This window comes from Rutilus rutilus (genome assembly GCF_951802725.1).
Source record: "Rutilus rutilus genome assembly, chromosome: 12".
Classification (NCBI taxonomy): domain Eukaryota; kingdom Metazoa; phylum Chordata; class Actinopteri; order Cypriniformes; family Leuciscidae; genus Rutilus; species Rutilus rutilus.
This window is the reverse complement of record NC_140217.1, coordinates 28,407,332-28,479,420: the sequence shown is the minus strand read 5'-3', so window position 1 is coordinate 28,479,420 and position 72,089 is coordinate 28,407,332. Positions and strand designations below refer to the sequence as shown.

Here is a 72,089-nt window from a genome sequence, read left to right as displayed (position 1 = left end):
AGATAGGAAAATTGCAGATGAGATAAGTTACACATTATTTCATGCATCATTATGCAAAAGCATCAGCAGAGCTTTCTGCTTGAAGGAAGCAGGACAGGCAGAGCTTCAGTGACATACTGCTTCTTTTTGTCTTCCCAGTATGGCAGGAAACATTGTAGTGTCACATACACGAAATGGAACAATGGATAAAGAATAAAGGATAGCTAAAATGAAATGAAGAATGTGCTTGTCAGAATGTTACTCTAAAAGAAAGACTGACAAGCCAGTTTAGAGTGATAAAATAGCTATATCCACGTATATATAAATCTGAAGTATGTTGCTAAGCTTGCATATTCTGTCTTCTCAAAAAAGCACATACTTTCGTGTTAAGATTCAAAAAGGCAATTTATCAAGACTAATTTGTCAAAAGTCCAATCTTACATACAATATCTCAAGACATACTTTCGGCTTTCCGCTGCTGTAAGTAAGTGCTCTTCAGCAGATATTGCCTGAATGCATGTGGTGCAACATTCTGTTAAGATGATTCACCCTTACAGTTGGAGGAAAATAACTCAATATGAGAGGCATTAATTATGAGCATACAATAGAACATTAATGAAAAATACAAACACCAAAATCATGCATGTTCTAACGGATATGCTAAGATGCTCCTGAAATTAGTGACACTCTATTCATCACTACAGAGTGCAGAAATTAATCGTACCCATCTCATAATTATACCTTGTTTTATCATTCATCATTAAAGTATTCTTTTGTTGTGGCATGGCTTGTGAAATGCTCAGCTAAATTGGCTCATCAGGGCTGATTGGGGTAAGGTTGGATGAAAAATAGGCAACTTACCTTCAGGGTAATTACACATCAGCAGAATACACTTTCCCTGCATACCACTGCCTTGTTACCATGGAGGCACTCGGAGATGGTGATGTGAGGAAAACTGAGTGTTAGGGGATTCAGGGATTGGCCACTGGCAAGCTCCAAGGCAATGCCAGTCACCCTGAACTATATGCTCATGCATCATCCAGATGATTCTCCCTAATCACAGGTTCACTGCCCTTTGGAGGGGTTCCTGCATTCACATGGTTACTCAGTGTCTAGACATCACGCACATTGTTGTAGAATAAAATGATTATTTCAATGTCACTGTGGTGTAGACAGGGAGAAGAAGATTGCAACCTGCAAGTAGATATATATATACTGTATATACTGTATACGGTATATAAAGCTATCAACGTGTAAAGTCTTTTTTAATTTCCAATGAAGATGCTTCAAAATCAAAGTTAAAGGCCCCCTGAAATCAAAATCGAAGTTTTTTAGCTTTTGGTATGAATATGTGAGGCTTAAGCTTATGAATAAGCTGGTGTGTTTCAAACCAATGACAAAATTAGCATTTAGGAGATATAGGCATTCAAAACTTACAGTCTCTCACTTCCTCTAAAATGGATCACGGATTTGAATGACGTCACCGTGGACTTCAGCTTCTCATCACATCTTCTGTCCAATCAAATGCTCTCTAGAATCTAAAGCGTCCCGCCCCCTCTGCTATAAATACCACCTGGCCAAAGCGACACCTTGTAGAGCAATATGGGTTTTTGCCAGGCTCAATATTGTCCCGATCACTTTTTGAAACATCTTGTATGTACATAATACAAATAAATAAAACATCTCAAATTAACTAGCAAGGCATTCATTTTGTTCGTTTGTCAAATAAGGTGTTCTAGCGCTGAAATGTGTTGTTTTTTAAATCAATCTGCTGAGCTCATTGCCGCGGCTATCAGTGGCATGGATACAGTGTTCACTTGTGGCTCGCGCCTTCACTCGGACGCGCGCTTCAATCTATCACCATTGCGGAGACTCTCTATTCGTTCCGGTGAAATCACAAAACAAATTGCACACAAACGTGTCCCTGCTTGATATACAACCACTGATTAACATACTCAGTTTTGATAAAAAAAAAAAAAAAAACTATAAGAGTGTGGATTAGAACCCAGAACCTCTGACACGCTTGGCTTCTGCCACTAGCCCATGAAAGCTCAAAAGATGATTTTGTGGATCTATGGATTTATTCCCGTGAAAATTCAATATAATATAACAATATATATTAGTAGATCTCATTAAATGGCAAATTAAACCCAATGTACTATTGAAATGGATTTCTGGCCATCGTAATGTTATTTTTTCCGAAAATTGTTATTGTACATATATTGTACACATATCTATAGCATACTATAGCAACCTCCTCTCCCCCACACCTGTCCCACCCACTTTTTCAAAACAAAATTTTGCCACTGGTTGGAGATGTGTGTTCGGTTGCTTTGAGTTTTATTCCGTTTTTAATTCCCAACTGTACATTGACTAGGAATGAAATGGATAGAATTTATTCACAAATCTACTATTGAATCCAATGTATCATCAGCACTCGGATTCGATTCAGTGGTGCAGTCAAGTAAGACTTGCAGTCTGTGAGGTAAACTAAACGCTATTGCTATTTGAAAAGGGGGAGGAGCCATTCAATGTGTCCTGCCTTAGCTTCATGTTTCAGTGGAAATGATGTCAACGCATCATACAAAGTTGTGCGTACCAAGGCACTTCAGTGGACATTTAAGCTTATTAAATAGAATCCACTCAGGACAGGTACATTCAAAAGCAAGAGTCCACCAACCAGATAACAAACAATATCAGACAACCCTATGAACCAAAAAGAGGGACTAAATACACAATGATAATGAACAGAATAGAAACAGGTGTGATCGTTACATCTCATGGTGTAATAATCATGGTGACAACCAAGTGGTGGGAAAATGAGAACCAAGGAAACAGGAAACCATAAGCAAACTAAGGGGCTTGTTTACACAACACCGTTTTCAACAAAAAACGTTAAAAAAAGTATGCGTTTTGGCCGTTCGTTTACACGACAAACTTTTGAAAACGGGTTTCAACATGCAAGTTTTTGAAAACGATCTCTGTGTAAACAACAAAAACGCAAATCTCTGAGGACGATGACGTCATGCACATGTGTATTATGTAGCTAATGGTCTGTATATCAATCTAATGACCTGGCAGCAGAATACAGCGTTTTTAGTCATTTTCGTGGATCCGTGTGAATGGGGATCGTTGTGACAATGGTGTCGTCTCTACGCGGAAAACTCAAAGAAAAAACTTCTCCATTTTATGCTTATCGTTGTCGTGTAAACGTACCCTAAGGGTCCATGAAAATGAGACTAAGGCCCAATCCCAATTCTATTTTATACCCCTTCGCCTACCCCTAACCCTTGCCCCTTGAAATAGAGTGGCAAGGCGTAGGGGTGAAAATATTCCCCTAAGAAATGGGACACCACTACTACACCGTTACACGTCATTATACGTCGTTGCTAGCGCCTACGTCACAGGAGATGCGCCAATGTTTATCACAAACTTCCAAGATGCCGTCGTCAGCTGTAGTCTTGCGTGAGTTACAGCTATTTTTTTGCATTTTTCTTCTGAAGTTCGCAGAAAACAACGGAGATGACGATATCTTCGACGAATAGAGCGTGTGGCGCGAGTGATTTCAATGTTAAGACGTGTTTACGCGCGTCTGGAGGTCTTGCGGCGCGAATGAGGCGTTTAGCGTGGCGCGGTGGATGCGAATTCGCCTCATTCGCGCGTCCACTTCGCTTCAAACTTTTGCTTTTTACACGCGTCATATTGTTAACGAACTTTAGCGATTTTTTTGCAACCGTTTATTTGAATAACATGACCGTAAATATGAACACAAGATTGAATGTGACATAAAGAAAATGATTATTGGCAGTCATGTTGCCTCTGTAGCCGGTGTATGCAGGTACATTTCTCATACCCCTTCGTTTGAAGTGTGGTCCCGAAAAATCTTCATTTCAAGGGCTATCTGGACCTTCCCCTTACCCCTCCAACCAAAAGAGAATCGAGACAACCCTACCCCTTCACGGGAACGCGCAAAACGGAGGGGTAGGGCCAAGGGGTAGGGGCAAGGGGTGAATTGGGATTGAGCCTAAAGGCTTATTTATACTTCTGCGTCGAACTGCCGCCGTAGCTACGTCGTAGGCTGTGTGTAGCGCGCGTACCCCTACGGCGTACCCTGACGTGCACCTCTCCAAAAATGTAACAACGCGTCAATTCTACGCGGACACAAGCGCTGTGATTGGTCTGCCAGAACCCCTCCCTCGGGGTTTCACATGCTCCCTAGGTGCGCGTCAACGCGGACAATGACACAGAAGTATAAATTAAAACCAACACGTTGCCTACGGCGTATAGGCTCCGGCGTAGGTCTGACGCAGAAGTATAATGAGGCCTTTAGACAATCTAAACGGAATGTGAGTGTGACACAACTTTAACGCATTAAGGTATGCGATTAATTCAAAAGGGTTGCCTCTTTTGCATAGTTTGTGCTTGCTCTTGAATAATCATTTGAAACGTAGCAAAATGGCAGCACCAGTAGTAATGAAAATATTCTGCCACAGATCTCTGCCATGGAAACTTGCATGTATAAATTGTAATTAAACAATTTAATAATCAATTAAAAAGGAATATATACCTGTATTATATTACGCTGTAGCCACATTGGATCATCGGTTTGGAAAATTGACAGATGGACGATTCAGCTGTAGGCGCCATCTTCTGGTCAGACGCATTATGGGTATTCTCTAGCCATTGAACGTTCAACAGTTGTACACTCCTTATTGCGGTGCATTGTGGGATTGAATGAGTGCGCTCAATAATGTCCACTGTGGTTACGGACATGATTACAATTGGCTGTCCCCTCAGTGTCCTATTTAACGGGGTGATTTCAGACACAGCCTCCCTTACGAAAAAGTAGTTTATTCAAGTGTTCTATTAGTATACTTCTTTTAGACTAAAAATAAGAAAGTATACTTTCAGTCTACATTTTATATACTTCTCAAAAATATACTTTATGTACTTTTCAGAAATATACTTAAAATTACACTTAAGTGTACTTGACTTATACTGAGAGAAAAGTCCAAGTATTTGGCCTGTACTTGTACTCAATCTTTTGATTGAGATATACTTAAAGTATAATTAAGTATTCAAAGTATTCAAAGTATACTTGGTGTGTAGTTGTGTTAACTCTGTTGATCAAGTAGCCTGTTAAATATCCTTTTTTTTTTTTTTACATAGTTTTTCATATACAGTCTTATGAAGCTTACATTGTTTGAAAATGTTGATTAGGATATTGATATAAAACAGATATGTTTCTAATTCTGCGTATCTGAATTTTTGTGTAGGCTAGTCCACTGGTAGTGCACATAGGAATTTACTTTAATTCTACTTTACTCTTTCCCCACCATTGACTGAATTTTCCAGCTATCCATGTTTTCACTGTTATACGGTAGGGGGCGCTATGACACAATGTCTAGTACAGAATATCCGGAACAAAACAGGAGAAGAATAAGCTGAAACAAGTGATAGAAGATTGCTCACTCAAATGTAAAATAACGTGATCATCAAACATTAAACAGCGTGTAGATCATTCAAAACTGCTTAATGTTACCAAATGAAATGGCGAACCCATGAATAGAAACGACTGTGAAGCTTTGTTGGGTGTTGGACTCGGATCTAACGTTACTCCATCTGTGTTTTGATCATCGTTCTGAATCTGATCAAGGCGTCTTTGACAAAAATTTGATTTTCTCATCTTTTTTGTTTAAAATGTTGCCTTTCTTTATGAAACTTACTGACATTCAAGTGTTGTCTTTAAAATTAGTTAAAGTACAGTTAAACGTATATTTTTCAAGTACAAAAAATAACATTTGAACATAGTAGTATAGCCTACTGCAAGTGCAAAAATAATATATAGTAAACTATAAGTATAATGTTATGTTCACTTAAAGAAAACTTACAAGTATACTTGCAGTATAAACTACTAGTAGTTTACTGAGAGTACATTTCAGTGTGTACTTTCATAAACTAAAAAGTGTACTACTTGTATTAAAATAGAAACCTAGTTGTGTACTTAAAGTTTACTACTCTTACACTTATAGTACACTTAAACGTATACTTTTATATACTAAAAGTGGGCCAATTAGTCCCAAGCAGTATTGAAACAGTACACTTACAAGTTTACTACAAGTACACATTGATATTAGTATACTTACTACATAAAGTATACTTAAAAATATACTTGAACATTACTTAAGTATACTTCATAAAATTAACTTGAAGTATACTTCTTTTTCGTAAGGGCTAGGACATACTCTTGCCTGAGACCATGTGCAGCATCGGAACTCACAGCTCGAGTTCTTACTTACGTCTTTCTTACCTCTTACTCTTTTATATAGCCTAATGATGAAATATATTTATGATGAAATCTTTCATTTTAACCTGTTTACAGAACCACTCAGTGTATGTGATTCTTGCATAGGTATCAGTTTTTCCAACACTTTATTGAAATTTATTGATGAAACATAATTTGTTCATGAAAATATTTGTCCTCAGATTTCACACAGAAATCCGCATGCACGCACGGTTAATGAATGAGACCCAATGTTTTGATTTGTCATATTTAGTATGTTGCTGTGTTTGGTAATTCTGAATTGAGTTTTCTGCAGTCAGATCAAGGCGATTGGATTAGAGTTGTTTTTTGGCATCTCCATGTAGTCCTATTTGGTATTGCACCTTAACTTGTCTAAAATGCAAAGAAGCTTTTTGCTGGTGCACTGTAGACATACTATACACTGTGAATTCTGAAAAGTTTGTATCTCTAACGTTTATTTTTATTTATTTTTTCATGGGTGCTTTCATGGGTGTACCTAAATTTATGAATTTGGTTATAATTAAATAATCCTTATATAATTTCCCTTCTGGGCTTCCATAGAAAACATGACAGTTTTGTTAGTAAAAGTTCTGAGCAGCAAATTCAGAAGCTTGCCACAAGTTTGACATTTTCTTTTAGTTCATAAATAGATAATAAAATGGTAGAGGTTTTGAGAGAGGACAGAGGTCGTAACACTACAATAGTTTATTATTACCTTTCCACTGTAAAAAAAAAAAAAAAAACACAACACTAGCCATCATTGGAAATCTGTCCCAATTTAATACTACAGAGCTGCAACGTAATAACTGTGATATTCAATATTGTTCCTCCTGTCTCTAAAGTATCCAAAAAAATACCTGGTTAAGAGGTCAAAGAACAAAGTCTGGTGACCTTTCTTTATTTGGAATGATTCCTGTTATTGAGGTTGTGTTCACACTTGGCATGTTTGGTTCGATTAAAATGAACCCTGGTGTGATTGCTCTGTTAGTGTGGTTCATTTGAAAAAGTGTAAACGCTGCCATCTGATCCCTGGTGCGCACTAAACAAGTGGACCTTGAATCTAACTTGAAATGGCCTGAAAACATGATGACTGTGGGGGGTTTTAGTGAGCAATCAGCTTGGGGAAATTAAAGGTACATCTTTGTGTCCCTGACCACTGTGTACAATCTTGAAGACGGCTGAAAATAAGTTGACTATTAAAAAGAAAAGCAGAACCTTAGTTCACAAACCATATATTGTTTAAATTGTAACTGCCTTTAGTTATTATTTTGGAATAAATGTAAAAATGCGTAAAAACACTTGCGTAATATGCAACATATTATATATATAATAGACAGGCCTTAATAAGAGAGTTATAATGTCTGTTGAAGCAATTAATACTATTCTGAAAATAAAATCTCATTTTGCAGTTAAAAGGCATTAGATTGAGCATCATAAGCATCACTGTTTGGGTAACATTGACTTGAAACGGAAAGAGTAAACAAACCATTGTGCCTTGGAGCCTAAGTCCCTTTTCTATATGAGCTGTTGTTGTACATGCTTCTGTTTTAATGTACCCCATGTGTACCAATAGTAATTTGATAATACATACGGTTGATCTGTTCTGCACCAAAGACCTCAACTTGGTTACTCTGCTCATTTCCCTGAAATGTTCCTCTGGCATTCAGTGACAATAGGCCTCCACAGACTGGAATGCTAAAAACTAGATAAGGAAATGCCAAGCATGGCAAATGATGTCTAAACGACTGTCTGACATAACTAATAATGAAGAAAACAGATGAACATCCTCTTCAGGAGTACTTCATCACAGAAACTCACATCAAGAATGCAACCTGCTCTGCAAAGATAACTGCAGCCAAGAGCTGCATCCCGTTCACCGGCTTCTCCCTGAAACCTACAGCCAAAAGGAGGAGGAAAGGTGTTGTGATAGAGAAAGAGAGAGAGAGAGAGAGAGAGAGAGAGAGTGTGAGTGAGTGAGTGTTTGGGCAGCAGATATGAAAGGCGGTGCATAATGTACTCATCATTTTAGCACGCATGTTTAAGTAAATAACTACAACATCCCAATGGCACTCCACTAGTGTGCACCCACACTTTTGTTCGTTCTAATACAGAATATAGACAATAACAAAAGACCAAAACATCAGAATAAGCTGTGTGTACTTGTACATAATGTTTGTATTTAAATGCAAGAGAGAGCTATTAGTTGGCCCAGAGGGAATCTGCTGACATATTCTGCATTTTCTGTGCTGAATTTACTGAATTTAAACATGTAAAATGTTAAATGGAGCTGAAACCTTACAAAATATTTAATGAATGTAAGGTGAGGGATTTATAGTCTTATGAATGACAGAAATTCAGATTCTATGGAAATCTGCAAAAGTTTATTTGGCTGCAGATTACTTCTGGCCATAGCTATTAGGGAAATGTCAGTATTTGAGAAATATTTCTGAAATATTTTAAATTTTTAAATATGTATTATCATACTGGAAACTAAACTCACATAGTGGACTTTTTTTCTGCAGACCAAAGCATGAATCCTTCTCCCATTCATATTGTCCAACAGTAAAATGTACAACTGCCTAGAGAAGCAAAGCAGTACTTAAGATGTCATGTGCTTGTACTCTTGCCAGCAGCAGGACAGCATAGGCCACACCCGTCAAAGACAAAGCAAAAAAGAATAGAGCCATTTTGATTTTCCCAGTCAAAAGTAGAAATTTATGGAGGAACTCAATGAGCCTCGGCATCTAAACAACAGCAACCTCAGGCACTGCATCTCATCAATCATTTGACTCTAACATGCAGCTTAAAAAAAAAAAAAAAAAAAAAAAAAAACCTTAGGATGGTGTAGGTGCTAAAGAGAATTTAAAATAGCTGTAGAAACATAAACATGTATCTGCAAACATGCAAAACATTACAATTGAACTGCAAACCTGCAAATAAATTTGGCAAGTTATGGTTTTAATTGGCTTGCAGTACACCCAGTTGAGAACCAAATTTTTAAACCCCTTTTTACAAGATGTAAAATAGGTATCTGATGTCCCCAGAGTGAGTACGTGAAGTTTTAGCTCAAAATACCCCACAGATCATTTTTTATAGCATGACATTGTCTCTTTTTGAGGGTGAGCAAAAACACATCGTTTTGTGTGTGTCCCTTTAAATGCAAATGAGCTGCTGCTCCCGGCACAGAGGGCGGAGCTACAACTGCTCATGTCCTTAAATTCAAGCACTAAAATGTCCGTAACTGTTCTGCCTTTTATGTTCAAACCGGAGTTGGACAATGATGGAGAGACTCAAGAAAAGTGAAAACTTGTAGAATGCAACATGATGTTTCTGAATGGTTAGTTGATGAATTTATGTAGCTGATGTGGAGTTAACTATCATCAAGTCATTTATTAGCATATTCTGTCATGATAATATATAAATTGCTCATTTTGGAACTGTTGTAAGATGCCTACAGAGTGACATGCTATTCCATTTTTATTACGTATACTGTATTGCAAAAAATGTGAAAAGATGGATGCGACAGCTCTACTACAACAACTCTTCCTCTTCTAATGGACTCACCCCCTTTGTTGCTTTCCAGGGGCGGGGTTTTAGGTAAATGTTAGGGTTCATGATGTCAGTAACCCCAACGCTATCTCACGACCAATTCGTACGAATTCGTACGAATGATAAAAAGTTGGCTAATTCGTACTAATTCGAATTTGTACGATTTGTCTAAACCCACGTGATGGGTAGGTTTAGGGGCGGGGTCAGGGGTAGGTCATTCGTATGAATTCATACGAATTGGCCAATTCGTAAAATATGTACGATTTTGCAAAAATCTAATTCGTACGAGTCAGGTCGTATGAATTCGTACGAATAAGCCACCTCGTAGAATTTGTACGTTTTCCCGTGAGATCGGGCTGATAACCCAGGAGGAAGCTTGTATAGTCCCTATCATTTGTTTGTTGTAGTCCTTAAAAAGCGATTTCTGTAAAACAAAATATCTCCCTTTGCTTTGAACTTTGAGCGTTGTAACTTTGCAGATGTTGTTTATGCTCAAACAGCAACATTAAACACTAACTAAAGTTAGAAAAGTGAAATCATAATCAACTTATACCTGGTAGTGTGGATGCAGTGATATTTACAATTAAAAATGCAGTAAGCATTTCTGAGAAATGCTGTTGATATTTGAAATAAACCCAAACAGACACACCCCTTCCTTCATTGCTCCGTCCCCAAAATGCGAAGATGACGACCGAACAACAAGGAATAACAAAAAATGAACATACAATACACAAGAGTAAATACTAGCAATAGTTTGTTGTTAGTCGCCAGCAACACACCAGATCCAGACAAACAATGACACTCAAAACTGACCTGTTACTATAGCTAACATTACAACAACAGCATATTTTGGGCTAGTGAAGCATAGTAAAAACCTGTTACGCATGTATGGAGCAGAAGAAACGCAAGCTCTGCGTACGTTTTCAGGCCTTCCTGCTTAGGTCTCTTCAGTGACTAACAAACACAACTGACATATGGTGAGGGGGTGTCTATGAAGGGTCAGATGTTTTCAGTTATGGATGCTACTTTAAAGATGCTTTGTTTGCAGCCATGATTAATTTATTCTGTGAGCATAAATTTCCAGTAATGAACTACATGAACAGAGCTTTTTTACATTCTTTCATTTTCATCACCACCTGCATGTGATTATTAACGAAAACAATCAAAACACTACACAAAATGGTTAGCCTACCATGTATGTATTTTGGCAGCAATTTGGTAAATTCATATTATTTATATAAATATATTCATGTATATTGTAGGCCTATTAAGTGTATTACAGGAGTACAGGATAAAGACCAATAGTGAATTAGAATAAAAGCAAATTCAAAGTCTGTATTCTTACAGATGTTTCTGTAATATAAGCACATTTAGCCTACATCCACATCTCAAATCAGAGTCAGTGCTTTACCACCACAGTCCGTTTCCATGAGAAAAATTATTATTAATGACTGCACTTATTTGTGAAATACAGTAGTAATATTGTTTGTGTCTCCACCCCCTCCAACAAGATCCCATTTAATGCATTAACTAACAATGAGCAGGGTTAAGCAACTGTTCATTGTTAGGTTCATGTTATTACATGGTTGAATTCTATAGAATGCGGTCTGTTATTTCTTGATAACATACCGCTGCTAAGTATAACACACCGTTGCCATGACAAACAGAGCGTTGCTATGGATGCAGGATTCTAACCGTAGAGACGGAACAGACTATTTTCTTTAGCGGAAGCAATGCAATCGTTTTTAAATCAATAAACTCCTTTTTAAATCAATATTTTGTGTCAAATTATTGATTTATTTGGTAGGTAGCCATGCAATAAGCGGGATAATGTAGAGTGAGGCGGTTGTTATAGTGAATACAACACCTTCAGGCTGATTCCTGATCAGCCTGTCGGGGTTGTATTCGCTATAACAACCGCCTCGCTCTACATTATCCCTTACTTAGCTCAGGTCCATTAACAGATTTATTTTAATATTGTATTAGTAAATGTTGCAGTTAACATTAACTAAGATTAACAAATGCTTTAGATGTGTTTTTCATTGTTAGATCAGGTTAACTATTGCAGTTAGCTAACTAATATTAACAGATGGAACCTTATTGTAAAGTGTTACGCTACTTTGCATAAGGCCTATATAAATGTAAAATCATTCCAAATTACACAATAATTTATGAATATGCATGTAAAAATATAGAGCTGCATTACTGTTTCAGATTAATTAAATATGTTTAATGTCATTGAATTTCTTTAACGCAGGTAATGCATTCATTCAAGCATTTCATTGTGTTGTTCTGTGTGATTTTTTTAAAAGCAAAAAAGAACACTTTTCATTTAATTTATAAATAAATTTATAAATTGAAGCTCAACAGGTATGAAACATGACCAATGAGTAAAAAACAAAGTTAATGTGAAAACACTTGACGGCTGGTTAGCATGATTCATATTTTATACATTTTTACATTTTAAATAAGTGCCTCTCCAAGCTGATTTGCAATGGGAAAAGAGAGAAGAATGAGTTTGGAAAAAGGCATATTTTTGAGGTGTAACCACCTAACTCTCCAAGCCAATGCTCCAGTAACCAGCAGGACATAAACAAAATGAACAGAACAGAAACATGGGAACTTAGGGGCTGTTTACATTACACTGTTTTCAACTAAAAACGGAATACTTTTTATGCGTTTTAGCCGTTTGTTTACACGACAACGGCATTTTGGGTGCCTGAAAAAGCAAACTTTTGAAAACGGGTTTCAAAGTGTACGTTTTGAAAAAGGTCTATGTGTAAACAACAAAAATGCGAATCTGTGAAAATGATGACGTCATGCACATGCATATTACGTGTTCAATCTATAGTGTTTCATCGCTATCTAATGGCCGGGCAGAATACAGCGTTTTTAGTCGTTTTCACGGATTCGTGTGAATGGGGATCGTTTTGACAATGGTGTCATATGTAAAAAAAATGACAGCAAACAAGGCAGGGAGAAATAGTGCAAATGGAAACGAAGTCCAAACTGAATGAAACTGTGACATTACGCCCCCTCCCGGAAAGACGTGACCTGCAGATAAGAGGAGGCTCAGGTGGAGGACGAGAGTCTGGGAGAGGAATCAAAGGGAAAGTCCAGGGTGGTGCAGGTGGTGTGATCCAGTGAATGGCCTTGAACAGGGACAGGCAGGTGGTGACTCATGCCACAGCCAGGACTGTGCTCCATGGTGGAATCGCTGGAGGGAGGAACCATGGAGGATGGAGTCAGACGGTACCATGGGGATGACTGGAAGCTACGTAGGAGGTGGAGCCCACCGCACAGCCGAAGAGCCGTTGTAGCGTAGGGACACCGAAGACCTTGGCGGCCACGACAGAGCCGCAGCGACAACCCCCTGCTTTAATGCTGCACACATGCAGGGAATAAAAGACGGCCAGTAAGATGCAAAGACACACAATTCTTGCAAAGCAGTGACGCTAAGAAAATGCATTTTACATGAACCTGTCTTAAAGAATTTGACATTTCATCTAACCCTGCATGAAAAATAACAGCTTACTTGCAAAAGCACGAAACTTCAATCACATGTGTTGGTTTTAGGGACTAGGAGGGACACAGAATCACACAGACTTTGCCATTCCCTCAGTAGCTCTTTTTTTCTGGCCAAGCACAGCAGTCTACAGTGATGGCTGGGGGGGCCTAAGAACGCTCACTGTTTCCAAATCCCTTAAATATTTCACTCCTCTGACAGAGCTGAACACTGACTCCTCTGTTTGCCTTCTTTGTGCTGTGCATTTGCACCTGTTTCAGCTCTAAGTCATGATCTGTTCCTCTGTTCCTTCTCACTGCAGCGCTTTCTCCCTTTTTTTTTGAAAAAATCCTCGCCAGGCCAGCATTATGCTAATTTCCCCCACAATAGTTTAGGTGAAGAAAACATATTGTGTGCTATCCTAGCAATGACTTCTCTCTCTCCATCTCACTTCCATGCTAATGTACCCTGCAGCTAAAGGCAACTTCTCCTGCTGTGTGGTGTTCCTCGCAGGGACATTTGTTCCTAATCAGGGGAAGGTATCATCAGCATTGTGTGCCATGAAGAATTAAATTGAGAATGCTTTTCAGTTCCTGAATTTGAATTGAGGTAGCAGACAGGATGCATTATAATTCACATTTATTCATTTAAAAAAAAAAAAGTACAACTATGGAATGAGAATCAATAACTGCTCTAAATGTAGTTTTTATGCACTTTTTTTGTTTCCCATATCAGTTCAATTTAAAGGGTTAGTTCACCCAAAAATGAAAATTCTGTCAGTAATTACTCCCCCTCATGTTGTTCCAACCCTGTAAGACCTTCGTTCATCTTCGGAACACAAATTAAGATATTTTTGATGAAATCTGAGTGCTGTCTCACTCCTCCATAGACTTCTAGGTGACCGAAACTTGCTGGCCCAGAAAATGTATTAAAGAGATCGTTAATACAGTCCAAGTGACTACAGTGGTTCAATCTTAAGTATATCAAGCGACGAGAATACTTTTTGTGCACAAAAAAAACAAAAATAACGACTTTATTCCACTATTCATTTCCTTCTATCTGGGCCTCGAGTTAGTTTACGTAGTGTTTTTGCGCAGCGCGTCTGTGTTGTATGTCACCACGTAGGCTCACTATTGGCCGATGCTGGTCATGTGTGTGATGCGTGTGACGTACAACACAGACGCGCTGCACAAAAACACTACGTAAACTAACTCGAGGCCCAGATAGAAGGAAATTAATAGTGGAATAAAGTCGTTATTTTTGTGTTTTTTGCGCACAAAAAGTATTCTCGTCGCTTGATATACTTAAGATTGAGCCACTGTAGTCACTTGGACTATATTAACGATCTCTTTAATACATTTTCTGGGCCAGCAAGTTTCGGTCACCTAGAAGTCTATGGAGGAGTGAGCCAGCTCTCAGATTTCATCAAAAATATCTTAATTTGTGTTCCGAAGATGAACGAAGGTCTTACGGGGTTGGAACAACATGAGGGTGAGTAATTACTGACAGAATTTGCATTTTTGGGTGAACTAACCCTTTAAAACTTAATTGAGTTGGATACAATTAATGTGAACAGTTATAGATTGGGCATTATTACCAAGACTGGACAGAGTCGGCGGTGATATGACAGACATGAAAATGGCACCCGATTTCAGTTACCTGATGAGCAGCTATGGGCAATGGTCAATAGAAAAATGTTCCATTTCTGTATCCCAGAGACGTATAATGAATAATACACAATAAAGAGATGCAAATGTATGTATGCTTTTACATTTCTTTATTATTTGAAAGCTATGTGGTGAACATTATGGTGCTGTATTGTAAACCTAAAACTTTATTTCTCATTTAAAAAATATGGCTAATTAGTTGAGAGAAAAAAATGCTTTGCATATTATTGAATACATTTGTGTGACATTGTTGAATTGTAATTCACACATTTTCTCTCCCTTCTCTTTCTTCTAATCATGTCTGTGCAGTTCTGTCCAAATCAATTGAATTTCTAACCCAGTGAAAGGGAGCCAATTCCTAAATGCAGAATTTTGCCCAACTCTGATGCCCACTTACTCACGCTTGCACACACATTTGTATACAAGAATACATAGTGCACAGGGTAGAAAGATTTCTCTTCTTTCTAGAGCTGACTTTTTAAAAAATGTTGCAATAAAGATATTGTTGCACTTCAGCAAAGCTGGCAAGAGGTCATGAACCATAAACGAAATAAAGAGTTATAACAGTCACAAGTCATGCATGAAAGAAGTGTCTCTCCAGAGAAAGAAAGGGATTTGTATGTTTGTGTGTGCTTGAGAGAGAGAGAGAGATAGACTGCAAGACAGAGAGGGGAGAAAAGAGATGCAAAAGGCACTGAAGGGTGTCAATATATTCTGAAATTGAATTAAAGAGTAATTAGGGAAATCATTACCTGACACTTCAGCATTGGGATTTGGTTAATTTACTGCGCCATCGTTCAGTGAATGAAGTATGTCCTATAAGACTTCTCCTTTTGCCAAAGGTGATAGACACATTAGATAAAAGCTTAATTTAAATCAGCATCCTTGACTTATGTCCTTGATGTTGCCACAGACACTATTCCAAGTTAAATTACTGCTATTGAACTGATAATGGTTACCAAGCCGTTTGTTTTATTTGGGAACAGAAAATACCAAATTTCTCAAACAACTTTGAGAGAAACTAAAGTAAGTAATCAGTAAATAAACAGTTTCATGAGCAGCAGCAAGACCTTGGCCCTGTTTCAGTAGGTCATTTGAACACTTCCTTGTTGACTCTGCCTTGGCTATTCCCCTTGAGTGAATCGAATCCCCACTGCTGTCCTAACTGCCATTCAATTACTCTGATATCTCAGGAAGTAAGTGAGATCAACAATTCGATTAAGGGCGAGTTAACAGAACTTCAAGAGTACAAACTGCCCTGAGACCGTTGTAAACATTTTTAATTACTTCTTTAAAAAACAAAACTGCCATAGTGGATGGATAAATGACAGATAATTTGCTTCTCCTCATAGATTAATTAGTAGTTCTTTCCTCTTTTGATAAATAAAAAAGATTGATGACAGCAAATTGTTAATTGGTACTGCATGCAAGATTAGCACTTGGTACAGAAGTAGGAGGAACTCACTATAGTTTACACAAGTTTGGTCGTTCATTTACACGACAACAGCATTTTTGGGGCCTGAAAACACAAACTTTCGAAAATAGGATTAAAAGTGCAAGTTGTTAACAACAATACAGTTATCATCTATAATTGCCAACTACTGGACTGGCGTAATACAGCGTTTTTAATCAATTTTGTGGATGCGTGTAAACAGGGATTGTTCTGACAATGTTGACGCCAGTATGCGGAAAACACAAAGGAAAAACTTTTCTGTTTCACTGATTTGTCGTGTAAACGTACCCTCAGGTTTCACTGTCACCTTTTGCCTGAGTTCTAGTCCTTCATTTATTGTCATGGTTTCTGATTGGTTGCACACCTGTTCCCTGTTCCATTGATTATCTTCCGCAGTAAGCCCTCAGTTCTCCTCTGTTCATTGTCTCTCGTTAACGTTATGTTGGTTCTCGTGTTATGCTATTGCTTTACGCGTTCATTAAAGTTGATTATTCATTCATTCTGTGTCACGCAGCGGCATCTCATCCTTGAATTAAACTACAACCCGTGACAGTTTGTGGTATAATGTTGAGTATAAACATATGTGTTAATTATTATTAACACTATAGATAATTTTGACTTATCCCTTCTTAAATAAAGTTAAGGTTACACTTGGGTAATAACAAGGTACTAACCCTGAACCAACCACTAAACCTAACCATAACCTTATATTACTTTATATTACCCATACTTTCTTAGGTAAGTACACTGTAAGTACACATAAGTGCACATACTGTAAAATAAAATGCAACCAAAATATTTATTATTTCAACTGTAAATCCGTTTAAATGATATATTTTTACACTTGATTTAAGGTTTGTGTTGCACTGTCAAGACCTAAAACTGGATATAACTATACACAGAAAATTTTGTTGTAGCTGTTGAAACTCTTTTTTAATATTTACAAATTGGCCCCATAACTTTTGGTTAATCAGTATTAATCTATAAATACTGGTGATTGAGCCTAACTTGTACTAAACCCGGAAAATTCCTCTACTAAACTTCCAACCCCTAATGTCCATACCTATGTTGTTGAACTTAATGATGAAGCATTTTGTGTTCCGAACTGTATTGTTGTCTGACTATATTGTCAAACGAGTGCTAGAGTACCATCGGATCACTCGTACAATATTGTTTGTTTTCTAGTCACAATATGCATAGTGCTAGTCTGTTAAGGACTTTTTTTTTTTTTTTTTTTTGGCTGCATGGTAAAGGATAGCGAGCCAAACCAAGAATGCTGCCAGCCTTTTCATTTACAGAGATTACTTAAAGACAGATGGCAAAGAAAGACGATGTTCAAACGAAGATCTTTATTAAACGGTCCTTTAATAACTGAGCCTCTCTTTTGGCGAGGTTTAACGATTGTTTGAGAAGATTATGGTGTTATTATTTTGATCTTTATTCCAAGAGAAACATTTAATCTGCTATTTAAGCAGGAAAAGCGATAATTATGTTACATTTATCATAGTATTAGATGTCAGTATTGTTTAGTTATCTTATTAAAATATATATATATATATATATCTGCACTAAACAAATATGCAAATAAATAAAGAAAGGTTCTTACTTCAGTGTTCATAAAGCAATTCACTGACTTTTGCACATTTGCTTACTTGTTCTAGTGCAATGGTTATCAACTGGTTTTGCTAAAAGACTTAGATTATACATTACAGATGACATTGTGACCCACACAGTACCAAACCTCATAGCAACTGAACCCAAATTAACAGTAGCCAGGGTTATATTTTATTTATGTTGTGGAGATGTATTCATTGTTTTGAGGATGCGAGTCAGACTGTGTGACACTGGAATCTGGAAGTGACAGATGATTATGGACCAAAAAACTGATTTCTGATTTGATTGAACAAACAACCTTTGATGTCAACAGTAAATGATGGGCAGAACTTTCTCCTCCCTTTAAAAAATGTATAAGCCCATATGATTAGTTTCAGTTTAGTATTTTAATTTTTTCCTCTGTTGCACAAAACTCTGACCCAACAGTTGAGAACCACTGTTCTGTATATCCAGTCATACGTATCTCAATTTCTCTCTGTTGTCATGCTAATAATGAATCTACTATGAACGTACAGTATAAAAAGGAAACTCTGGAGCTATTTGATATTTTCAGACTGATGTCCACAAGGCTAACCCTCTGGACTGTGCCATATATCAAGGAACTTCTACAATTCATTCTGCTGCGATATGCCATTTTCTATCAATGACCTGTACAATCAGTTAATTCCCCAGACAAATGCCACCAAGTCCTTTTTAGTCCACCTTATTCAAGCAAAAAGTCACGCCGCAAGTAAAAAGGGAAAATTGCGTTGCTTCTCAACCATGACAGAATCTAATATCAAGATGGATCCATTTTGAGGGCAGAACATCACACAAATAATGCATCTATTTAGTGGTTTATTAAAAAAAAAAAAAAAAAAAAATCCATTAGCAAATGACCTGAGGTCTGGAATGACAGTACTCTCCTTTTTATTCTTTCATCCATCTTTTTTTATTTGATATATTTATTTATTTTTCCAACAATAGGTTGACTTGAATTCTTTAGATTTTTTTTTCTTTGATAATGCTTTATATTGAGCTATCTTTTTTAACATACAGTTTGTCAGATATTGTATCATCTAGAGGGAAGATGGGACAAACATCATACAAAGCTAAAGTATTTGTGCATTACATGAAATGTAATGAAATTGTTCATCTACCACAATCTAAGGGGCAATATGATTGGATGCTTGTGGAAAGTTGATATTTTACAAAGGTGCTATTTAGCATTGAAATATTAAAATATTAAATAATCTATGCAGTGATCATTTTAAGCTTTTACTATAAAAAAATAAAAACTAATAAAGAGATTTAACCTGAAGAACAGAATGAATAAGAAAATAGAATCATAACTCATATCTTTGGCTTTTAAGGATTGTGTTTAACTCTGTATTTGAACACTGAGCTAACAGAATTAAGACTTTATGCTAGTTTTCACCCCTTTTTTGAGACATACTGGCATTTATAAACCCATTTTATCTTCAGGATTGTGATGTTTGCAAGCTACGTAGCTGTTAAACAAAACCACTTACAAACTTGCAACGCTGCGGATTGATTTATGGGCCTGCACATTGACCACCTGGCACTGAGAAGGGAGGGTTAATGTTTTTTTTTTCAGACATCATCATTAGACATTTCTAGCTGTAGCAATGGTGCTTGTTACTGTGAAACAAAGCTCATATGTCAGAGTCATTAGAGAAGGAGAGCATGACACTGGCTTGGCCTCATCACTATTCGGGTGATTCATACAGCCAGAAGAGACACTCTGACACTCCAGCTACACATGCAGCGGTTGCGACTAAAGCTTCACACACTCCTTATGACAGTTAATAGCCTGTGATACCTCGTGGTGCAAACACAATAAACATCACTTTTACCTGGTTGCACGTAGTTAATATGTAATGGGCATCTTCAAGCTAATTATCAGTATTTCATGTTTTCGCAGTAGGCTACTCTTTACAGAAGCCATTATGGGGCAGAGTGAGGGAGAGAGAGAGATGAGGAAAGAAGCGAATAAGCATAATGCATTCAACGAGATATGCAAAAATACCCTGCCTCAGCTGTCAAGACGGTAGCTAATTAAAACATTATCTTTACTTAGCTTCCTTGATTACTCTTCACCAACACATCACTGGCTCCATCAAGGCTGCATTTTAAGTGAATATTTACCTGTTGTAATGACTTCCTGTCTATGCATTGATAAATGTCCCTGCTTTGTCGTCTCAAACACTACCACGATCCAGATCTCAACTCCGCCTTCAGCAGCCGACTGGTTTTAAAGAGTGCTGTCTCAGCTTTGTCAAACAGTTGTTTCCTGCACAATCCACTGATCTTCTGTTGGTCCTGTGGATGTCTTTTCACTATACGCATCATCTGAAAATATCTCGGCAAAAAACGGTGCTGATATTTCTCTCACTCTCTCACTGTGAGGATTTGATTTGATTTTGTCTTTGATTTCTTCCCCTTCCTTTCCTCCCAAGATTGCTCATTTCCTCACACGGTCGATCACTGTGAATCAATTGGAAGCCAATGTCAGACTGTTTCTACTCATTCTTGTGTTTAAAAGAGATGTCAGCATTGTCAGTTTAGTGTACTCCTTTGATAGTCTGTTTTAATGGTAAACTTCTACTTATTACAAACATAATCATTGCCACTGTTTGAGATAATATACAACATTCATCTGTCTGGATAGAGGTTTTTCATTTGAATTTATCTGAATTTATCTGCTTTGTGCAACCTTATGGTTATAGTTTTGAAAAGATTGCAATTATTTATCTTGGAAATGTGCAATAGCCTAATCCAAAGAGACAAGTCATTGCATGATTTCTGTTTTTAAATACATAGCAAATGATATGTGATATTATATTATATACTATATTAAACCCACATATTTAACGTAAATCATGTTGGTTCATTTTGTTGCAATACCACAATTGTATTTGTTTGTAAATTAGTTTCCAGTTTCCATTTTTTTCATGTCCCCCCATGAAAAAACTGGCAATTTGTTAAGAAATATTCTAGGTTCTTCTTAATTTTTTTCCGTTGTCTTATCAAAAGTTTACAGTGAGACCATAATGAAAGATAATCCCTCACACTATACTGTATATATATATATATCCTGAGACCCAGAAAAAAATATTTTTTGAATTATTTTTTTTCATGTTATTACATTGTTTAGACAGAGCATAGAGCATGTTTTCATGTTATCACATTCTTTAGAGCATAAGAAACATATATATTTGTTTAATGATATTTTATTCATATGTTATGCTATTTCCTCTGTAGTGGACACCAGGACTCAGTTGTTTAAAAAATAAAATGACATGAAATGATATGTATAGGCAAAACCAATGGGATTTTTTTTCAATCACCAATACATTTTGGGGTTTCAGGATTTATTTTAACTCAAATTTGTATAAAGATGATTCTCAACTATGTTATGAAAGATATAATGGAATGAATTGATACACCATTTTACTTATGCAATATGTGGGTAAAATGGCCATAAATTAATATTCCCATTCAATGCAATGTGTATCTAATGTGCACATTAATGTGTTCTTGGAGCAACATTTAATGAAAAAAGAAGTGTAATAATTGGAGTAATAATTAGCAACATTTTAATAATAATATATAATATTTCATAGGAATATTGATGTATAATTTATTTCCATATTCACTTGTTGTGTCCCAAAATGCCTGATAAATATGATTTAAGTCCTGATGTCCTCTACAGTATGAAATCAATGCCCTGTTCTGTAACAGAAAGTCATTTCTTAATTTGAAACCCCATAACGTTTTCCTGATATATTATCATAAGAGTGCTACATTTGATCACTAAATTAATGTCAGGCATTTTTAAAGACCAAGGATAAGTTGTTTTTCATGGTGAAACCTCCAAACATTTGGTATCTCTGAAAAGTCCTGAATGTGCTCTTTACAGGACACCCAGGTTGTGACATGTGACATGTATGGACAAAAGTCTATTCCTGGGTCCCAGGAGTACAGTAAGCCCAATAGGCCTACATCTCAATTCAAGCAATTGTCTAATAGGCTATAGTTTACGACTATCAGCTAGACTATGTGAGTAATGATGTGTCGAATTAATAATACAATATAAATCTTGCAGTTCGAGTAGGCTACTATTTGTATCATAAATATCCCATTCATAAATAAGCACAATATTAGTTTCATAACAAGCACATAATGTTCAAACTCACTGTCACCCTGACAAAGTAGCGACATTCTCTCAGCAGTGAAACCCCGCCCCTCTTGCTCAGGAACAGCCAATGAGGAGTGGAGGAGGCTTGTCTCTGAAATAAATAGGATTTTTTTCATGATGTGTATGGGAACCGTCGAGTTTGAGCATCCGACATACGCGCAGTTGCAGTGGACCACTGGAGTCTGCATTTATATAGTGCTTCTTGGGGACCGGGTTAAGTTACTATATCGAGGGGAAACAGTAGACTTTAATCGCGTCAGTCGTTAATGGTTATGGGATTGCTTCAGCGTAACTTCCAATTCATAAGAGACCCGTCTACTTGGAGAGAGAAGAGTGAAGACAGGGCGACCGCGTCTAATCACGATAGTTTTTTTCTTCTGTTCACCCGGATTATACGGCACAAGACGTTGGAAATATACACCATAGTGGAAGCAGAGAGTTGGATGCTGGGTTTCCAGGGCTCTTCTCGCATCGCGATGGTGTTTAAAACAAGTTGAACTGAGCCAAATCTTTAAAGGTCACCCTCAACAATTTGCCTATGCTTTGCGTCTACAATCATTTGCCTTTAATCGTGAAACTGTAGAGGTTGTTGACTTCAGTGGTTGAAACATCGGGCAACTAGAAAAGGTAGGCTAAACTTACTATAACTATAGCCTAATCATTAAATTAAACAAGTTTAACTATAATGAACTATTTTAACTCATTTTTATTATAATAATTGAAAATACTCATTATAATTACAAGCATGATGATCTCTACATAATCCTTTTATTTGCATTAGAGAAAATGCATGCGATTTAACGAGAAGGATGTTTCTAAAACCCAGGTTTTATTTAATTTAATTAAAAAAATATAATATAATGTATATTGTTACATGCCTGTGTATGGAAATATGTTTGAATAGCTTAATTCTATTTTTATAAGATATCCTACGTTAAGTCAAGGGTTTTCAATCTGGGACCCCCCAGCCAGATTCAGGGACCCAGGGACCTCCATCTTAAAGAAGCTAGATTTTTTCAGTATCACTTTATAAAGGCTTTTAATAAGAACAGTGACTACCATTACTACATTATTTAATGCTTAAAAGAATAATAGTAAGAAAGTTAAAAATGAGTTAATAGTTAGAAATGTCATAATAATTTAAACTTTATGTCTTAGGCCTATATAGTATATTATATACCTATATATTATACATACTGGTATAGACTTGTAATACTTTAGGGACCCCAGACTGAAAACCCTGGACTTTAACTGTCTTTACTACTGTGTTTAAAAAAAAAAAAAAAAAAGAGGTGTCAGGACACAGTTCTACTTGAATTCACTGTATTGTCTTTGTTGTTTCAGAGGGCAAGGAAAGTTCGGAGAGAATGTCGAGTCGCAGGGTGAAGCATGAGCTGCCAGTGTACTGATTTTAGACTGGCGTATCTGATGAGTCTATGGGTGTGTGTTGTACTAAGCCTTCACTGCTGGGTTCTAGCCCCTGTGGCAGCCTCCCATGATGCCGCTGGTCCGTTTGGGTGGCTCCTTTCAGATAAAGGGCCTTTTCATCACTCACAGGAATTTGCAGAATTTGTGGAGCGTTATCAACAGGGCTTCACAACCAAATACAAGATTTACAGGTGAGTTGGATAATTACTTCTGTTATTTATTGCCAGTGATGTTTAGAATGTGTTCCTATTAATGATATGCGAATATATGGTGCTTTTTCATTTTATTTGAACACATATTACTGTTTAATAAAAAAGTTAACAAGATACTTTAATGGAGGCTGGCTCATTTTGCTTTCACATGGAATACAAAAGAAAAGAACCTTCCACATGCAAATTGCCACATGGTTGGACTAGTGGAAAACGCTGTTGTAGTTGCAATATAAATGAGATTATGTAAATAAAGCAATATATATATATATATATATATATATTGAGAGAGAGAGAGAGAGAGAGAGAGAGAGAGATAGATGTTGGGAAACATCTGCACATGAGGAGTTACTTTACAGCTGTTTTCAAGTTTAAAGAGTAGTTAAAAACTTTTAATGCCAGATTATTAGTCGCAACTGATGTGAGGTGAGGTGTTGAGGGAAGTTGTGCTGAGTTAGAGCTGAGGATTAGATGAAGTGATAAACAGCCCAAAAGGGGAGGAGAGAAAAGCTGGAAAAGAGTTGGCTGAACTGAACCTGACTGACACGCTCATTTGGCAGGGCCGTTGGACCACGCTGCCAGGCGCAGATGGAGATGGCAACATTGGGGTTAGTCAGACACTCTCTCCTCGACATACGTGTGCATCTGTGAATGCTCCACTGGCTTTATTTTTTGCTAGAGACAGACTAGGAGTCAACAAAAGTACAGTTGTGCTTTCTCAATGTCAGATCTCCCCCTGCTGGTGGAAACCTGCAGCTTTGTCTGCGTATGTGTGTGCGAGCGCTGGGGTGCGCGTGTCTAAGCACATAGTTTTACTTTGCATGCGAGGCAGGGCTCCTATCCCAACATCCCTTGTGCCTTTTGAATGACTTTTAAGTACTTTGCTCTCACACTGGCAGTACAGAGAGGGACAAGTTTGCATCTGTGTTGATCTGAGTTGAGAAAGAATCAATTCTGCTTCCTGGCCTCTTAACACTCTTTGCCTTGAATGAGACATTTGAGAAAAGATAATGATGTGTGACACTGGAACAGTTTTATAAGCTTTAATGTGTTGTGTGCATGTGTCAGACATTCTGTCATCTTTTCTTTGAAAACAGAAATGCAGTGTGTGAGGAAAAACAAGTAGAAACAATTTTCACTCAAAATTGCTAGTCGATTTCACAAATTATTACAAAGAAATGCCAAGTAACACTTTGGATTATACATGCCATTTTTAAGTAGGAAGAATGAAATAGTGTTCTTGTAAAACGTACTCCAGCAATGATTGCTTTCGAGAATTTTTTTTTTTTTTTCATAGTCCAGTGCTACTTTATATTTGACGCAAAACCGTGTTCATTACACAATCGTTGTAAATAAAACTGCAAAACTTGAGCTGCTGTCCCACCTGCGTGGTTGTAAAATCCGTCAGGATAATAAATCCCCACCAAACCATTCTCACCTCAAAATTGGACATCATCAGCATCCGCAGTTTGTTTGCGTTTGCGGAAACACACCTAGCTTTTTACAAATTCATAACTTGCTTGTGGTAACATAGGTAGGTGTGCGGTGACATAGATTAAAGGTAAATTTGTGGCAGATGTTATATTCTCATTCTCCCCATTTACCTTCCGCCAAAGGTCGAACAGAGCCCAAGGGTACTGTAAAGACTTAGTAGTGTCTATCCTTCCTGTCAGATGCATGAAAGGGATCTCATAAAACACCAGACATATGCTGCTTGACAAGTGTATGATGGGAGGGTTCTGCACGGAAGGATGGGTGGGTGAGGCGGACAAGCCGATGGCAGCGGAAAAGGTTGCCGGAGCACATACTGTATGTGCTCGCTTGTTCCTCCCGGAGATGCTAATAGCGAAACTCCTCGAGCACAAGGTGACAGCAATTGTCGGCTTAGCCAGAGCTGTGTGAGCAACAATGAGGATAAGCAGTAATTATCCCACGCAAACACTGTCTTGCTGAAGTTTTCCTGCACTTTGGAACGGAACTTAAAGTCAGCAGGGTCTGTGATGTTTTTCATTTTAGAATTCGACAGGACATGTGTACTTTCAGTCCTTTACTGGAATTAAAAGTATTAGGAATATTTAAATACATACATAAAAAAAAAAATACAACAGAGATATTCTGCAACTTTCCAATGTATGGTTGTGTTTAAACTATTTGCTTTTTGTTTCAGATGCTAAATGAGCCGCTTATATTTAAATCAAATATTTTAATTATACATCCATAGCAGGAGAGTTGAGCTGTAAGGAAAGCCTGACAACGCCTCCCTTAATGTGATCGTGTTGATGCACCACTTAATTACCCTTTGCTTAATTAGTTAGTCATTACTTCAGTATACAAGTCTGTAAAGGCTATATGTGGACTGTAAACAGAAGATCATTTTTGTTCAAGACAATTAAGGGACTTAGTTAAATGGTAAAATCCATAAGGTTAGGTCTAACATTTTTTTGTTAGATGAATGTAATTAATCTTAATTTAAAGTGAGATTTGTAAAATCTTCAAATTAGAAACATATACAACCATAGCATATACCCAGACTGCTGCCTTTTTTTTTTTTTTACCAGATGGTAAAGCTTAGAATGGGGACAATGTTGAATAAATCAATATTTCCAATTAAGAAAGCTTCTGAAAGGGTTTAAGATGAATAAATATAATTGAATTATCATACATTCTTAAACATGTACAAGTCATAAGTGTTATTAATGCCTGAAGCATTAGAGGTCTATTAGCCTCCGGAATCTTCAGTGTTCCAAATAGCTTTAGACGGAAAATGTTTAGCCTAACGACAATAATGTCTGAACATTCTCCATAAAAGCCTCAGATCATTGATTGCTCAATTAGTGGCTCTACATTGTGCTTTTTTATAGGGATATTATTTAACTTAATGCAGTCGTGTGTGTGCTGTGTACAGGACATTAATGACAGCTGGGTTCTGCAGAAATACTTTGAACCACTCTTATCAAAGAATATCTCAGTGTTGTCCTGAAAATCAAACTGGGGCAAAGACTGTGATGTTCACCAGTGTGGAATTTCAAATTAAACACATGAAGGGGTTCCGGTATGCCATACTTGACAATTTATTTATTTAATTTTTTCATTCGTGGAAAGAAATGGTTTCATTTCACACCTGTTGGATTTATTTTGCCCTTATTATATTTGCATTCGCCAGTTATATGTTATCAGGTAAACTCTTAAAAATAACAGTTCTTTATTGGCACCAATGGCTCCATGAAGAACCATTAACCTCCATGGAGACTTTCTACTTTCTTTAGACTATTCAAATGTTCTTCACTCTAAGAAAAAAATGGTTCTTTAAGAACTGTTCACTGGAAGGTTATATAATTACACAAAAATTATTATTCTATGGCAACACTGTAAAAAACTCTTTTATTTTTAGGAGTGCAAAGGAGAATTTAATTTCAATCCAAAAGCATGATTAGGGGTCAGTATTTCTAAAAGTAATCAAATCAGCTTGCAACCTAGATCAACATTGAGTGAATTATGGTAATCTAGAGCATTGTTTTGCAGTTTTGACCTTTACAATTTACTTCCATTGTCACGCCCAAAACATTCCAACAAATAGGGCGTTATCACATGACAGCCCAGTTAGAATATGCTAAAGCTATCATAGACTTGCTTGTAATTGCGCAAGAAATGTACACAACAGAGACTGGGTTTCCCAGAATCCTAATTCACCCTATATAAGAGAACGAGAGAAGGTGGGTGGGAGTGAGAGAGGGAGAGAGAGATCGACAGAAGGAGAGGGAGAGGGAGATATCAGGCTAGTAGCGGCAGGCCCTAGCTAATCGTCTCATTATTTATGTTTCAAGACATGTATATCCCCTGAGTATGCTTGCACTTGCATTGGAAACACAATCAAGGACAAAACACTACTGGCTGCTATGGTAGATTGTTTTCCTTGTTCAGTTTATCAGGGCCAGAGCTCGACTGAGAGAGATGAGCTGTTGGACTTCCCTTTTGGGAATTGAATGATGGAAGTGCACAAAGGTGCGTAGTTTAAGTCATATCTCACAACTGGCTGGAGTGATGATGACTGGGGCTTTGATGGCTTAATATTTTACTATGAAGAAATACTGTTTGAATAAAGAGCGAATGTCCTTTGTTGACCAATTAGCTCTAATTTTAGGTCCGGAAAGTTTCTCGAAGTCCTAAATGACTCATGCTGTAGAATGAGTGAGGCCCTAATGAGCGTGTTTACTTCAGATTAATGTTAGCATGAAGAAGTGTTTGATAAACACAACTAATGAGGTGTAGCAGCTTTCAATTTGCTTCAGGTTAGTCTTGAATTAAAAATCAAGTTAAGACCACAATACAAACACAGCTGGTAGTTGGCAATAAAGGGCATTTTATTGAAATATATATAAAAAATGTCATTTGGCTTGTTTTATCAGCACCTCATGCATATTTTAAAGGATCATGAAACAAGGAGACACTTTTAGGTGAAAGCAGTTTATAATATACCAGTTTGAAGTTTGGGGTATATATATATCAGTGACTTAACCGGATATGCTGGGTGGCACGTTATGTAAAAAAATGTGCCTGGTGCAGATACGCTGGATGGGTTTAATAAGCAAGACGCTCGCACTCGCTCTATACAGTGTTAGCTACTCACTTGCTTCCTCTCATGACACATAGCAACACAGCTAAAAGTATTCCTAATATGTTGTACGGCGCATCTGCCTTAAAGGGTTAGCTCACCCAAAAATGCAAATTCTGTCAGTAATTACTCACCCTCATGTTGTTCCAACCCCGTAAGACTTTCGTTCATCTTCGGAACACAAATTAAGATATTTTTTATGAAATCTGCAATAGGCTGCTAGGTAATTTTATCTGCCGGTCCAGAAAAGTTAGTAAAGACATTGTTAAAATAGTCCAAGTGACTACAGTTGCTCAACCTTAAGTTTATCAAGCGACGAGAATACTTTTTGTGCACAAAAAAAAAAAAAAAAAGACTTTATTCAACTATTAATTTTCTTCTGTGTGGGCCTCTGAGTGAGTTCACGAGAACTGAGCATGCGCGAGAACTGAGAAGATGACGCAGATGGGTCTCAATGTAGTGTTTATAATTAGCCTGGCTAGCGTCAGACCTCGTCTCATTAAGACGTGGTCTGGGAACCACATGTTCATTTTCTCGTATTTGAGGCGTGGTTTACGAATGCCCAGAGCCGTTTATTGGGCGCTACGAATGTCTATCAAATGCGCCTGTACGTAGCTCATAGCTAATCGTTTCAATTATACCCGATGACGTATGTAGAGCGACAGAAATTTGACGAGGAAGAAGACGATGGGTCAGAGAGTTATGTGTACACGATGGCGTTCAGCGACTATTGCCGTTTGTGCAAGACAAACATGAGGGTAGAAGGTATATATGGACACTCTACAGACATGTTTTTATCATAAACAAACAAGACGTCGTCATCGTCTTGCTGCTCCCTCCCCGTTCTGTGATTGGTTCCCTTTTTGAGGGGAAAATCCGGTCCATGGTGTCCAGGCTGCCTAGCAGCGTGAATAAAATCGTGCTGCGCGCAAGGCAGCATGGGGAAACCCAGGCTAGTTTATAATGGTTCTAAAGTGCGCATTTCCTGGATGTACGAATCGTGAGAAACCAACGAGAAAACGTAAAAGTGCCTTACCAATGCCGCAAAATGAATGGCTTACCTTTCACACTTCCCATCTTCTCAGTTCTCACGCATGCGTCGTGTCGCTCTCATGAACTCACGTCAGAGGCCCATATATATTTCACATTATTACTGGTTTTTTTTACAGTATTTTGGATCAAATAAATGCAGCCTAGGTGGCCATAAGAGACTACTTTCAAAAGCATAAAAAAAAATCATATACATATACATATGTGTCAGCATTACCCCTCAATACTATTCATGAGAACAGATGGCTATTACCCTTTAACAGCAGTTCATCTGCCAATACCATTGTAACGCAGTTCAGATGTTATGGGAAGAAGGAGGCGTGAACCGGCGAACATTGAAGAACTTTAATACCAAAACAAATACAAAACGAAAAGTAAAGACAGCAGCCCCTCATGGACGACTGCTGTCACAATAAAACAAAACACAACACAAGTTCAGGCCTGTCCTCTCTCGCTCTTCACTGTCGTCGCTCCTCCTTTATGCTTCCGCTCCTCCGTGAGAGATACGAGACCAGTGCGTTGCGCAGGTGTCGCTCATCAGTAATCATGCCACCGGCCTCGTGCCGCTCTCTCAGGGCCCTCGGCCTCATCCTGCTCGCCACAACCATCCATAGTCATGTGCAGTGCTCGAGGTGGGCCGGTACGCACAGGTACACAGTATTTTTTAATCAGTATGTACGTCCGTACCCTCACTTTTTCTTGCGTACTGGCACTTCTCACATGTTGCCGGTACTCTGACCGCCCTGGAACATGATTTCAACCTTCAGGAGTACCGACACTTTTTCTTTACCCTTCGGTTGTGTGTTGCAAGAAGTGTGCATCTACCTGGCTTCCTCCATGAGTGCTGACAGACCACCGAGCTTTCAATCAGAGAACGACACCATTTGACATGTTTGTGCAGCAAGCATTTATTACGTGAGTTTCTAGATTTATGGACTGTTTGAGTTATCAGCCTGACACTGATAGTCTTGGACACAAATGCCATCCATCCTGACTGTGAGTGTGTTAAATGATTAAACCACTTATAGTATATTTGTGGGTCAACAGTGGAATAACAGCCGCAAAAGTTATTAAAAATGCAAAAGAACCTGCAAATATATTTTCAATGCAGGGCACAAATGCAAATGGCATTAATGATACATGGTCTCTGTAATTAATGAATTGCAAACTTACAGAATATTACCAGTCAAAAGTTTGGGGTCGGTAAGATTTTGATCATGATCCTTCAGAATTTATTCTAATATGCTGATTTGCAGCTCAAGAAACATAATCAATGATGAAAACAGTTGTGCTACTTAATATTTTTATGGAAACCATGATATATGATTTGATATATTTTTTGATGAATAGAAATTTCAAAAGAACAGCTTTTTTTTTTTAATCGAAATATATATACGCATTATAAATGTGACACTTTTGGTCAATTTAATGCATCATTCTTTAAAAAAAAAAAAAAAAAAAAAAACTTACTGTCCTCAAACTATTGCCCAGTAGTGTATATCTGTATTTTGTTGCATGCAGTTATGAATATAAGCGATTAAGCATGCATTTGTGAGAACCTTTGATACTGTTAACTCCATTAAAACAAATTAATACTGACTAGATAGACACAGTTGTTGTGCTCCTACTGTCTATTTATTTATTTACTTGCTTACTTAATTTTTCAAAACTGTGGTGAGAAACCTGTGCCGTGTCAAAAATGATTAAACTTTTAAAAACTGGTCTCGAGACCCCTGTATTCTGTTCCATTCCGTTGCTCTAAATCTTTTTAAACGCAAGAACGTGTTATGTGTTAACAGCTTTTTACTCATTCTGTTCTACCTGTTTCTATAAGTGTGGTTTAGCAAGGCGCAACGTATTACAGAAGTTACGTACAGAATTCAGAATTTCATGAATTTTGCAGCCTACTTGAAACTAATTAATAATTGCTTAATAATTGAATGTAATGTAGCCTAACCTATCCATAAATCTCACCATAGAGTGTATTGCATAATATTGCAAAAACGTTGCATAAATCTGACTCTTTCCTATTAACGAAGACTGAATGAAACAGTCACCCAGATGTTTCAAACATAGCGCTGCTTCCGACAGCATAACAAGCTGGTCTCATTTGCTTGTACTGTGACACTCTCAGTCTCCCTTTGGCTTCAGACTGCTTCCTCTGGAGCGTGTTCTCACCGTTGACTCCATGTAGCCGTGGGTCTCTGTGGGGAAGCCTGGCAGGTAGTTCTTCAAAATGCCTTCTCCTGCTGTGAGGCTCTAGCGTGGGCCCAGTGGTGGATTAGCCTCCAACTCCATCCATAACTGTCTATCAAAAACTTTTGTTCTGACACAGTGTCGATCATTCTTTCTCGCTCCATTTTTTTCTCTTTCTCTCCCTCTCCCTGTACATTTGTCTTTCTTTGTCTCATTGCCCTTGCTGCTCTTCCTTTCTGCTGTCAATAAGTGTCATCTGTTATTATTTAGATACATACACACTTAGCAAGCCATTTATTGCAATATCATATATAGGGTATAATGAGGCAAGATGCCCTCTAGGGTATGCTGTCCTGAATTGTGACATTTGTGACAACATTTGTGTGATTTATTCAGTCTTTCAGTCAGTTTTGAGGTTTCTGATTTGTGTGTTGGTATCAAAAGGTTTCTGTTGATGGGGATTCATGGATACAGTAATTGGTTTAGATTGGAATGGAAAATATGTTTTGTTTGTGTGCAAGATAAATAGAACAAAAAAGGACTTTTGCCTCAATAAACTCCTGATTACTGCTTATTAATAGTAAGGTTGTTGTAAAAGGGATAGTTCACCCAAAAATCTAAACCTGTGTTTTTTTTTTTTTTTTTTTTTTAATACTATGGAAGTCAATGGGGCCCATTAACTGGTTACCAACATTCTTCAAAATATATTTTGTGTTCAGCAGAAAAAAAGAAATCATACAGTTTGAAGCAACTTGAGGATGAGTAAATGATGACAGCATTTTCATTTTTGGGTGAACTATCCCTTTAAGTTTAGGTACTGGGTTGGAATTGGGTTGGAATAAGGGATGTAGAATATGGTCATGCAAAATAAGGCATTAATATCTGCTTTATAAGTACTAATAAACAGCCAATATCCTAGTAACATGAATGCTAATAAGCAACTAGTTAATAGTGAGAATTGGACCCTGAACTATGTTCCCTTATTATTATATTGAGAATCATTCCTTCTGAATTTATAGTCTTTTATTCTATTGTGACAGTAACCACAAATGACTGTAAATTCAGACTGAACAGATTATTCCTTGTTTTAAAGTAATAGGAAGAAGAACAGAGCGTAAAAGGAATAAATGGATCTTTCAGATCTATTTCTTTGATTTTGTGATTTTCCAGTCATTGTATTTTATTCAGTTTGAGTGAACGAAGTGTATCTGATTTTAAATAAAATCTTTGATTTCGTATTTTACATTACTGAAACTTTAATGTTTAATCATAGTAAAGTAAAAAATATAAATAAATAAAAACATGCAAAAATCACGAGGTTGAAGGTCATTTTACCTCATTAGTTGGGCAAGATTTTTAGGATCATTTTCTATTTTGCATAGGAAATGTTTCTATTAATGTCCCCTGATAATATATTGAATGATAATATTTATGAATATGAATATGCATAAATATGCTTAAATGCACATTGTTATTAAATGTATTTCCCCAGCTTCCGTAATTTCAGTATGGTATGTAGTGAAAAATATAGTGTATGAAATATACTATTAAAGTTTTATATTAAAAGCTCTCGTTTTGTGTTTTGCATACTGCATTTTACTTTTGGCTTAATCATACTCTTAAAGTATATCCTACCTAACTCAGTACAGCCATACCAACGCATTCTCATCCTAGGGCGTCATATAGCATCAATATGAGACGCAGATAGCTTTGTTCGGTTATGGGTAGGTTTAGGTCTGGGGTAGGATTAGGGTTAGACCGCTAGGAGGCGCCTTCTGGCCCATATCTATCTGCGTCTCATATTGACGCTAAAGGGTGCCATGTGCGTTGGATGTAGACGAAATGTCAAAAGCGTCAGTATATGACGCCTTGGGATGAGAACGGGCTGGCCATACAGTCTTGTTGCATTCTTTTTTATTTTATTAAAGTTTAGTTACAGCACTGAACGTTATATAAGGAACATTTTATTGTATTGTGCTGAGTAGCTGCTGCTGTAAATGAAAGACATAGTGGCAACTTATTTTGTCAAACGAAATTCCAACTGTTTTCCTTTGGCCTTTTATTTGTGAAAGAAAGAAGCTTGCCATTGTTGCTGATTACTCCCAGTCAGCCCTTCTTCAGTGCAAAAGTCGGAAGAAAAAAGACTAAAATCAAATTGCACCATTATGTAGAGGAAAACAGCTTTTAAAGCAGGCCAGAGCAATTCCTGAGGTTGGAAAAAATAAAGAGAATGCATAATATGATTTGAATTGCTGGCACGGGGTCATGCAGTCATCGCATTTTCTCCTCAGCAGGTCTTAACCGAATATGCGTTGTACTCAAGCTGCGTGAAGGTTTCTCAGACCTCTCTTTAAACTGCTTTTTTTTTCATTTGGGGAATATATAGAACACCAATTTCAGAGAAACTTTAACTGTAGTGGCTTACACTGAACCAGATTCTAAAACAAACTCTCCCAGATGTTGAAAAAATGATTGTCAGGATTTTTCCCTCCTGTGTTCATTGTGGCTCAAATGAAGGACATTTCCAAATAGGGTGTATGTGTGTGTGTTTGTGCGTGACCTTGCAGAGAGTTTGGGCGCTGGAGGGTGAACAGCCTGGCTCTGGAGAGAGAGGACAATGGCGTGGCTCTACCCCTCGATCCAGAGTTTATGCAGACCATCAGACAGTTGGGCCGCAGACCCACTCTCGCTGCCATTACCGAGAACATCATCAGGAAATATGGCACTCACTTTCTGCTTTCAGCTACACTCGGAGGTACTTCAACAAAGATACCTGTTCATTTCTACAGAATGTCATCATTTCCATAAAAAAAATTATAAAAAAAAAGATTATTTTGATGTGTCTTGGTACACAATGACATGAGATGCTAGTGTTAGAAAATGCTGGATCAACTTACAGTTTAAATCATTATAGTTTAATTAGGATAGAAAATTTGAAAAAGTATTCTATACGTCTACAATAGCCAATAATCTAAACAAAAGCATTAAGATAAATTTACTAAATGATTCAGTCAGTTTTTTAGAGAAATACATAAATCTACTTTCTAGTGTATATTTTCTACAACATGCACCATCGACACAACCTGCCGAAACTATAATTACACAATGTTATTTGCGATTAAATATTTGAATCGAATGAAAGCTGTATTTATAAGATTTAATTAAAAACTTTACCATGAAACTTTATCTTTAACTGACAAACTGTTATGAATTCTGTTGCATTAATCTACTTTCTGGTGTCTTAATATATTTTCTTCTACATGCAACATTCACACAACCTGTTGAACTTAGTAATTACACGGCATTATTTGCAATTAAACATTTTAATCAATTGACAGCTGTATTAATACGATTTTTATTAAAAACTTTAACATGAATGTTATCTTTAATTGATATACTTTCATATAAACCCATCTCATCATAAACAAGATCTGTTGAGCATTATGTAAAGTGTTAATGTTTTTTTAATGACAGAATAATTAATTTATAAAATGTATTAAAAAAATAAATCTTTGATACATTTTCCATCTTCTATTCCCTTCTTGTAGTCTGTGTTCCAGAGTTTCGCTGAATAGATAATTCCCTTGCTTCACTCTTCCTTACAACACAAAGAACATCCTTTATGAAGCCCTTTTCCCCAGCGTTCCTCACTCTTTTATGTTGCTTTGCCCTTGTTGCAGGTGAGGAGGCGTTGACTATATTTGTGGACAAGAGGAGGCTAAGCCGGACGGCTGACCTGACTGACTCAAATGGCACGGCTGTGACTCTGGAGGCTCTGCACCAGCTGGCTGCCTCCTACTTCATAGACAGAGAGAGTACTCTGCGAAAACTGCACCACCTCCAGATTGCCTCCACTGCCATCAAGGTAACCCTGTGGCCTAGATGCGCACAGACCTGGGGACCTGACCCCACGTTTGAGTGCTTATTTTTGGAAAGGAGTTTGACTTGAGCTCGGCTGTTTCTATTGTTTTGCAGCTGCATCATTTGGAGCTCAAAATAAGTGGGTTAAATGTTAGAAAAGCACAGTAGTTTTCCTTCACTTTTGTTCTTGTGATTTTGGTTGTGTAGATATAAAGTATTAATGACTCAGGTGGGAACGCACAGAGACGCTTTTGATTTGAGTTAAATTTAGTTTGAAAGCCACTGTTTTTACACACATTCAGCTTTAAGCTCTTTGAGACATACATGATTTAATACATAGCAAGACATCTGTAGCAAGCAATATGTGTCACGTCAGTGATTGTGCTTCTACACACTTCTACTGTACATGCATGTTACTGAAGTTAGAGTTGAAATGGTTATCTGGAAAACGGGATGGTTCATTAGGTATACAGTATCTGTCATACATATTAATCTGTGTTGACTTGGGAGGATAGGAATTGTAAAAAAAAATTGGAATTGGCTTTAATGCCTCTTAATGATTCCAGTTTGTTAATGGTTCGATTTAAGATTCATTTTTATACTTATACTAATTAAAGAAAAGAAATGTACACTACCATTCAAAAGTCAGTACGACTTTTTTTGTTTGTTTTTGAAAGAAGTCTCTTATGCTTACCGAAGCTGCATTTATTTGATCAAAAATACAGTAAAAACAGCAATGCTGTGAAATATTATTATAAGTAAATGACATTTCATTTCTTATTATTGTCAATTTAAAAAACAGTTGTGCTGCTTAATATTTTTGTAGAGACTTATTTAATGAATAGAATGCATTTATTTGAAATAGGAGTGTTTTATAACATTATAAATGTAAATATCTTTACTGTCACTTTTGATTAATTTAGTGTGTCCTTGCTGAATAAAATTATTAATTTAATTTCTTTAAATGGCACAATATGTAAGATTTTTAGATAAAAATTTCCAAAAACCACTAGCTGTTCACAATGTCTTTACTACCTTTACAATGTCTTGATATTGTTAATAACGTAGCGAGAGCGAGGGGGGTTTACAGGGTACAAGACACATTGCCTCCTGACAGCACGTGTCTTAGCTTTAGAGCTTGTAAGCTATCTTGATGGAAATAAGTAGATGGAGGTCCTTTTAGATGCCTTTATTTACCTGGCATTTTAGGTGATTGATGTGAAATATTCTCAGGATCAGCAGTCTTTAATTCAGCCCATGGATTTTTACCTCATGTGGATGAAGACGGATGTGAATAGAAAGGCTCTCTATACCAAATTGGTGATTCTCTCTGTGGCAAACATACGTATGAGAGAGAGAGTGGTTTGCTCAAATGGAAGAGATATCTTCTTGGGGGAGGGTATATAATAGAAGGAATATAGCAAATAAATAAATATGAAGGTGCTGTTGGAATTATGCATCAGTGTGACAAATTATCTGTTCCATTTCAATAATTTCTTTGAGAGCCCAGCTCATTCGTCAGCCATTTTGAATATAAGTGAGGTGTCAGGCTCTAATGAATAAGAGACTTATGAGGAGGATTTTCTGCACCGCCAATAATAAATGCATCTTTAACCTCCACAGTCAGACACGACGGTGGACGGGAAATGCAGTGAGTGCCAGTTGACATCAGTCACAACATTTCATTTTGATTTACAGGAGGGAGGAGTGTTATGTGAGGTTTATAACAATAGGGCATGTTTAGATAGATAAGAACGGTTGGGGTAGTCAGGGCTGCGCATTTTAATGTCCGACTGCATGATGTGCCTGACATGCCTTCTGCAATCAAGGTGATATACTTGCAAGCCATCATGCTAAGCGGCCAGTATTTATAACTCTGAAGAGGCTTGGATGGACATCGGGCAATGGTTCAAGGACTCATTAGAACTTTGATTTTCTAATGAATGGGACTCAGTAAAAATATCAATTTTCTGATTAATCGTGATCTTCATTTGAACAACCCGATATCCTTTGATTGTTCATACCCCCATCTGGCAGATGTCACAGACTCTGTTTCTCCTTACCACACGCAATCCTCTTATATTCCATATCCGTATCAGTTTTGCAGGATTGAGCCTGCTCTAAATTCTGTGACTGTTTGCCCCTCTCATTAGACATAAATTATTTCATAGTGAGTCTCTTTTTTGTGCAACTCCCTGTGCAATAATTTCTTCACCATCACCCCCTCAAATTTTTTTTTCTGTAATCTGTCCAGAGATATAAATGGTACAGATAAATCAAGTTAAGTCAGTGAAATCACAATATAAAATGTAACCAAATACTACTAGACTGATTTTATATGTGTTATAATCATTTGATGAATGGTAAGTGTTTAGTGATATGATAAGTGTTTATTTTGTCTAATAATAATGATAGAAATAATGGTTATTATTATTATTTATAATACCCTAATGTGTTAAAGGGATAGTCCACCCAGAAATAAATATTCTGTCATTACTTACTCACCCACATGTAGTTCCAAACCTGTACAACTTAATTTATTCTGCGGAACACAAAAGATATTTTGAAGAAAGTTGGTAACCAAATAGTTTTGGTTCCCTTTGACTTTCATTGTATTTTTGTCCAGTCAATGGTAACCAAAACTGTTTTCTCCATTTTTGTCACCGATGGAGTTTGGGTTCCTTTTTACTGTCACCTTTGGCTTGCTTAGTTGGGGACACATAATATTCAGCAATATTATTGACTTGACTGTACTGACACTATTAGATGAGAACTGAACTGAGCTGAATGATGACATCACTGTTTTCTCTGTTTTATAGCTGAGTTGAACTCATTCCATAATTGATTAACTTTACACAATAACTATTGAACCAAACTGAATCAACAACTGATTTCAACTGAATAAGTCTTTTTAGAGCTGCTTTACAGCTAAATTGAATTCTGTTTGCGTCACTGAATCATTATTTTCCAGTTTATCACTATAAAGCTGCTTTGAAACAATCTGTATTGTAAAAAGTGCTATATAAATAAAGGTGCTTTGACTTGACTAGTTACCAACATTTCTCAAAATATTTAATTTTATGTACCACAGAAGAAAGTAAGTAATATAGGTTTGGAACAACATGAGGGTGAGAAAATGATGACAGAATTTTCATTTTGGGGTGGACTAATGTGTTAAAAAATAATACACATCATTTTTTATAATACTCAATAATACAAAATGTATCAGTTTTTTTAACATTTATATTCCCTTTCTCCTGTATACTCAGTCACGTTCTTCTCTGTTAAGCAAGGGAAAACCTTTTGCATGCTATGAATACTCTCACTAACTCTGTGGTAGAGTATATGAACTGTGGAAAACGTTATGAAAAATTATGATTCAGAGAAAGAGTTGGGCATTTTCCCACTGGTAGTGCTTTGACGTTTGCCTGGGTCATCAGTCAAGCATCCCGAGCACAAGCTGGGAGGCATGAAAACTCTGCCAGCACCTCCACACCTCCCCCAGTCTCCCCCTCTTAACTGTCATAAACCAGAACGAGAACTTCCGAATCCTACTGTGAGGAGAAAAACGCTTGAAAAATCTAAAAGAATTTCCAGCTAATGCACGCAGATGAAGCTCTCTTGTAGAGAGCATGCCTTTGTGTTTCGTTCTAAGATTTCACTAGCTGAAGCTGAGAGCATTAACCGCTACTAGCCTCGCTGAGGATTCCCTGCTGCTTTCAATAAAGTCCCATTTTCTGTAGAGAAGGGTATAATTCCATTCTAATGCATACTTTCCTCCAATGATAAGCTTCCCACATAGCACACATTGAAGCGAGGGGTACACTAACCCACCGGAAAGGGACTTTTTATGAAAACAGCTGCTTGAATATCTCAAAGATTGTTTCAGTGCAGTCTGAAAACATGCCTGATGCAAATAGGAAAATGCCTTTTGACTAATGCTCACTGATTAAATACAGCCCCATTCTATCCGGAACTTTGTGTAAAGCAATATTATAATAAGAGCCAATGCTCATGAAACATTAATGACATTTCTAGCATATCAAAAAAGCTGGGATCGGCATCTTAAAATCCATTATTATTCAAATATGTGGCTACGCAGGCCCACTCATCCTGATATTTTCCGGAGTCTTTGTTGGATTAATCACAGGTGGGAATTACTGTCTGTTTTTACTCATTTACTGTGGGAGAAATGCAATGGATTGCTAATATTTATTTAGCAAATCATTTTAGTCACTTCGGATTTTTTTCGGATTTTTAGTCTTACTGTCATGTTGTTCTGTATTTTTCTTCTGTGGAACACAAATGAGGATATGTAAATGAGAGTTTTTTTTTTTTTTTTTTTTTTTTTAAGTGAGCTCTTTCTTTAAAGTGAGGCTTATGTTCTATAATTGTTATTACCCATTCTAAACTAGGCAGTGTTTTAGTCTCTTAGCATGACAGTAAGGCTCAATCCCAATTCCCCCCTTGCCCCTACCCCTTGGCCCGTGAAGGGGTAGGGTTGTCTCGATTCTCTTTTGGTTGGAGGGGTAACTTAGGGGTAGGGGGAAGGGCCAGATAGCCCTTGAAACGAAGATTTTTCAGGACCACACTTCAAACGAAGGGGTATGAGAAATGTACCTGCATACACCGGCTACAGAGGCAACATGGCTGCCAATAGTCATTTTCTTTATGTCACATTCAATCTTGTGTTCATATTTACGGTCATGTTCTTCAAAGAAACGGTTGCAAAAAAAATCGCTAAAGTTCGTTAACAATATGACGCGTGTAAAAAGCAAAAGTTTGAAGCGAAGTGGACGCGCGAATGAGGCGAATTCGCGTCCACCGCGCCACGCTAAACGCCTCATTCGCGCCGCAAGACCTCCAGACCCGAGTAAACGCGTCTTAACATTGAAATCACTTGCGCCAGACGCTCTATTCAAGTTTGGTGTGAACGCAGCATTAGGCGTCGAAGATATCGTCATCTCCGTTGTTTTCTGCGAACTTCAGAAGAAGCTGTAACTCACGCAAGACTACAACTGACAACGGCATCTTGGAAGTTTGTGATAAACATCGGCGCATCTCCTGTGACGTAGGCGCTAGCAACGACGTATAATGACGTGTAACGGTGTAGTAGTGGTGTCCCATTTCTTAGGGGAATATTTTCACCCCTACGCCTTGCCACTCTGTTTCAAGGGGCAAGGGTAAGGGGTAGGCAAGGGTAAGGGGTAGGCAAAGGGTTCGGGGTAGGCAAAGAGGTATAAAATAGAATTGGGATTGGGCCTAAGGCCCCGTCCACACTACTGCGTTTTCGTTTAGAAACGGAGAATTAAAACGAATACGATCTCCGTCCACACCAGCGTTTTAGCTGCGTATTAGAATTGATCTCCGTCCACATTAAAACGACTGAAAACGCGGATCACGTGACCATTCACCAACACTGGGCATGCGCGAGCCGGTGTAAACACAACTTCAATGATAAAATGATCCCACCATGCGCTGGTTCTTCCCGGGTTAACCCAAAACCGACGCTCCATGTACACAGTCGATACCGGGAATTGTCAAACGTAAACTATTTTATCGGGAATTGTCAGTTGCACACGGGAATTGTCACATTGTCACTATTTTACCGGGAATTGTCACAGATCGCTCGAATAATAACTTGCCTCCGGCGCATGTAGGCAGTTAGCATTGTAAAATGCAGAATTTACTTGCACAACAGCTGCTAGAAAAGATATAGCCTACGCCATGACTGATGACACCCAATCATAGAGCCGAGCGTGAGCCTCTACTACGTCATCGTTTCTAAAGTCCTCCGTTTTGACCCGTCCACACTAAAACGCCCTCCGGAGATTCAAAACGGAAAACGGGTCGGCAGCGTTTCTAAACTTCTCCGTTTTAGTGTGGACGGGAGGTGCAAACGTAGCAAAAGGTCTCCGTTTTTAAACGAAAACGCAGTAGTGTGGACGGGGCCTAAGAGTCAAAAGAATGCCACAATAACTATTTATAGAATGGTACATAAAGGATCATGGGCGCCAGGTCTTCTTTAATAAAGATAGAGGGGACAGTCTTATGAACTTCAGAGTGATTGAGAGGGAATGTTACAAGTCACAACTGACCCATTTCCTTTAATACAACCCTTAGACTGAGCCACACTGAAAACAAACCTTACACCAGTCACTGATCTTTTTAAAGCCTGATGCTGGAAGTTCTGATGTAGTCAGCACAAATAAAACATTGCAGATAATTTGAAAAACCACCGTTTTCAGTCCACGTGGTTTGTACTCAGCATCTTTAATGGATGGCACATAGTGCACACTCAGGTAAATTCCGAATTTCCAATTCAGATGCACTAGCTGCAGCAACAGTTCTCTATTTTTGTCCGTTTCATTATAGAAAGCCCAAGTTCTGCACATGCTCCGCTCCGTCGAGCCCTTGTTGCGGACCGGCTCATTGCTATGCATAGAAAAACCCATCTTTATACTTGCAATTGGTCAATTTTCCCTTTAAGTCGGACATCTGTCTTTGTTAGAAATTAATCTGCTGATCCCTGTAGAGGCTCCTTGGATTTTAATTAATTGCGTGGACGCGTCAATAAGAGGAATGGAAATGCCAGCGGTAGGCTTGCTGAACTTGTACTTTTCCTCCTGATTCCACTTTGGCTTGAAAGTTATTTCAACACTCTGAATGGAAATTAAATAAAGCAGCTCTCGATAATGGGGATTTGCTGCTTGTGTAACACATTAGAAATGCTTCCTTGGCTTTTCCAGGTCCTCAGTCATTTTCAGTGGTTCACTTGCATGACAACAACTGCGTTCTGCATGAAGGGTTCACTATAGTGTTTACTTTGCCTAGTTTTATCCGCTTCACCGTTTATCCGGTGACCCTCGAGTAGATGTCGAACAAAGGCAACTTTTCTTCCAACAAAGAAGAAGAAAAGTTAGTTTCGCCTGACAGAAATCTCAGGTCACCATTAATCTACAAACAAGACATGAAGACTTTTATTCACTCACCGGGGGAAATATTAAAGAAGACAATGTAGAACAGAGAACAATTTGTAAGTGACAGGTAGGGAGATATATTTGCCCACAGGCGGTTGGTTTTCTTCCTATGTGTCAGACGAGCCTTGATATACAATGACTTTTGTCAGGGAAAAATGTGAAGCTTTTGTCAGGAATGATTGAGCTGCAATTGTGCACCATTTTAACACAAATCTTGGATGGGAATAAAGATACCATGTTGATAGTTTTGTCAGTGAGATGTCAGTGATATGGTGGGTGATGTTCAACTCTAATATCTACCTATTTGTCTGCTCTGGAATATTGATCCATTTGCCTCATAAAAGTGTACATAGTTTTTTCGAACAGTTCTTTGCATTTCTTTTCAGTACTGTACCTTACAATAAAATACATAGCTCTTTTACCACAACTGCAGCCATGTTGGATTTGAAATATCTGTGTTGATATGTACCAAATTGATAGTAAAATTCAAGTCGCATTCGTTCGTTTACTTCCACAACAGGTCCATTAACCTTCACTATTTACGTACAGTGAAAGTACATTACGCTCACCGTGAAATATTGCCCTTCACTACATTACTGAATTTGGTCCAAATGATAGCTTTTTCAATAACAGTCATGTCCTTGGCGTAACGGTAGAATCGTTATGATATTTTGGACAGACACTTTTACAGCATAGTTATGCAACATTGTATAGTTCTTATATTCAGCAGCAAACCTGTGTAGACTTCTACAAGCTCAAAAAGGCATATTGTTAGACATGCATTTAAAAGAAGCACTGGATAAAACTATGTTACTCTGATTTCACTGGACAGTCATCTGTCTGCTCTGCATATTTAATGGCCTCAGTGTCATTTCTGCCTCTGTTTTGCTCAGAGTATTGTCATGTGTTTTCTCTTGTCTTCCCTTAAGGTGACCGAAACAAGGACAGGCCCTCTTGGATGCAGTAACTATGACAACCTCGATTCTGTCAGTTCCGTTTTGGTTCAGAGTCCTGAGAATAAGATTCATCTACAAGGTAGCGCATTTATTATTTAACTTTACCCCAGATTTTCCAATGATATTATCATTCTTTGAATTTTATTATTTTATTGGAAGAAGCAGCAGCTTGTTCACAGAAATATTCCACAACCATCTTTTGTTGTAAAAGCACATAATATGTTCCACTTAATTTTCCAAGATATTAGCTTGAAAAGGATGGAAATTTATTTTATTTTAAAAGATTTACTTATCATGTTACTATACGCTACCATTCAAATGTTTGGGGTCAGTATGATTTTTTTAAATGTTTAAATTTTCAAATGTAATGTTTTCTATTTGATCATATTTTATAATGTAATTTATTCCTGTGATGGCAAAGCTGAATTTTCAGCATCATTTCTCCAGTCTTTAGTGTCACATGATCCTTCAGAAATCATTCTAATAAGCTTATTTGGTGCTCAAGTAATATTTCTTATTATAATCAATGTTGACATTGTATATAAAAAAAACAGGATCATTTGATTAATAGAAACATAATGTTTTTTAGAACATAACGCATGCCTTTACTGTCACTTTTGATTAAGTTAATATGCCCTTGCTATTAATTTGCTTACTGACCCTTATTTTTGTATGCATATTATGTATTTATATATAAACAATTTTCCATTCTTTTAGGGCTTCAGGCCATTCTGCCAGAATACCTAAGGAGCCGATTTGTGGAGGCAGCTCTCAGTTATATTGGCTGTCACTCCGAGGGTGAGTTTGTGTGCCGGGATAACGACTGCTGGTGCAAATGCAGTGTCGATTATCCCCAGTGCAACTGTCCCAGTGAAGACCTGAAGGCTATGCAGGACAGTCTGAAACTCATCAGAGAATCATGGACGCAAGCCAACCAAGAGTTTAAAGAGTCTGGTAAGATTCTGCAAATTTCAAGTTTACTAGGTGCTTATGAATAGTTAAAATAAATTGTTCACCTACATTTTTAATTTCGTCATCATTTCTGCTGTAAAACACAAAAGAGACTTGTACTGATTTCTCTTTTCCATGCAAGTGGGGAGATTGAAACTTCTGAAGCTGAAGCTTTGGACTGAAGCTTCTAAAAGGACACAAACATACCATAAATGTATCATAAAAGTGTTTTGAAGCTATACAATAGCGTTTCTAATTGGCTTAAATGGGTATTCACTGAAAATATAGCGTTACATTGTCAAGTTCATGAGAGAAGTAGCAATTTTTGAACAAATCTCTTTTTTTCTTTTTTTTTCTGAATCGGCTTATCCAGTTAAAAACAGTCTTTTATCAGTGAATAATCATTTAAATTTCAGTCTTTTGTATGCTTTTGTATAACTTAATAACATATAGAGTCAAGTGGACTACTTTTAAGATTCTTTTATTCCTTTTTGAATTGAAACCATTAGTCCCAATGAGGAGTAATTTCATGGAAAAGAACCACCAGCACAATTCTTAAATAATTATCCTTACAGTCATATGGGGGTGATTAAATCAGAATCACTTCGAGGTGAATTATTTCATTAAATGTTTCAAAAGCAAGCAATGGTTTTGTCTCGCAAGAAGTTGCATAGTTATGGTTTTTTTTAATTAGTCAATTTAGAGAGGCCTGTGGCATGCCAGCACCAAATTATTTATGTTATGCCACTTAGATCTGTGAATATCCCTGACACATACAGTGATTGTTGTCACCTTGTTATATTTGATGGCTGACAAGGAAATAGTGGGAAGTGCTTCCTGGGATCTAGTGTCATTGTCATTGTGGTAAAGCAGCGTTTTGGACTTGGCAGGCTTACTTGTCCCTAAGCTGGGCACTGTGCCAGCACGGAGCAGGTTTTTGTGTGCATCACACAGCCATGTTGGAGCTCTACCTCCTGCAGCAACAGCAGGGAGTGAAAAACCACTGCCTAATGACTGTAAACCAAATAAATAAACAACAATCATCTGCTGGAGCGAGATCATCTACTAGTTCGCTTCTCTATTCGGCCGGGACTCCACACAGTTTTTGTTTTGTAATGAAATTCAAAATCAAAACAAAACTTGGACTGATCAATGGATATCTAAAAATGGAACTTGTAATATTTTCAATTACCTAATGTTTGATTGCATGAAAAATCCAATTCTGCACAGACTGGAATTGTCGGTTTATGATGAGGATCTGTGTTGTTAATTATAGCCACTGAGATCATTTCTTGTTAGATGTTAGGTAGAGCATTGATTTGGGCGTTGAGCACCGTAACACGGCTATCGATTTTTCTTGCCACAAACGAAAATTAACTTCCCTCTGCTTGAAGACATTTGTGCGGCCGAGGTGATTCTGCTTTGCTTTAACGACTTGCCATCCTGTCAGAACTTAATGTTTATTTTTTTGGTGTTGTTGTTGAATTTGGACCACATGTGCTCCTTCAAAATCAGCCTGTCCTTCTTAGAAATGGCTTAGCGTTTCTTAGCAATTCATTGAAAATACCTCGCTGTCCTCGCCTATCAGTGTTCAATCACACAGGACAATTTTCAATTTTCATCAAAGGAATGAAAATAACGTTCCACCTGCTCACCTTCCACCCCCAGTTTCACTGTTGACTCATTCTATCGAACATGACTGATTTCTTTTCCCCCGACATGAGGCAAAGTAATTCCAGTAATTTATTCTCAACACTTGTCTGCCTTTCTAGAGGACTTCCAAAATTTTGTGAGGAGATTACCAACGTTCTATGCTCTGAACACATCTGCTGTGCAGTACTTTTGGAAGATGGACCCTGGCGTTCAGCAGCGCTTTCAACTGTTGGAGACTAGCACTCAACAGCTGCTCAGCAAAGCACAGCGGATTGTCGGCAAACTCTTCAAACTCAGCAAAAGGTGTCGGACTCAACCCAAAATATCTGTGCCCAGGGAGAGGTAAGATATGTGCCATGTTCCTAATGGGTTATAAATGGAAATGTCCGTATTTATAATTGATTGTAATGTGATGAGAGCTAAAAATAGTTTGTCATTACTTCTTAAAGGATTCAGGGTTGAGCAGGCTTTTACAGTAAGGTTCCTTTTGTTAACATCAGTTAATTAGGTATCATGAACAAACAATTAGCAACAATCTTTTTACAACACTTTCTGTGAAGACTGTGCTTATAGTGAAGTATAGCTCCATTTATACTTATTTATAAGTAAGTATTACTATTTTATAAATATATGTATAAGACTAATTTAGACCTACAGTATACTGAATTATAAGAACAGTTATAGTTATATTTATATTATTTTAGTAATTACTTATAAGTCATGCATTTGCTTTTTCAATGCGCATGCTCATAATCCATTATACACTGATTTATAAGTATTAATAAGTCAGTCGTATGCTTCCCTGAAGGTATTTATAAAGATGCAACCTGCATTGCTATGTTATTATATTATAGTTACAATGACTCTTCAGATTTATTTCTGTCAAATAAGTGAATATATTGTTATTAATAACTGTGGTGTGTTCTTAAAAATACTTATTGTGAGTGATAATACGGTTACTAACCTCGATACATGCATAATTGATGGCTTTAAGTGAAGTGAAATCATAGGATGCAATTTTCCTAAAGCAAATGTTAAGAAATCATGAAGATGTGCTCATTATTCATTTGAAGAAGTTTCCTTGTAAATGTAACTAATGAACAATAATTCCTGTAATAAAATAATGAGATTTTTTTTTTAACAAAACACAGAGATCATTAATACAAACAGTTGAAATGGGATTATGAGCATGCACATTGAAAAAGCAAATGCATGACTTATGAGTAATTATAAAAAATAACATATGTAACTAAATATAACTGTTCTTATAATGCAGTATAGGTCTTAATGAGTCTTTATAAATATATTTATAGAATAGTAATTCTTACTTGTAAATAACTATAAATGGGGCTATAATTCATTATAAGGTCTTCATAGAAAGTGTTACCAAATGTTTTATTCTGGTGATACCATTGAAAATCATATGAAAAATAGGTTTTTAAAAATGTTTTTTTTTTATTTTTTTTTATTTTTTTTTATTATTAACTCAAGTTTGGTTTTCGTCATGAAAATAGCCAAAGAAGCTGGCATGGCATTAAAAAACAAACAAGCAAAAATAATAATAAATAAATAAAAACATGAATAGTTTTTTTTTATAATTATAACAAAATGTAGTAGTTAATTAATGTTTGTTCATATAACCAATGTTTGTTTAAACAACCTGAAATACAAAAAAAAAAAAATCATTATATATTAAATTTTTGGGTGGATTATGTAAAAGTATTGTTTATTGTTTGTTCTCAATACCTGGGGTCTCATTTATAAAACTGTGCGTAGGAACCTTACTAAAAGTGTACGTGCGCCCAAAAGCCAAAAATGGCGTACGCAAAAAAAATATTCAGACTTATAAAACCGTTCGTACGCCAGAACCTGCGCAGAATTCACTTTATAAATCCCAGTCAGCGGAAGATTGTGCGCACATGCGTCTCCACCCCGGAATAACCGTATATGGAGCTTACAAAGCCTAGTTTTACTATGCAGATCCTCATCTGCATATCATTTGCATATGATTATTCATCCACGTGATAACGTTTAACGGTACAAGACACATTACATTAATAAAAATCATGTAAACCTTGCCTTGTTTTTGAATACTTAATTCAAATAGTGTAAAATACATTTCAGAGAAAGTTTTTCTCAATCTTTTCCACTGGCCGAATTGTATTTTTAATTGATTTATATTTTTAATGGAAACAGATAGGCCTTGGGCATTATTTGCACGAAACTATTTTCTCAGACAATCTGGTAGGCTATCATGATAAGCAATTATCTCTGTGGTTAAAACATTAAAACACAGCACGCCACAGGAAAAGTGTTCAAAAACATCGCATCCACAACAAATATTTTTATTGATTGAATATTATTTTTTTTTTTTTACTTCTCAGTAATGATTTCATGTTTAAGTGTTTAACTCCATTAATTTGAATGGCATATTTAATCTAAATGTTTACATCAGAAGTAAAACATAGTTTAAATCATTATTTTATTTATTTAAACTGTTATTTGCGTCAACGGCCCAACGCGCTCGCTGGCGCGGACATTTAAGAAGGGATGGATATTTGCTTCAAGTGACAGGCTTGGTGAGTGAAATTATAATTTTATTATCTTTCTGTATATGTTTAATTTTCTTTAGATTTTCTGTCTAAAAGTGACCAAAAAGACATTTAACTCCAGCTCACCATCAGTGTCGCCAAACTCCTCCATCTCCAAAACGTTCGTACACATGGGTCAGAATTTGCGTGCAGGTGCGCAAATTTTCCCGTCAAGTTTGTTTTTATAAATCACAACTTATGCTTCGGAAGTGGCGTACGCCTCTTTCAGGGCCTGTTTTGTGCGTACGCAACAGTTATAAATGAGGCCCCTGATGTTGCCAATAACTGATGTTAACAGACCTTGTTGTATTTTTTTCTTTCTTTCAAAGAATGTTGATTCTTGCCACAAAAGATCAAAATGCATGTTCATATAAATGTCAAACCCTGAATTCTCCTATAATGTCTGTATTAGTCATGATGTCACATACATACGTTGTAATGTTGCATTGGATATATCTATATATATATATAGAGAGAGAGAGAGAGAGAGAGAGTTTTTTTTTTTTTGGAACTGATTCCAAATGGATGTACTAATAGGAGATTTAAAATGTATGTCCTCCAAACTAATTAATTAAGAAATGCCTTTAACACACTACTCAGTCCATATCTGAGGGCAATTGTGGCAAGCATAATTGTGTTAAGTCTAGTGTCTTGGCTGAAGTCCCAGCCTTTCTGAAATGATAGAGACTGTTCCATCTAATCATTTCAAGAGTTAGTGGATGAATAGGTTTTATCTTCCCATCTATAGGCTAAAGTGCAGGATGTGTTTTAATGGAAGACACGAGAAACAGGTAATTTATGGGCTCTGCACTGGCATGATAGTGCAGTGCCTTTGGTAAGGGCTGTGGAAGGAGAAAGTTCACGACTGAGGTCTGAAACTGAGTGTTCAAAGATGGTAGAGGGTCAGGGCTGTGCAAAAATGAGAATTATGCAAACCACGCAGGCAGCCAATTCAAGTGGAAACTACTTGAGTCAGATGAGGTGAAAGCGAAGCCTAAAGCGATGATCAGCTTCACAGTTGAAATTCTTGGTTCATTAATATTCATATTGACTTCTCAAAGACGTACTATTCAGATATCCCCATATTATCACTTAAACTAAAAGGGTGCATTGGGATGACATGCAATACATTTGTAGATGCCTCTGAAAATCTGCTTCTACATCATTTATTCCCTGGAAGGGGCAATGATTTTCAGATTTCCAATGTTGCACTTCTTCCTTCCAAATATCTAGTATACTGAAAAATTAGCATTATATTTTATTGGCATATGGCAACAGTTATACAATTTATAGATCATACTGATTGGTAAATTTATTTTATTTTTTGGTCAGTATAAAAATAAAATAATAGAATAGAAATGAAAACCAAAAGTTTTATTTTTTTATTTTATGAGCACATATTTTACCTGAAATAAAAAGTTTTGCAAGAGAATGCAATGTTTCTCAGGGGAACGCAAAAGTTTTGCTAGAGAACACAAAAAATGTTTTCCTCCCATCCCATATTGTGGGAACCCCAGTTTGGAAAACCCTGACATAATGTCATATTTAATGCAAATCATGTTGTTTATAACAAAGAATGCAAAATAGTGTATTTTTATTTGTATTTTCCTGTCAATATGGTACAAAATAATCTTATTCAAATCTACGTAACAAATGAGTTAGGTCAAAAGTAATTTAAAAGTGGTCAGAATACATTACCTTAAATGTGTAATCTACTAGATTATATTACTAACTACATTTTTTGCCATGTAATTTGTAATCAGACAACAATTTGTAAGTAATATAGCTACAACAACAACAACGTGTGAGTTGCTTCCCGGCTACATGTCTTAATTAATTATGTAAATAATTACATGATTAATTAGGGTATTTTTAAGCATGCATAATTAATTATTATTTTAAAATGATTCTAATTTATAAAGCTGTTAGTTAAAAAATGTGAAGTAAACACAAAAAGTGCTGTACTCGCCTTTATCTTGCAGCACTGAAAGCAACATTTCCATATATGAGAATAACATCAGATCTCAAATCCAAATATACAGTATACTAATACTTTCCAAAGTTTCCTATCTTGGGAATAAGGAGTCTAGGGCATGAGAACAATAACTTCATGTGTTTGAAATGTTTCTGCAATCTGCCTTGATCTATCTTCAAGAGCATCCTTCCTCTTTGATAACATATGATTCAAGCTGCAGCTAGAAAAATAAAGCAGACAAATAGAAAAGACATTTTATTAGACTGCTTTTGAGTTCCTGATTTACTGTTTTGTTTTCTTTGTCACTTCATCATTCACACTTGATTTATTTGATGTTCACACTTCCTTGAAAGTACTTTTTTTTTTCATTCCTTTTGTCAGGCAGAATTTATCAACAGCTTGATCTATTTTTTTCATAAAATGCATTCCCATATATTTGCTTTATGTTTGTTTTCATATCACTTTGTCTTTCACTATAGCTTTAAATAGAATCGGTGCTTTAAAATAATAGTCAAATACATTAACTTTCTGAATCTGATTTTGAGAGATTATACTACCTGACAAATACATATTTCTTAATGGGTGTAATTTTCCTTAAGAGCAAAAACACTTATTTAAGCTATTGTTGTTCTTCTATCAGATGCTTTTTACTCTTTAAAATATGGAAATTGTCATGAAATTGTTTTCTCGTGGAATAAATGTGCATGAGCATGTTTTGTCTCTGGTGTGAATTTCCGTTTCGCTGTCAGTAAAATATGCTGACAGGCTGCTGAGATTTCTTCCATTGCCAACCACCTGCATACTGACTGTCTCTCAGGCAGCCTGGTGCCATGAATATTTATACATTCTGTTGCCATCACTTATGTTTTAATCCAGGGTAAACTGTTTTTCTCTGCACAAGTGGAAATTCCATGGCAATGAAAATCTCCGGCTATCTCTCAGGAGAGTATTACGGGGGGCAATTTCTGAAATAGATTTTTGCCATACATAACACAAGCCTCGGAAATAATGAGTTATAAGCCATTTCTGAGCAAAATTACATGATATGTTATGATTTGTGTTTTTTTTAGTGAGGATTGACATGACATTAAAATGCATAAAAAATTACATTCAATATGGCTTAAATATTTCATAGACTACATGGTACATGGATAAATACATCATTTACTATTTTTAAATTAGACTTAATAAATGCTCTACTATAATTTTTTACTCTATTATTGTTTTTGGAAAAACAAAGTGAAATGGAAAAATGGGAAACAAGTACATTTTAGCTGATGTTTACAATTTGACTGATGTGACAGATCGTGCTGATCCACTCCACTGAGTTCATTTGCCAGTGGCTGCAGAGAGAATCATTACAGTGTCTGAATATGCATGTTATGTTAATCTTTGCAGGATGGCATTTTTTCATGCTCATAAAATGGATGAAATTATTTGGAAATAAGTTTATTTTTCCAATGTTTCTACTTGGGTTAAGTAATCTATTATGAGAAAAAATCTATTATGAGTCTGTACATTTCTTTGAATAAAGTAATCTTAGTTTTAATCTTTCTTCATTGTTGACCAATTAAAACTGTTTAGTAATATAAATTATTATAATGAAATAATTACTTTGATTTTAATTTTTGCAAGCTGCATTTAAATCGCAACTGTTTCTTTATATTATATTGGATGTTTTGCTCAGTTCTTTTTTGGATTGTGTGATAAACTACAACACATATATATACGTACATTATATGTTTTATTTTGTTCAATATAAAGCATACATAACAGTATGTGCTGTTACGCTATTGGAGAATTCCCATGAGCTTCAAGTACCTTGATTAATTCTTGTGACATCTTTAATATTGCCACTTACTTTATCTTCCGACTCTATCTAAGATGAAATACAATATCATTTACGACTTTCAAGACAATCTGACTTATCACATTCATTCCTTCCTTCCTTCTTTCCTTCCTTCCTTCCTTCCTTCCTTCCTTTCTTCCTTCCTTCCTTCCTTCCTTCCTTCACCATAGGCCTCTCAGCTATTGGCTGAGGTATATCCTCTCCATCATGTACTGCAGTGAGAACAATCAGATAGGCTCCTACATGGAGGAAACTCGAACCTGCTCCTGTCATTATGAGCACCCGTCCTGCCAGGGTGTTATCCCGTGCTCCGTGGGCGACGGTCCTCACTGCGCCTCCTGCTCCTATGAGAACCGCTCTCGCTGTGCCAGCTGCAATCCCGGATACATGCTAAGCCAAGGGACCTGTAGGAATACCATACCGGATTCTACCGACAACTACATTGGTTTTGAGACCGACCTCCAGGACCTGGAGCTGCGCTACCTGCTGCAAAAGAAGGACGGGCGGATCAGTATTCACGCCATGTTCATAAGCAATGACGTCAGACTCAACAACTGGTTTGATCCCAGCTGGAGGAAGAGGATGTTGTTGACGCTGAAGAGCAACAAGTTCAAGTCTAGCCACGTTCACATGCTCCTAGGGATCTCCCTGCAGATATGCCTTACCAAAAACAGCACCCTGGAACCCGTGCTGTCCGTCTACATCAACCCATTTGGAGGGAGTCATTCTGAGAGCTGGATCATGCCCATTGACCAGAACAGTTACCCTGACTGGGAAAGGACCAAGTTAGACATCCCACTTGACTGTTATAACTGGACCCTGACTCTAGGTAACAAGTGGAAGACCTTTTTTGAGACAGTACACATTTACCTGAGGAGCCGTGTCAAAACAGCATCAGTTCAGGGTAACGGCAGCGCCCATTTCGAACCATTGGAATACATGGATTCGTCCCGTAACCTGGGCTACATGAAAATCAACAGTATGCAGGTGTTCGGATACAGTATGCACTTTGATCCAGATGCCATTCAGGATTTGATCCTGCAGCTGGACTACCCGTACACGCAGGGCTCGCAGGACTCGGCCTTGCTCCAGCTGCTGGAGATCCGAGACCGGGTCAACCGACTCTCTCCACCGGGCCAGCAACCTCTGGACCTGTTCGCCTGCTTATTACGCCACCGTCTCAAACTTTCTACCACTGATGTGGTCCGAATACAGACTGCTCTTCAGGCCTTCAGCGCCAAGCAGCCCAACTCAATGGAGTATGAAACTACCAAACTATGTAGCTAATAAGGCACTGCAAGTTAGCAGTATATTTGTAGCTATTTCTGTAACTGTAGGTAAATGGCCTGGTATACTTTCGGGGGGGGAAAAGAAAACATTGGACAGCTGCTGGGATACAGTGTTGATGGTGATGCCACAGTTCTGGTGTTTGTTTGAACCACTGATGTAATGGGCACTTCAGAAGAATGGCCAAACTTTTGCCTTTTCTTTTCTTAACTGCATTGATGATTTACAATAACTCAAAGCGTGATGACCTCATTTCAGTTTCATGGTACACTGCAGAATTTAGCATCAGCTCCAGTCCTAATAAACAATGAAGGAGCAGTAGGACCTTTTTTTTTTAAGTGACTTTTATTGTCTTTCAGCAAAACAGAGGCCATAAACTCATGGTGAGCCGAACCTTGTTAGTGTAATCAGGTGTTCCCGCTGTGTCTGGGCAGAATTCTGACTTACTTTCAATCTTTTTCCCTTTTTTATGCTGTCTGTCAACACTGTAACTCTCAAAAATATCAGTATCCTAATCAACAATAGGTGGCATTGTTGATGCTTCAAACTTTTTTTATGGTATTTGTTTGAATATGAATGTAGGAGGAAATCTGAAAAAAAATAAAAATTACACATAAGCAAGGTACTTATATATGCTGTTTCATGTACATTTATTTTTATAAAATTAATTATTTGTGACAAGTTACAAAGGTAATGTCCATAAAATGTATAGAACATGAATTTGTTAATACTCTAAATAAAAGTCATTTTTATGTGCCGTCTGTAAATATCTCCAATTGCTTGAATTGCACATAATTTGTGTAATTTTATTTGGAGACTTTTGCTGTCTTAAGTTATAGTGAATATATGTATATTGATTTTAGCGTATACGAGATCAAATCTGTGTGTACGCACGTTTTATAAATGAGGCCACTGATGACTTATTCCTCAAGTTTTTTCATAGAATCACCTTGAGACGAAGTAAGCCACATCATTAGGGAACAAATAATGAAACTGCCACAAAAGAGAAAAGTTAGACAACTTTTTCACTCTAACAGATAAACCAAAAGTTAAATGAGTTATTGATTGGTTAGCCGTGATATATCTGAAGAAACGACCCAGCAAAAAAATATAAATTTAAAGGGGCAACAGAAGGAGCCAGGCTAATGACCATTATTGGAAGTAATTATGGGGGACAGTTCTGAGATATGATGACTAAAAATGATAAACAACTGGGACATAAAGTGTTGCTCATCAGACACATCTGGGAAGACTTTGTTTTCTGCGTAGACAGTTATAAAAGAGAATGACTTCCGTCCAGCCGAATACTGAAATTGTCTGAAACATTTACACTAAACAAATGCATGTCAGCTGAGAGATCAAAGCCCATTATCTGAGATATTTATCTTGCCATTTGAAACTCTGCAATATGTTAGATTCTTATATACTGTATACATTGTCTGACTTTGTGGAAATGAATGGATTTTTCATAAATGCTACTTCCAGCATCCATACTGATGATTTACTTTCCAAGGCTGGCATCATCAGTTTTCTATGGCTTTCTTTAATTCATTTCAATGGGAATCCAATCAATGGCATTCTTGATTGCTCAGTATGACGTTCATAAAAAGCAATGACTCCCAATTCTGTAATTTAATTGGTTCTTAAAGGATTAGTTCACCCACAGATGACAATTCTGTCACCAATTTAATAACCCTCACGTCTTTGCAAATCTTTATTGCTTTCTTTCATCCATGTACCACAAAAGAAAAAAGTTTGAATAATGTTCTGGTGCAATTACAATGAATGGGAACTAAAGCTCAATGATCCGATCACAACGGTTAACAGCCCACCGGGGTGGAAGATTATCCGTGAATAACGACTTAAATTTTAGTCTGTTCCTCACACAAAGTTATAGTTGGAAGACTTGGAATAAAGTGCACGAGTCATGGGCCACTTTTATGATTTATGATATGGTTCTTTTTGTGTCATTTTGGAGCTTGACAACTCAAGTTCTCATTCATTTTTTGAATTCACCTTTTGTAGACCTTTTTTACACAAAGGAAAGTCATACTGGTTTGGAATGACATTAATTTTTATTTTACAGTGAACTGTCCCTTTAAATTCTTGCACTTTATACAACAAACTGTAATTGTTATTTTCAATGATTTGCAACTTTCATTGGAGCTATTTATTTGAGCACATTTAAAAGGGGGTCAGAACAAAAGGTCAGTCTTGCTACATCACTTCTAAAGCAAATTGGTGTAAAATTCACAATATGCAAAGAAAGAAAAAATATAGTTATATATACAGTCATGGTCAAAATTGATGGCACCCCTGATAAATATGATAAAAAATGGCTGTAAAAAATAAATCTGCATTGTTTATCCTTTTGATCTTTCCTTAAAAAAATTCGCAAAAATCTAACCTTTTTAATTGAAGTAAAAGAATTGAAATTGGGGGGTAAATTTTCACATTATGAAATAAATGTTTTTCTCCAAAACACGCTGGCCATAATTGTTGGCACCCCTAGAATTGTTTATGAGAAAAATATCTCTGAAGTATATTCCCATTAATATTTACATTTTTAAGTAACCAGGGTGTCTAGGAACATGAAATTGTCCAGCTATGACTTCTTGTTTCACAGGAGTTTAAATATGAGGAAACACAAAGGCCAAATTCCCTTAATCATCCATCACAATGAGTAAAACCAAAGAATATAGTTCTGATGTGCAGCAAAAGATTGTTGAGCTTCACAAAATAGAAAGTGGCAGTCAGAAAATATCTAAAGAATTGAAAATCCCCATTTTGACCATCAGGGCAATAATTAAGAAGTTATAATCAACTAAAGATGTTACGAATCTGCCAGGAAGAGGACGTGTGTCTATATTGTCTTAATGGACGGTGAGGAGGAAAGTTTGAGTGGCCAAAGACGTTCCAAGGATCACAGATGGAGAATTGCAGAGATTAGTTGAGTCTTGGGTGTCAGAAAGCCTAAAAAAAATTTATCAAACAACCCCTACATCCCCACATGTTGTTTGGGAGGGTTTCAAGAAAAATCCTCCTCGCTCCTCCAAAAATAAACTCCAGCATATTCAGTTGTCAGACACGACTGGATCTTCAAAAGGGACCGGATTCTATGGTCAGATAAAACAAAAAAAAGGGCTTTTTGGCAGCAAACCCACCAGATGTGTTTGGTGCAAACAGGGATGAAGAGTCCCCCATGCCTACGGTTAAATATACTGCTGGATCTTATATGTTGTGGGCCTATTTATTTGCTGGAGGTCCTGGACATCTTGTTCAGATACATGGTATTATGGATTCTAGCAAATACAAACAGATAAAAAATCAAAACCTCACAGCCTCTGCTAGAAATCTTATAATGGGCCGTGGTTGGATCTTCCATCAGGACAATGGTCCAAACCAAACATCAAAATCAACACAAAAATGGGTAACTGAGCACAAAATGAAGCTTCTGCCATGACCGTCCCAATCCCCTAAACTGAACCATATAGAAAATGAGTGGGCTGAACTGAAGAGAAGAAGCACCAACATGAACTTGTGAATCTGAAGGATCTGGAGAGATTCTGTATGGAGGAATGGTCTCTGATCTCTTGTCATGTGTTCTCCAAACTCATCAGGCATTATAGGAGAAGACTCAGATCTGTTATCTTGGCAAAAGGAGGTTGCAGAAAGTATTTAATAACAGGGTGCCAACAATTATGGCCAGCGTGTTTTGGAGAAAAGCATTTATTTCATAATGTGATTTACCCCCCACTTTCAGTTCTTTTACTTCAATGAAAGGTTAGATTTTTGTGCATTTTTTGAATGAAAGATCAAAAGGATAAACAATGCAGATTTATTTTTTACAGCCATTTTTTTTATCATATTTATCAGGGGTGCCATCAATTTTGACCATGACTGTATATATTTTATATAGTTATACTGTATAGTTATATAATGTTAGTATATTATTTATTACACACACTGCCTATTAACATATAAAATATAAAACCTTTTATCTTACTGAATTAAGATTTAATTTACTTATGTATGGTCTTGTCCGTTTAGGTTTTATATACCATTTATATGCAGTCAATATTATAGCATTTATTTACCAATATTATATACCAAAAAATACCTTTTTGGAAGCATACTTGTTTTAAAAGAGAACACAAATACAACAACTCTACATTATGCCATTCCCATCGCAGGCTACAAACATCTACCATCCGTGAACTGTCTATACTGTTTGTTTTTACTCCTATTGAAAACTCAATGTTCCCCAGAAGAGCCATTTTTGCAACCTCATTCAGTGTTCTTCATAGTTCATCACACAAGCACAATCAAGAAAAACTCCCAAAGTGACACCATCGCCTTACTGAACCCCAGCCTATCCAAAAGGAATGTGTGCTCCCATATAAATGTAATGGTTGCTCTAAAAGATAATATGAAAGTGTAATAGCGTAGGAAAGTTATTTTTTTAGTTGAAGGTGACACTAACACAAAAAAAATTAAATCTTCAAGAAAATCGTTTCCTCTGTAACTTTATCTTATCTAGCACAAGGTGCCCTAGCAGTATGTGGCTGTTTCTAGCGAGAACCCCCCCTTAACTTCAAAATGGTCTAAAGTGCATCTATTTTATATGAGCTAGTGCGCTGGCTGCACATGGCAGGTAATTGACATTTGTGTGAGCTGCATATTTGTAGTGCAAATGTTTAGGGGCATAAATTATATTTATGCACATTACATTATGCTGCCTGAGGGGGTAAGTGAAACTAATTTAGTGGCAATAAAACTAAATTAATGGACTACAAGCATCTGAGCACATAAAGAAGTAATTCTGCCTGAAAGTTATATTAACACTGAGAGTATGTAATCGTGGAAAGGGCCTCATAAAAAGTAATGATTTTACATGCCAAAAATAAATGCGTGTCTCGCTGGAATTATCCAAGTTTCAATCAAAGCTCATCAGCTCTATTTGGATCAAGAAAGACATGGATCTGGCCCAGTGTTGAAACCGTTTCAGCATATTTAACGAACTGTAAGCAGGGCATTCAGATGTGGCTAATGGTGGCGATATAGGCTCTGGAGAAAATTGCTCAGGCATGTTGAAAGTCAAGAGTTTCCACATTGATCTGCAACCCATATTGAAGTGTTAATATATATACTGACAATTAGGTTGTGTACTGTATCTAATTCATCTAAATAAGTTAAAACAAAAGATTGCCAAGTATACTCTTTTTAACATGCATAAGCTCAGAGCCTTGTATAAGTGCTGATCTTTCTAACAGAGTCATAATAACAGGACTACATGGGGGGATTTTATATACACTTGGTCAGCATTTTTACTGAACTGGTGTGCGTTTCCCGTATAACGACGTCACTCGCTTCTGAACTGCCATAGTGCAATGCATCGTTGAACAAATCAACTAGCTAGTCAAGACTGTTTCCCGAAACCATATTGTCGCAATCTCGTTCCACCAACTTCTTTTAATGAATCTGTTTAAGATCAAATTAATGCTAGATGCTTGCTTATTTGGCTCAAGATAAGGATTGTATTGAGTCCACATCATGCAAACAAGAAACACTATGGGTGCTTCTCAATATCCCTCCTCGTCTCCTGGCTCCTCCGTCCTCCATCCTGACCCGGAAACCGATCGAGCTCAGCCTTCTTGAAGGACATCTCAATTCTCTAATAACACCATGAGGAGGTGAGGATCGAGGAGTGAGGAGGCTTCCTGCGGAGTTATGAGCGACTTTGCGGAAGAGCTTTATTGACTAAACGTGACGCATGTATAAATTCTCCTCCTCCTTCACATCGGTCACAATAATCTTAATTTGTACTTTACCTTTGCAGTTTATATAAACCACACACCTCACATATTTCAACAGGGTATCTTGCTTTAGTATTATTTATTATGAATTTCTTAAATAACCGAACTAATACAACATAAGGGCAGATCCTTTGAGTGCTGCTGATGACGCGGTGAAGTGACGCTCGAGTGATCAAGTATCCCAATGTATAAAAAAAGCTTTCATTCGATTCCTCCGTCCTCATTTTCTTTCCTTACAGCCTTCCCTCGCATCCTACAGGGGGTGGAGCTGAGATGTGAGGAAAGGAAATGAGGATGCACAAATAAGAATTGAGAAGCACCCTATGCTTCTAACCACTAGGGGTGACCCCGAATAGTCAAAGATTCGATGCTTCGATTGGAGGAGCCTGATTCGACTACCAATCTCACGGTCGAGGTGTTATGAAACGAGGATCATGCCACTTTGGCTATTTGAGCGCTCAATGTCTGATTTCACATAGAACTACCGGTTTTCTGTCAATATGTTAATATTCAGCCTATTATGATAATGCTGTATATAAAAATGTGCAAAGAAAGAAGCTTTTAATAAATATTTTTTAACGTGCGTGAATAAATCTAAACACCCCGTGACAGATTTAAGTTTCACTTTCAATCCGTGACCGACAGAGGAGCGTCTTGGCGGCAAGGATTTAAATCTTTAGCAATGTCTGGGATAAGAAAATCTAGAGTGTGAATGTACGCCATCAGAAAGGACCCACTGCGCAATGTGACGTCGGATTGACGTCATTTTCATGTAATTTTTGGACGTCCAAATTCGGTCCATTGAAGGGGTTGTTTTGTGACGCCAGGCGACGTCTTTTATCGACGTCTTCCGCACGTCTAATGTTGACCTCCGTCCACAAAAGTTTGTTTGTGGGAAGAAGGAAGGAGACGGGGTCGGCTTGCTGTGGATCGTGTGTTTTATTAGATAAGTCTTTTCCAAACAATAATCGCGCTCAGTGCGATCAAACAAAACAGCGGCTTCTTTAGGCTTCTCCTCATGAGACGACAGGCAGACACACACACACACACACACTTACACTTCTTGTTCTTGCTTTCCCTGGGAATCGAACCCGTGATCTTAGCGTTACAAGCGGTTATCACCTGATGACGATCAAGTGGAGTTTTTGGAAAATTATCTTAAATAATTATAAATAATCTGTGTTCATATGTATTAATCATGTTGATAATAACAATGTTGATATTTGTAAATAAAAAAATATTACATAGTAATCATGTAAATTTCCTGTACCTGTCATAGACGTCCAAAAAAATTACCCAGGTCCAATGTTGAACGTCAATATGACGTCTAAGTTGGGTCATGGTTGGACGTCCAAATAGTGGACCTAGTTTGGACGTCGAATAGATGTGCAGAATTGGTCATGGACCGACGGACCCAATATAGACATGATCTGCACGTCTATCCGACGTCCAATGTTTAGTGATATTCTCCAAGGCTGGATTTAGCATCAGGAACATCAGAATCCACGGGACATTCTAAAATGCTTAACGTGAAAAAAGCGTTAAAATAAAACTTAAAAGGCACTTTAACATGGCTTAATGCATGTACACAGTACACACTTTATTAAGAAACCATACTATGTGCAGATAAGCAGATGAACCCAGAACGCAATGCGTTCCTCCTATAGTAAAGCATTTTCTTTACATAATTTGATATTTTAATTTAACTATTTTAGGAGATTAAGTCGTTAAACATTTTTCACGTTAAGTGTTTTAGAATGTATTATATCCGCGCGCACAAAAGACTCCAACGGACACACACAGAGTGAAAGACTGGATTTTTTTCTCTCGATCAGGTAGGGTGATTTCAAAACTTTTCATCCGGTTCTAATTAGATTTTTGGATGTTGTGAACATTTTTAGCTAAAAAGACTGCCACTCCAGTTTAGCATTTATTGTTGTTTCTGCAGTTAAAAAGACAAAGTTGAAAATTCTGGCTACTATCGTTATTTTAATAATTTCTTTATTTTTATTTTATTTATTGATCTGTCAGGGTCATCTAATCTAACTATTTGTGGCTTGTGTTTTGAATATATGTTCCCCTGCACTTTAGGCATTTTGCACACATTTGCTCATCTTGTGACTTGATTCTGATTTATTTCATTTTGTATTTTTATTTATTAGAAAGGTATATTCTGTTCTAATTTAATTTAGTAAATTAATTGGTTATTTTTTCGGTGCATCGATGTTGTGCTGTACTTAGAGCCTGCTCGCACAGGTAATTTAGCCGATTTAATTTGATTTGCATGTGAAATGCAAATCCTGTCTGCAGTGTGGCCTTTCTGGAGTTATTTATGTTATTTTATTGATCCAAAATGTTTTTATACATTTTCTTCTATATCTTTGTGTGATTTTCTGTACATCGCGGCTTTGAAATGTTAAAGCCCCATCCCCAGCCCCACATTTTATTATTTTATAATGTTTCCTGGGGTGCCCTTATAATTTTAGTATGATTCTAACATAAAAAAATTGTCATAATTTATAAATAAAAGGCATTTTTCCAAGCCTGATTTTAGCCTCTGATTTGAACACTCTGTTTGAAGGGGCATGTCTGCTGTGAGACTTCAGTGTAAACGCCCACTGCTGTGATTGGCTGACATGTTTGCATATGAAATAGCTAGTATTACATGTGGAACTCTCTAAAACTTTTACTACGTTTTTACTATTACAGCTATCGGGATTAAGGAATCGTGAAAAGTATTGATCATAATGATCTATTCCCATCACATGAAAGGTTGCAGTGATGAGCATTGAGCAGATGACAGACAGTCTGTTGATCGCGTATGAAAAGATCTTATCATTGCAACGCAATTTCGGCACTCTCACGAATGCTTTCACCAGAGGTATAAAGTCCAGGGGTCAGAAAGTAAAAGTCCTGCCATATATTTATTCCACCCATGAACTCAGCCAGCTGATTTCACTAATTAGTTCTATCTCCTGGCAGAAAAACAGTGCTAATTAGCAAATCAAGGTGATTGGAACAATAGCTACTGAGGAGGACTTTTACTTTCTGAACCTGGACTTCACACATCTGGCTTTCACTAAATAACAATGCAAACATGATGTAAATACAGTAAGAGCTTCGTTGTACTGTACATTGTAACAGCGTCATGATTTTGTGATGATTGATTTCAACGAGTTTTGGCAAGTGTCCAGATAAACTCGCGCTGTTTGATTGACAGCTTGGGCAATTGGAAAGGTAGCGTTCTTTGATCGCTTTCTTTATATAATTTAATCACAGTTTAAATAAAATGTTCATCCTACTAAGAGGAACGACGTGAAGTTGATTGTTTAGTTACTGGCTTCATTTACTGATGCATAAACAGTATTGAACGATATTTTGAGAGATAATATGTCTGAACTTGAATAATTACATCAGAAATCACTGATAACAGATCAGGCATTAGAATAAACATGACTACTTACAATTACATGTTTGTGGCGTTGCTGGCAGATCCATATTGTAAAAGTCTGTTTGCAAAGCCTACGCCGAAATTTACCAAATAATCCACAGCGAAATTCACAGAATACAAACAAATAATGCACTGCTGAGACATTCACATTGTTGTGAAAAAAACCTCACTATCCTAGCATTAGGATAGTTTGGAAGGTAATGTATTATTGATCCTGTATCGATCTTTTCTAGTTCTCATGTCACTGTTCACTAACGCTCCAATGGGCGGGGCCAAAGCTGCCCTGGGACGTCACAAGTCTCCACTTTTTAGATCCTGTCGTTTGGTGGGCTTGGTTTCAATAAAAGCAGTTTTTGGAATAACAAGAAAGTTTTGAGTTTTGAAACTTACAGGGTATTTTTATAGTATAACAAACTCTTAACTGTCAAAGGATCAAGGAACGTTTGGAATCTCAGTCTATGACCTAAAAAATGAAAAAAACAAGTGTAAATGTATCCAAGGCACTTTGGAGAAGAATAAGAGGTGGTTTGAAATGCAAACAATATGTGACTAGCTATACATAGACTTTACCACTCCCAATGTCAGAAGACCAAGTTTTGGAACTCTACAATACAAATGTGAATGAGCAATAATGACACACATGAATGGAGCAACTGACTAAAAAAAATCAGAAAAATATCATAAAGGGCATCATCATGTCAGCACATATTTGAATATAGCACAGGAATATTCGATTGGATTCATGTTTTGCAGAGACACATTTACTGTATGTGTCCTAATGTAAATTGAATGTTCATATTGAATTGTACAGCAATCTGGTCTTTACTGTTTTTGATGTTCCAGATGCTCATGTAAGAAATCTCCCCGTGGAGTCTTTTTTTAAATTAAAAAGTGTATTATCTTTTAAGGCCATGGGTCTAAAAGTGCTACAGAAGTAATTAGTGCAGCTTTCACTTCCCTGTCAGCTTGTGCTCCGGTGTGCACAGAAGGCAATTAAACAGGACGATCGCCATTAACTTTTTAAGAGCACAAGGATTTGTGCACATACCTCATTTGTAATCAGTCACTTCCCTGAGACGTATTTAACAGTGTGGCTTTAAGGTTTATGTGTACTGCAATAATAAAGCTTATATATTCTGTATCACATTCTTAATAATTCGAAAATGTACTAGTACTATATTCATTTCGGGGCCACAGTCTGCACTTTGCAGTCTTTTTTAGATGCCAGTTTTATGGATGTCCTGCAGAGCCAATAAACATTTAATTTGAGTGGGTACTTTGTCATTTGCTTTAAAGCTTCACATCATTGCACTAAGTTTGCCAAAACCTCAAATTCATAATGCATATACAGTATAGTTGCGCATTGGCTAAGCTGTACCGCCTGCGATAATTGCAGTGATTTTACGCACAATCGTCCCACAGAGACACCCGATGCTATACAGACACATCCTTGAAAATACAGAAAATTGCCTTTTTCCCTCCCTAGAGAATGTGTCAGACGAAATCAACAGGGTGGAAAAATAATTGTTTGTATTGCATGTCATCGTTTCTCCATACAGTAAACAAAATGAAAGGAAATTCTGAGGATGAATGGCGAACGTTATTGACACAAACTGTTCTCCAGTCTTTTTGTCCCCATCTAATTCCGATCATCGACGAGAGTGACATTATATGCTGATTGGCACATTGTGCTGAAAGGAAAGTGCGCCGTTGCCAGCGAAAATGAAGGCTTGTGGCTTGTCACTGTGCTTCCCCTGCAGTTAGTGCATGTAGGAGTGCTCTCATGGGCATTTTCTCATTTATGATTGCTTTTCGCTCTTGGCACTTCCTGGACTCCCAATCCCCTTCTTTCGCTCTCATATATATGTAGTTTGACTGGCGGGCAGTTCCTCATTATTTGCATTCTGATACCTGCCAGCACTAATGAGAGAAGGGACCGGTGCTGCCGTGACAGAGCTGGTGGATTAATGTCCGCGCAGTAGCGAGGGAAGTCAGGGAATAGTTCATTATGGCAGATTTTAACTCTGTGATGCTCTTTCTAATAATATGGCATGATAACAAACACCCGAGACCACGGAGACCCCACCTGAGGGACCGTTCTGCCCGTGGGGACCACATTGTGCATTTAAATATGTGTTCGCCTTCTGGTGCTTTATTAATAGAAAAAGAAGTGTGTTTGTTGCATCTTCTACTGGAGAATAATAGATTTTTGGCTCCAGAGCTGAAAAGATGTTTTAGGTGGAATATACCTCACTTATTTCTTGCCATTCAGCTTCGAATGCGAGAGTATTGATTTTGCAATGCAAACACGTGGGTTAGTTATGAGGACCTATTTGAACTGCATTGATCATTGTCGGCTAGCACTATAATTTGGACCAACATTGGACTGCAGGGAGAAGTTATATTGTATCACTATTGAGTCTCTACCTTAAAAAAAAAAAAAAGAAGAAGAGGAAGAAAGAAAAGGGGAAAAAGCAGTCAGCAAAAAAAAAAAGGGGTGGGGGGGGGATATAAAGAAAGACTTTAATTGTGCATATTTTAATTGAAGATATGTCATAATATCAACTGTATAACAACAAATACAAATAACAAATAATAACACTGCTAAAAAAAAACTGGGTTAGTATGAGGATCTGTTGGAATTGCATTGACCATTGGCTAGCACTATTATTTGGACCAACACTGGACTGCAGAGAGAAGGAATATTTTATCACTATTGAGTCTACCTTTATAAAAAAAAAAAGGAAAGAAAATGAAAAAAAAAAAGCAGTCAGCAAAAATCCCTCAACACTACAAAATGACTTGTGTATTTGGGGATAAAATATACAGCTGTTCTTCGGAAATATTTATTAAAAGTCAAATGGATGGTGTCATCGTCGCCAGCCTACAGCCTCCCAGTGCCACTGGTGCTGACGACGCACAGCCATCCCTCAAAAAGGGCCCCGTGGTTCTGCACAAAGACAAATTATCCTTTCATTTGAAACGGAGTGTTTCCTTAAATACCTGCTGTGCTAACGAGGCCCTCATGTTGTGTTTGAGTCTCACTCGCCGCTCTATTAGCGTCCGGGGCCCGAGCGCAGGGCTGATCTCACTGAGTGATTAACTAAACCTCGGGGCTGACAGGCCTGCGAGCCTCTACGGAGGGAGAAGCCGGACTAATGTGGGGCTCTGTTTAACAAGCCTGGTGCAGATAGGAAAGATAGGAATGAGGGGATGGAGGTGGGAGGGTGTGATGGTGTGATGGCTGCTCCACTACACGGGAGAGAGTCCCAGGCTGACAGTAGTCAGGCGAGCCCCCTAATGAGCGGCTCCTGTCGGATGCCTGAAAGCTGGAGGAATGCAGCAACGCACTAAAGCTCTAAAAGCGAATGGCAGAACGTGTCAAGAGTCTTCACAATCACATTGCTAAAAGGGCACTGCCTTTTGTCACAAATCATAATCAATTAGATGAACAGATAACAGTGGCGTGTGACTTTAACCCAGTGTTTGTTTACACGCTTAAAGACAGTAAAACCATTTATCAGTTGACTACTAGAATGTTGCATGTTTAATATTTGCATACAATTTATATATAAAAAATGAAATTAATCAAGTTATGATTATAGACTTTTTTACATAACAAAATGCAACATTACAGTAAAAAGCAGACTTGATGTAAATGCATTTTGTTGTAATTTTTTTTGGGGGGGGGGGGGTCACTTTTTAAAAGATTTTTTTTTGTATTCAGCGAGAAAACATTAAATTGATCAAAACTTACTTATAGGTACTTATACATTGTTAAATATGATATAGGGCCCGGCCCCATCACACCCGCGCAATGCGGCGCCAGGCGTGACGCATGTGTTTTCTGCTAGTTTCAGTCATAATTTTCATGTCCTGCGCCACGTTGTTTAAATAGCAAATGCATTTGTGCCCATTTGTGAGCCCATGGGCGTGCTGGTCTAAAAATGGGGTGTGTTTAGGCACATTGCTGGCGCGTTGCTATTTTGAGGTAACTGAAATAGACTGCGCCATTGACCAACAAAAACCTGGTCTAAAGTCAATGGCGTAATCGTTTTTTATAAAAAAAAATTATTTAAAGAGCGCGTTAGTAATATGCGCCTATAGGCGGGTCTACAACGCGCGTACACTCTGCTTATTAAACACACAGGGACGCACAGCAGCACGCAAACATGCCAAATATTAAAAATAAAAGGATTACAATGTAAAAGATTAATATTGTGTACATAAAGATATGGTGAAATCCGGCTTGTCCCGTAGATGGTATATGCTTGCACGCTTTAACCTCGCGCACGAGCAGATCCGTTTCCTCGCTGGAGACGCGTTCAGTCTTTCTGCTTACAAATTCCGCCGTGTAAATAGCGAATCCGTCATGGCGCGAGCGCAACTGGCTTTTAAAAGGAATGGGAAATTACACTCTGATTGGTTTACTGCATGTTACGCCCAAAACACACCCATTACTCGTTAAGAGAATAGGGATACGCCTTTTAGACCATGCGCCTGGCGTGCCAACCCCGCCGTTAAACTAGCAAAAGTGGATTCGGACATACCCTAAGTACACTTGCGGCGTGCGCTTTAGACCATGCGCTTAGATAATTAAAATAGGGCCCATAGTGTTGCTAGAAAGTCACGTTTTGCTGGAGAAGGGATTTAAGGCACCAAAATAAGGAATATTCCTTCCTTTTTGTAAAAGGGTAAGTTGTCATCTTTCTTTCTGAAGATGGTGGAAGGAGACAAAAAGCAAGACTGGATCTCAACAATAGCATCACATGGTGTGATTATAGTTATTATAGTGGAAGTAAACTGACAACTATGGTGAAGTCCTAGAGGTATTGCAAATGACTGAATGTGATATGTATAGCTGACAGTCTCTCCTGAGGATATCAAGTTTGAAAACATCTTAATTAGCAGCAAGATCTGTTTATCGTTACAGAAGAAAGCTCTCTGGTGTTTATTTCCTCACACAGGTTTCAAAGCATCATGGTCAGGAGAGAAAATGAGTGACACTTTATATAAAATTTCAATTAGTACACTAAACATAGCGCCTAAACAAATACAATTACAACCTGCAAAGTGTAAAAGTAACCAGTGTTTACTTTAACTTTCAATGACAAAACCACATTTGTATCAGTGTCAAGAAAGCGGGAATAAGGCCATGGTAGACTTCAGTCTGTTCCTCATTATCTCTTGGAAATGTATAAATATGGCGAAGAAACAAATCAGATGATAAAACCTGTAGCCGAGACCAGTTTCCATCAGTCAGCTTTGCACTGCGAAACCACCGCAGTTTCTTTGTGTGCTCAAGTCAGCATTTTTATTAGCCTATTAAAACTTTGTCACTGCAGAAAGCACCAAGTGCCCATTCCTCGGTTTCTGTGTGACATGCTCAGGAGCTTGCTGGGTATTTTGTTTGTAGGTATGAGGCAATGTCAGGATACTATAAAAAATAAGAGGGCTCTGTGCTCTTAAACATGCCCGAAATCCTCATTATCTGTTTCTAAATTCTGAATTAACAATCTTTTTTTTTTTTTTTTACTCTGTCTAAGTTCAGTTTTAGGGCTACACTTTTTATTTCTAACACATCAGTTCAAGAGGACTGTGCCAAATTATATTAGTTTTCTCAAGAATATTTTTTTACTAAATTCCAGGTTATGTATATTTGATAGAAATGTCAAAACAGGTGAAACATTTTCATGAATCAAACCATAGATTTAAGATTTTCAAGTTGCTACTTTGAGACTTGCTTTTGGTGTAAATATATCTAAAATAAAGTGTACACACACACATTGGGTTTCCATGTTTTGTGGGGACATTCCATAGATATAATGATTTTTATTCTATACAACTATATTATATCCCCCTAACCCTAAACCTACCCATCACAGACAAATTTCGACATTTTTACATATTAACATCATGGGGACCAAAAATGTCCCCACAATACTGACATCTTTGTAGGGACATTTAGTCCTCATAACGGGTGTACCTGAACCACACAGACACACACACACACTATGTGTGTTGGCCATCGTTGTACCAATTTTCTGTTTGTATTAAATACACATTATTACAAGATATACAAGTAGAGCTACAGTTCACATTAAGTTTTTTATTTGTTTACCATGTCTTCAGTTTTTTTTTCCAGGATGTCGCTACCGCTTACAATCATGCTTTGTTTTCACACTGACATCCCTCCAATTAAATAGAAAGAATAGACTTCTGCAGGAAAATAACAAGGAAAAATAAAAACCTTTTGGACTCTTTAAAAGTGGCCAGTAGGATTAAAATATTGCAACCTGCCACTTTCTTTTGTCAGAACTTTCTGTACCTTGAGCTTTGAAGTCTCCTTAGAAGTGTTAAACCACAGTTAATTAGCATAATAGAAACGTTAACAGAGGAAAGCACACAAATCACTTCATGCAAACAGGGACAGCCACCAGGGGAAAAAGTTGCAGGTGTAGGCGTCTGAAAAACTAGATTATTCACCCACATTTTCTGCAATATCTCATATCAAGACATTAAATATGGATGCATACTTTATCAACACATTGAAGGTTCAAAAGAGTCTTCTTCCATGTCTCTTTCATGTCTTCATGTACATCACCGCTGCATCGCTTATCAGACCTGACACATATACCTCGTACAATGCAGCCAATTATTTCTTTTCCCTCAGAGAAACATGCTGGAATGTTGACGCTAAAGCAGACAAAGACTCCCAGGCTTGCTTTGAAGAGCGCTTACTTTTTCCTGTCAGGAGAACCTAAATTAGCAGTTGTATCCCCAACTTCATATGAGTGTTCTAGCAGCAAGAAATATTCCTCTTCCGCTTCTTTTTGATTTTCTGTGTTCTTTGATAGTGTTTCACTAGAGACTGATGTGTTAAATTCACTTAGGGAAAAAAAAAATGTAACTACAAAATAGAAGGGGCCATTCCATTGCCTCATACTTTCCCCAAACAAATCAACACTTGAAGGGCATAAAGGGTCGAATATGCACGAAAACAAGTTCACAGATCACTTGAAATCCATGGAATGGCAAAAGGCACTGACAGTAAGTTTGGATGGCGAACAGTTTGCATAATATTCCTGTGGGGGAAATATTCGAAACCGCCACTGCACGGCAAGTGAAAATGATTGCTTTTTGCCTTTTGGAAGAGATTGTGTGAGAGTTTTTAAAATTTATTTAATGATTTGAAAGACACCGTACCTTTCAAAAGCTGCGTTCATTATGTGATTTGCACAAGTTGAGAGATATCAGTGTCACCTCAGGTGGTCTAGGCACATCTGAAGGCACTCTTTCTCCTCTCATCTCCTTTTGTTGCCCTGCTGCCTTTTGATGAAAACAAGATCACACGTACGGTTGTTTTCACTCAAGGAGCTCATATAATGACAGATACCTTAAAATTTGTCTTTTATTATAGGCAACCACTTGCTACATAAATACAGGATTGGCACTTGAAGACACATATCCATTTTGTGAAGGTCCGGTTCAAGAGACTAGTTTATGTTCTGCGTTAATAGGTAACACTCAACACACTTGTTGTAAAAATGTGAGTTTGAAGTACCGTACGCGTCTCCAGCTTGGTACAGGCAGAATAATTAGAGGGTAAAAATACTTGATAATATTGCTTTGTGTTTTGCCTCACACAGCGTGAATCCTGTGGTAACCGGTTTAGACAGAGAAAATGTAAAATTTATGGGCTCTTAAATGAGCACTTTGGGGAGTGTGGATTTATGCCCTGCTGAGGTGTTTAAGAACACGCGAGTCTTAATCATGACAATGTCCGGGATTTTTTTCCTCAAAGTCCTTGAATATTTATGATTTCATAGGAAAACATGAAACTCAAATGTAGGCCTATATCTCATAAATCCTGTCAAGAACATGCCCAGGTCATATTTGCACCCAAAAAAATGTGTTATTTGTATACATATACAGTATATTGCATTGTTGCATAATGTTACATCATTTTCATGACAATTAAGCACATCCAGGCCATTACTATATATATAATAAAAAAAAAAAAAGTATAGGCCTAGTTATCAATCTTGTTTGATGCCTCTTGGTCTCTTGACAGTTCATCTGACACTGACTCTGAGAGGGATTCAGAGAGCCAAATCTCATGGTACTGTGTATCTATAGCACGAGTTCATGCTTTCATTTTGCGTGCTCTTTATATGCAGAAATGACCTTTTACGTGCATCCGTGCATGATACTCACTTTTTGCGTGCATATGATTCATTTAGTAAGTTTTGCAGACCAGATGCACGTAAAAGATTACTTTTGCATATAATAGTAAAAACATGAACTTGTGCTACACAGTGCCAGGAGATCGTGTTGCATCTGCTACTGTTCCAGGTATGTTAGGCTGATCAAGACTAGCCTGGCTGTTATCAATAGCTTACTTCAATGTTATGATGAAATAGCCTCTATTATTATTATTATTATTATTATTATTATTATTATTATTATCATCATTATTATAATGCCAGCTTATGCATATAGGAGTTATGCATATAAATTATGCATCATTTAGCCCTGATAAGATTGATATTTCATGAAATAAAACAAACTAATTAGGCTATATTTTCTTGGCGACAGTGCAAAATCCTAATACATTTTCAGATTCATTAGAATTTAAATTTTGTCTCCTGATGTTTTACCCATCCTAACATAACAGATCCATTTATTCATGGATTTTGATTCCAGTGGTGGCTGCATATGATTGTTTCTGATTCGTGTGATCATTTCCAATAACTCCAGAGCGTTGTAAAATCCAAAAGTCAAAATGTATTGAAAAAAAGATAATGTAATCGTTTCCAAAATTCACATCATGTTTTTATCAACCAAAATATTCTGCTTCAATTCATATTTGTTGGCATTTAGACTTTCAAAAACAACAGCGGTGAAAAAACTTTGGTCTCTCGCTTGCTGGACACAAAGTGAGGCACGCAG

At 37.2% G+C, this 72,089-nt stretch overlaps 1 protein-coding gene across 1 annotated transcript; it reads left to right on the top strand.

Annotated features, from left to right (window-relative positions):
- The first annotated feature begins 22,397 nt into the window (after window positions 1-22,397).
- Window positions 22,398-54,493, top strand: brinp3a.1 (bone morphogenetic protein/retinoic acid inducible neural-specific 3a, tandem duplicate 1). The gene is made up of 8 exons (XM_084425941.1): window positions 22,398-22,899; window positions 23,617-23,891; window positions 34,335-34,522; window positions 35,448-35,632; window positions 43,538-43,643; window positions 44,282-44,518; window positions 46,288-46,510; window positions 52,754-54,493. The coding sequence occupies exons 2-8, from the start codon at window positions 23,662-23,664 to the stop codon at window positions 53,868-53,870; spliced, it is 2,286 nt and encodes a 761-aa protein (XP_084282067.1). The 5' UTR covers window positions 22,398-22,899; window positions 23,617-23,661; the 3' UTR covers window positions 53,871-54,493.
- The last annotated feature ends 17,596 nt before the right edge of the window (window positions 54,494-72,089 follow it).

Excerpts from the sequence above, each read along its gene's own strand:
- brinp3a.1 (XM_084425941.1), top strand. The coding sequence starts at position 23,662 with ATGAGCTGCCAGTGTACTGATTTTAGACTGGCGTATCTGATGAGTCTA. Across the intron at positions 43,644-44,281 it reads GAATAAGATTCATCTACAAG|GGCTTCAGGCCATTCTGCCA; the intron begins GTAGCGCATTTA and ends CCATTCTTTTAG. Across the intron at positions 46,511-52,753 it reads ATATCTGTGCCCAGGGAGAG|GCCTCTCAGCTATTGGCTGA; the intron begins GTAAGATATGTG and ends CCTTCACCATAG.